Source organism: Chelonia mydas, chromosome 28 (assembly GCF_015237465.2).
Source record: "Chelonia mydas isolate rCheMyd1 chromosome 28, rCheMyd1.pri.v2, whole genome shotgun sequence".
Classification (NCBI taxonomy): Eukaryota; Metazoa; Chordata; order Testudines; family Cheloniidae; genus Chelonia; species Chelonia mydas.
The window spans coordinates 2134795-2205429 of NC_051268.2; the positions used below are offsets into that span (position 1 = coordinate 2134795).

Below are 70635 nucleotides of genomic sequence, written 5' to 3' on the forward strand. Positions count from 1 at the left end.
GCATGTCCTTTCTTGACTCTTGGCTTTGTCCTCACCCGCCACTTCAAAGTCAGGTGAGCGTTACCTCATCGCAGTCTCAAACTGCCCAAAGGAAGGGGGGTGACTCACTAGAGAGTCCAACAGATGGTTTGTTGCTGCCTAGGCCAGCGTCCTTTGTTTCTGTGAGGCTGGGCTGGGTTTGTCCCATACATGTCCTGATGAGGTGTGAACTGCCCCTCTGCTCTTGGGGAGTTTTTGCCTGGGCTTGCTTTAAGCCATGAGGACACATTTTCAGCCTCATAACTATACACATAAAATTACAACCTATAACATTAGTATAACATTACTGTAACAACAATTACTATAACATCACTATGACCACAGTGCTCAGCGCATCCTGAGCCTTCCAAAGACACCCGGCATGACCAACTTTGCATTGGATACCACACCAGCCCGTCGGCCCTGAAGGAGGCTGTTTTCTTCTCATCTCCTTTCCCTGCTCTTGCTGCTCAGCCAGTGCCCAGGCCCTGACAGGCCCATCTTCCTGCCCAGGGACCCCGAGTGGGACTGGACCCTGGCCAAGATCTGGGTGTGGCTGGCCAGCTTCCATGTCCAGGAGGCCAACACCCACCTGCTGGAGACGCATCTTCTCTGTGAGGTCTATTGCATGGCCACGTTGCGCCAGCTGCCCATGTGCCATCCTGTCTACAAGGTGTGGGGGGGCAAGGGACCAGGCAAGGGGTGGGGTTACCCCCTCACGTCCTTCCTGTGCCTTTGGCCAGCAAACAGCTGTGTGCCAGCTGTGCCCAGCTGTGTGCCCCAGATGTGCCCAGCTGCATCCGTGCCCCAGACGTGCCCAGCTGTGTTTGAGCCAGTGCCAGAGGCATCCGACAGTGCTTCAAAATGTGCCCAGCTGTCCATGCCATGGCCCATCCATGTTTGCAAGTTCCAGGGGCACCCAGGTGAGTGCCCAGCTGAAGCTCCTGCCCCAGATGTGCCCCACTGTGCCAGTTCCCCAGCTGGGTGTGAAGGTGCCATCTGCAGCCAGAGGTGCCCACTCCCCACCTGGACAAATGTCCCAGGTGTGCCCAGCTGCTTCTGCAGGTGCCATCTGCACCCAGCCGTGCCAAGCTGTCTGGGCCTTGTCCCAGACACACCCAGATGTGCCCTGTCCCAGCCATGTCCTGATGAGCCTGTGCCCAGCTGTGGTGCTGCGTGTCTCTGTTTCACACAGCCACGGGGGGCCCAGTCGCCCCTCGATGTGCCCTGTATCCCACAAGGGCTGGGTCGCTGGGTGGCGGGTTGGATTTGAGAGTTAGCACCAGGCTCCCAGCTCAACCCCGTGTCTCTCTGCTCCCCTCAGCTCCTGATCCCCCACACCCATTACACCCTGCACATCAACACCTTGGTCCGGACCAACCTCATCCAGCCGGGAGGGGTCTTCGACAAGGTGAGAAGTGACTTGCCCCCCCGCACCTTCCTGTCCCCTGGTAAGAGCAGGGTGGGGGGCTGGGAGCCAGGACTCCTGGGTTCTATCTATAGCTCTGGAAAGGGAGTGGGCTCTAGTGGTTAGAGCAGGGGGGGCTGGGAGTCAGTGTCCTTACTGGGTTCTGTCCCCAGCTCTGGGAGGGGAGTGGGGGCTAATGGTCAGAGCAGGGGGATGCTGGGTTTCAGGATGTTTGGTATCTCTTTGCAGCTCCGCCACTCACTAGCAATGTGACCGTAGTCATGCCCATTTCCTTCTGTGTGTCTCTGTTCCCCCATCTCTGGAGCGGCTGCTATTGTGTGACGGCTCCAGGCATTCCTACAGCATGGCTGGCGGATACATTACGCTACCATTGGCCTTTCTAGGATGAGGAAGTGGGTAAATAAAAGGGCTAACACAGAACAGCCACAGGGTGCTGGCAGTTAGAGCTGGGGGGGCTTTTTGTGCGTAGCTTGTGTTTTTTGTTGGAAAAAAATGCAGATCTGGGGACACCAAAACGTTCTGTGAATTAGTGTCGACATCACTGAATTCTTTCAGTTAAAAAACCCCACCGCTCTCTGTTTTTAAAAAGGTCGCGATCCAAATGAAACAGCTGCATTGTGCTGAAGCGAAAGAGTTTGGCAGAGGGGATCCATTTCCATTTTGTCCAAACAAAACTTTTCGTTTCACCCAGAACAAATATAGATTTTAGTTTTAAATTTTCCACCCACCAAACATTTCAAACACCTTTGTTTTCACCGTGATCTGGAATCATTTCTCTCCCCCCCACCCCCCCAATTTTTTTTGAATTGGAAATGAGTGTTAGCTGGGTCCCAGCCTTGAGAAGAAGCATTAGAAGCAGCTTCCTAAGGGGAGGTGGATGGTCCATCGCTGGGAAATGTTAGCTCCAGACTGGAGGTTTCTTTCTAAAAGATCCGCTCTTGCTCAGGCATAATTTATTAACCCCGCTGCTCTCAGCCGGCACTGAGCCAATGGAGTTACAGCTGATTAACAAAAGATGGGGGTCTGGCCCCATTGACTCCAATGGAGAGACGTCCATTGACACCAGCTGGGATCTGGCCCCATTGACTCCAATGGAGAGACGCCCATTGACACCAGCTGGGAGCTGCCCCATTGACTCCAATGGAGAGACGCCCATTGACACCAGCTGGGATCTGGCCCCATTGACTCCAATGGAGAGACGCCCATTGAAACCAGCTGGGATCTGGCCCCATTGACTCCAATGGAGAGACACCCATTGACACAAACTACTAGGCCATCAGGGGACACAAGCCTTTCAGAGCTGGTTGCTGTTTTTAATGTGGGGCCTGATCCCATGGGTCTTCTTATGCCCACCAGATCCCCACCTGGTGTCAATGGGCGTCTCTCCATTGCAGTCAATGGGGCCAGATCCCAGCTGGTGTCAATGGGCGTCTCTCCATTGGAGTCAATGGGGCCAGATCCCGGCTGGTGTCAATGGGCGTCTCTCCATTGGAGTCAATGGGGCCAGATCCCAGCTGGTGTCAATGGGCGTCTCTCCATTTGAGTCAATGGGGCAGCTCCCAGCTGGTGTCAATGGGCGTCTCTCCATTGCAGTCAATGGGGCCAGATCCCGGCTGGTGTCAATGGGCGTCTCTCATTGGAGTCAATGGGGCCAGGCCCCCGCTGGTAAATCAGCATTGTCCTATTGGTAGCAGTGCAGGTCTGACATCTTGATCAGGACTCCCAGAACTGCGAGATACCCTGTTACCCCTCACCGAGGACTTGCCGGGTGACATTTTGGTGTCTGTGTTGGGCAGGGAGGTCAGTATAGGTGACCGGTGTGGGGTTAACTTCCAGGAATCACTGAAATCACCTCAGTGCTGTTAGCAGCATCCTGCCACCGAAACAAAAATCTCGGTGTGGAATCCCTGTGTGTGGCAAACGGCTCACAACTGAAACTCTGTTAGGAAAGGTACAATATGTATTCCTAGTCCTGTGGCACCATCTACTGACTGTCCCATAGCATTTCATTCTCTGTCATTTATTATTTCATTGGGGTTTGATTCCTTTCTCACTGCCCCCTTGTGTAAATGAGGAGTGACTCCACTGGAGTTACTGGGGCTGGTTCCCCTCTCGCTCGCCCCGGTGTGACTCCGGAGTAACCCCGTTGCATGCGACCTGGCTCACTGGTTTCTCCTTTAACCCCTACAGCTTTGTCTCTGGCATCATTGGGCTGTACTACCAGAGTGAAGCCACTGTCGAGAAGGACTCCGAGCTGCAGGCCTGGGTGGCAGAGATCTTCACCGAAGGGTTTATGGGCAGGAAGTCGTCCGGTACCGTCCTCCACCCCCTTGCTCACTCTCTGCAGTGTAGCCAGTGGGGTCTGGTTAGAAAGGTGTGGCCGCATTGCCCAGGGAAGGAACCGTGCAGGCCTCTCCTTGTGGCCTCGCTGCTCCGGGTAGAAGCCAAACCAGTGTATAAGGACCCACGTGGGGAACAAAAATTTGATGACAGGCTTTTCGATCTAGCAGAGAAAGATCCAGTGGCTGGAAGTTGAAGCCAAACAAACTCCCACTGGAATGAAGGTGTAAATTTTTACCAGGGAAGGGAATCAACCATTGGAATAACTTCCCAAGGGCTGCAGTGGGTTCTCCACCACTGCTAATTTTTAGCTCAAGAGTGGATGTTTTTCTGAAGGCTCTGCTCTAGCTGAACCAGGAATTAACTCCGGGAAGTTACACAGGTCAGAGTAGATTGTGACAGTGGCTTTAGCATCTAGGAAATGTTCCATTTCAACGATCTCCAAAGGAAACATTTTGATTTTCATTATGACCTTTCAGTTCATGAAAAATTTCAGTTTTGGATGGACCCGGAATTATTTTTCCCCCCTTGTATGGCCTGTGAACCAAAAACTCCATTATTTGCCCCATTCCTCGTAGTGGGGAATCGTAGAACCATAGATTAGGGTTGGAAGAGACCTTATGAGGTCAACTAGTCCAACCCCCTGCTCAAAGCAGGACCAACCCACACTAAATCATCCCAGCCAGGGCTCTGTCATGCTGGGCCAGAAAAACGTCTAAGGAAGAAGATTCCACCTCCCCCCTAGGGAACCCATTCCAGTGCTTCACCACCCTCCTAGTAAAATAGTGTTTCCTAATATCCAACTTAGACCTCCCCCACTGCAACTTGAGACCATTACTCCTTGTTCTGTCATCTGCTACCACTGAGACCAGCCGAGCTCCATCCTCTTTGGAAACCCCCTTCAGGTAGTTGAAAGCAGCTATCAAATCCCCCCTCATTCTTCTCTTCTGCAGACTAAACAACCCCAGTTCCCTCAGCCTCTCCTCTTAAGTCCTGTGCTCCAGCCTCCTAATCATTTTCGTTGCCCTCCACTGGACTCTCTCCAATTTGTCCACATCACTTCTGTAGTGGGGGGTCCAAAACTGGACGCAATACTCCAGATGTGGCCTCACCAGTGATGTGTACAGGGAATAATCACTTCCCTCCATCTGCTGGCAATGCTCCTACTAATACAGCCCAATATGCCATTGACCTTCTTAGCAACAAAGGCACACTGCTGACTCATATCCAACTTCTCCTCCACTGTAATCCCCAGGACCTTTTCTGTAGACCTGCTGCTTAGCCAGTCGGTCCCCAGCTTTTAGTGGTGCATGGGAAGGGGGGATTGAGGCAGCCGTTTGTGGGGGGGGGTGTGTGTAGACGTGTGTTGTTCCCCAGGGCAGAGATGATGCTAGGTGTTAGCTCACTGCTTGTCTCATGTTCTCCAGTCATCAGGTGTCCCCTCCACACTGCAAACCAGAGCTGAGCTTATTAAGTTCCCCACCATGATCATCTACTGGAGCTTGGCCCAGCATGCCGCTGTCAACAGCGGGCAGGTAGGGGACAGACTGGGGGAGCTGGGTTTGAATAGCCCTAAAATATGCTGCTGTGCAGATTCCCGCCCCTCTTTGGCACCCTGGGAAGTTCAGCTGATTTGGCGGGTGGATCTCTGCACTGGTCCAGAGGGCAGGAAAATCAGTGTCAATCCATTGACAGCAGCTGGGGTCTGGCCCCATTGACTCCAATGAGAGTTGCCCATTGACACCAGCTGGGATCTGTCCCCATTGACTCCAATGGAGAGACGCCCATTGACACCGGCTGAGATCTGTCCCCATTGACTCCAATGGAGAGACGCCCATTGACACCAGCTGAGATCTGTCCCCATTGACTCCAATGGAGAGATGCCCATTGACACCGGCTGGGATCTGGCCCCATTAACTCCAATGGAGAGACGCCCATTGACACCAGCTGGGGATCTGGCCCCATTGACTCCAATGAGAGACGCCCATTGATGCCAGCTGGGATCTGGCCCCATTGACTCCAGTGGAGAGATGCCCATTGACACCGGCTGGGATCTGGCCCCATTGACTCCAATGGAGAGACACCCATTGACAGCAGCTGGGATCTGGCCCCATTGACTCCGGTGAGAGACGCCCATTGACAGCAGCTGGGATCTGGCCCCATTGACTCCAATGGAGAGACGCCCATTGACACTGGCTGGGATCTGTCCCCATTGACTCCAATGAGAGACGCCCATTGACAGCAGCTGGGATCTGGCCCCATTGACTCCAATGAGAGATGCCCATTGACACCGGCTGGGATCTGGCCTCATTGACTCCTTTGGAGAGACGCCCATTGACACCAGCTGGGGTCTGGCCTCATTGACTCCATTGGAGAGACACCCATTGACACCATTTGGGGTCTGGCCCCATTGACTCCAATAGAGAGATGCCCATTGACACCAGCTGGAATCTGGCCCCACTGACTCCAATGAGAGACGCCCATTGACACCAGCTGGGATCTGGCCTCATTGACTCCATTGGAGAGACACCCATTGACACCAGCTGGGGTCTGGCCTCATTGACTCCATTGGAGAGACACCCATTGGCAGCAGCCGGGGTCTGGCCTTATTGACTCCATTGGAGAGACACGCATTGACACCAGCTGGGGTCTGGCCTCATTGACTCCAATGGAGAGACGCCCATTGACACCAGCTGGGGATCTGGCCCCATTGACTCCAATGAGAGACGCCCATTGACACCAGCTGGGATCTGGCCCCATTGACTCCAATGGAGAGACACCCATTGACACCGGCTGGGATCTGGCCCCATTGACTCCAATGGAGAGATGCCCATTGACACCAACTGGGATCTGTCCCCATTGACTCCAATGGAGAGATGCCCATTGACACTAACTGGGATCTGGCCCCATTGACTCCAATGGAGAGACGCCCATTGACACCGGCTGGGATCTGGCCCCATTGACTCTAAACTGGAAGTAAAGTGCCAAGTTTTAGCTGGGTGGGTAATTCAGTTATGGATCTTTAAGACCTTTACCCAGGATCGTGCATCTGGTTCTAGCCCCTCCAGAGGTTGTTGGCCTCCATTCAGGGATCACTGTGCTAGGCAGGTCAGACTAGGAGCTGGGAGTGCCAGAAGCTGGGAGTGGATGGCAGCGTATGGCTCACTCTGTTCCTCCTGGCCTTAAAAACCTACCAGCCCAATCTGCATGGGGTGACCCCTCTGGGGAACAGACCTACCCAGGCCCTGTCTGAGTGATTTCCCCCGGGTCACACAGGAAGTCCCTTGCATTGAGCCCAAGCCACCTCAGGGCGAGGTGGGTTGTCCCGCTCTGGGCCCATGAAGATGTTGGTGCTGCACCACTAGTTCTAGGTTCACACTGTTGCATGCTTTTGATCCAGTTGGCTAGTCAAATTTCAGAGCCATCGGAACGTTCCAGGTAGATGCAGAAATCGATGGAGTCTGGTGTTCCTTTTGATGCAGTCTGATTTATTTACCAGGAATGGATAAAGGCTGCTTCTCCAAATGTAGGAAGAACCCAGGCTTCCTTAGCGAACAGTCCCCAAAGCTCCCTCTCTTTCTAGCTTTTCCCAGGGACACACTGGGTATGTCTACACGGCACATGAAGCCCGGGGTGTAACTCAGGTTTGAACCCAAGCCCACCTGTCGTCCACACACAGACCAATCTGACTTGAATCAGGACCCAGATCCTAGGACTTTGCTGGTGGGGTAGGTCAGAGCCTGAGTCCTGCTGTGAGTCAGATCCAAGCCCTGTCATTGGGCAGTGTGGACGCAGCTCAAGCCGCAGGGCCGAGTCAGAAGGTTTGCGTAGTGCAATGTGGGCTGGAGGCTGGGCAGCCGTCTGTCATAGCTGGTGTAGACACAATAAATGCTGCAGCTTGGCGGGGGTTTGACTCGATGACCCTTGAGGTCCCTTGTAGCCCTGTGGGTCTATGGATGCGCTGGCATGGCTGAGACCTGGGGCCAGGAATTGTCAACCCAGGTTTACAACGCAGTGCAGATGCTCCGGCATGGGCTAGGGTCCACCAAGTCCATAAACCAGGTCCCACCGCCCCAGGGTTACACTGCGGTGTAGGCACCCAGGCCATGTTTGGTTTTCTGGCTTTTTTGCCTCCGCCTCTCGTTCCGTTCTCCTCTGGTCACAGTTTGCGTTCTCTGTCACACACACCCCCCACACACACAGACACACACGGTGCTAGCCAGGAGGTCAGAGGAGATGATCCAATGTCCCCTTCTGGCCTTAAACTCTATGACGTGGTGAAATTTCCCCCCACCACCCCTAGGACAGTCCCGAGACAGAGAGTGGGGAAGGGACGGCGCAGCACTGGTCTGAGAGGGCTCTGCCCCTTGGCAGCTGCGGCGCATCCTCCGAAGGGAGGATCTGCTCGAAAGGGGCCGCTGAGGGTCAAGCGGGGGAGAGAGTGAGGGAGACGCTCTCCGCAGGGTGGGAGCCAGTTTGCAGCTTCTGGGCCTGACGTGGTGCACAGGAAAGCATCTGAACCCAAGCTGGAGGGCAGGGGCCTGCCCCTTTTCCCTCCCCCACTCTCTGCTGAGGGAAGATAACCGGTCCCAAGGACGGGGCCTGGGAAAAACTCACATGGCTGAGGCTGAGTGGGAGCTCTCCATTGTGGGGGGCTGCGTCCACGCCCCAAAACAGGGAGATAGGAGACTAGTCACTCACATCACTAAGAGGTAAGCGAGACATTTCACACCTCTCCCTCTTGGGCCCTGGTCCCGGACCCAGTGGAGCAGGAGGGCCCGGGTCCCCCTACCCCTCTCCACCACCCGTTCGGGAGAACTCTAGGGCTTGACCATCTGCTACTTGCCTGCTAGGCCTGCTGGCCACTGGGCTGGCCCGTTCCCGTGATACACCAGGTAGGGTCTGTTCCCTGCCCTCGCACTGTGAGTCAGCTACCACCCCTCAAGGCATTTTGGGGAGTAGGGACTGTCGAGCCTGCGGGCCTCTGAGTGAAACCCGCTATAGAAGGGCGAGTGCTCCCACAATGCACTGCATGAGCATTCGCACGGGGGGCTCAGCTTGCTGTGGTGCTACAGTCCGTGAGACGTGCCCCCCTGAAGCCTCAGCCCCCCCCTCGCACAGGGCAATATGGCAATTCTGCCAATTCTGCAGCACGGCACCGGCCACGGTGTCGCCTGACACGAGGGAGGTGGTAAGTCCATCAGTGGCTGTTAACCGAGATGGGCAGGGACACAACCCCATGTTCTGGGTGTCCCTAGCCTCGGAGTGCCAGAAGCTGGGAGTGGACGGCAGCATATGGCCCGCTCGATTGCCCGTGCTCTTCATTCCCTCTGAAGCACCTGGCATTGGCCACTGTTGGCAGATAGGATACTGGGCTAGACGGCCCATTGGTCTGACCCAGTGAGGCCGTTCTTATGAGTAAGTCGAGGTTGGTTGGCTTGTGTTAAATCTGTTGCTGCTAAATTGTATAGTCAATTGCTTGACCCCACTTTGGTTCATTATGAAATACACTCAAGAGACCAAATACCCAATGTCAGTCAGGTTTGTACAGGAAAACGGTTCTGTACACTACCAACCTCCGAGGAGCCATCCCATGCAGTGATGTTACGTTCACCTCATGCAGACGGTGCGCTCCCCAATTTACACATTTCAGCTGGTGTCATTTCTGTGATTTTACAAGTTACACATCTCTTTGCACGTCACAAAAACCCAATCCATCAGGTCATTCCAGTTCTCTAACTTCTTCTTCTGTTCATTTCTTTGTCCGGGATGCTAGCATTCCCAGCACTGAAGATAATTCACTAGCTTGTTTTCCTGTTCCTTCCTCGTCTTTGTTTGGGATGCTAATATTCCAGGCACTGGTCCGTGAAGATAATTCCCTAGCTTGTAGTAAGACAGAGAACGAATGTATCTTGATTTTTGACAATTTTCCCGTCTGTGACAAACATTTACTTCACCAGATGCAAGGTGTTATGGGATACTTAGCTTCAGTGAACAGGATTATGGTATTAGGCCAGTTTGGGTAAGATCACTGATATAATATTTGTACCTAATGTTATTGGTGCTTAATACATATATATGGTGCGGATAATACATATTATTAATATGAGTTATAGTTATATGCTAGCCACCATATTCTAGTCAGCACTGGCATGCCTTGCTTGCAGTTGGCCGGGGTGATCAGCACTCTGTTTAGCCTAGCCTGGGTGCGAGTGGCCACACTGCAAATCCAGACTCAGGTTACTGGTGCTGTGCCCTCCCGTTTGTGTCTCTAGGGCATATGGGGGGAAGATCCCCCAGTTCTCTGTGCTGTGCCATGGGGTGAGTCCGTCTCAGTGGACCGAGGGAGACCTTGTCTCTCTCCCTGCTGGGCATGATGGGTTGGAAATGGTGTGACTCCACATTCGGGGCATGGCACTGCTGTCTCCCGTGTGCACCAGAGGGGGAGAAAAGGGAGGCTGCGGTGATGAGGGTGCAGGGGGAGTCGTGGGAAGGCACTTGGGGGGCTGAGAGCAACCGAGTGGTTTAGCCTGCGTCCTCCTTGCGAAGTGTGTGCGTGTGTTGGGGGAGGGGGCAGGGGGGTTCCCTGCAGCAGGATTCTCACCCCCGAGCCAGGCCAGGAACCGGGATTTAAAGCCCCACCAAGCCCAGCTGGCAGCATGTAATCTGTGGACAGGAGGCGGGTCAGGAGGGTGGGGAAGCGCTGGAAGGGGCTCCCCGGGGAGGGGGTGGAAACTCCTTGCTTAGCGGTTTTTAAGGTCAGGCTTGACAAAGCCCTGGCTGGGATGATTTAGTTGGGGTTGGTCCTGCTTTGAGCAGGGGGCTGGACTAGATACCTCCTGAGGTCCCTTCCAACCCTGGGGGAGGGGTAGCTCAGTGGTTTGAGCATGGATTGGCCTGCTAAACCCAGGGTTGTCAGTTCAATCCTTGAGGGGGCCATTTGGGGCAAAAACTGGGGATTGGTCCTGCTTTGAGCAGGGGGTGGGACTAGATACCTCCTGAGGTCCCTTCCAACCCTGATATTCTGTGATTCTAGAGCAACACCCAGGTGAAAACCTGGGCGAAGTCTGCTGTGAAGACAAACTACCACCTAAATGCTGTGCCTCTCAGGTCTAATCAGGATCGACAGCCAGCTTTGTAGCCTCTAGGGTCCCTAACCCGAACCCCTCCCGCACTCCAAATTACTCAGCGCCAGCCCGGAGCCCCCTCCTGCACCCTGAATCCCTCATTTCTGACCCCATGCCAGAGCCTGCACCCACAGCCTGTACCCCCTCCCGCACCCCAACTCCCAGCCCCAGCCTGGAGCCTCCTCTCACACTCCAAACCTCTTGGTCCCACTCCCCACAGCAGAGCCCCCTCCTGGACCCCTAATCCCTGGCCCCACCCCAGAGCCCATACCCCCAGCCGGAGCCGTCCACCCCCTCCTGCACCCCAGTCCCCTGCCCCCCCAACCTGTACTTCACTCCTGCACCCCTAACTCCCTCCCATACCCCCAGTCCCAGGGACCCTCCCGCTGATCCTAGCAGCTGCCCCACCTAGGTGGCCCTGCCCCCCACAAGTGGCTGCTTGGGGAGGAGGGGGTCAGGTGGAGATGCTCCCAATTTGCGGCTCCCGTCCCCAGTAGTCCCTACCTTGGAGCCTCCTCATCAGCCCCGCTGAGCTCTCTGGGGTACATCCACACTGCAATTAAATGCTTTGCTGGCCCGGCTTGGCAGCCGGGGGCTGTAACATGTGGGTCTCTGAGTCCCTCCCCCCTCGGGGCTCTCAGAGCTTGGGGCTCAGCTGGCCCAGACACAGCCCCACAGCGAGCCTGTCAGCGGATGGGGGCAGCCAGCTTCAATCGCGGTGTGGACACGACCACCCACATCAGCTCCCGGCAAGTGGGACACAGCAGCTGCCAGCCCAGGCCAGTCCCACCCTGCAGGAGGGGCCTGTAGGCTAGTGTGGTTTGGGGCATGTCTCTGTCAGTGCATCCGGGGCACTGGGACTGGGCTGGGCTTTGCCACTGGGGTGGCCACTGCATCCCCCAGTCAGCAGGGCACATTAGGAGCCACGCCAGCAGCCAGCCATCGCGGCACACCAAGCCTGGCACGTCGCACTGGTGGGGGCCGGCCCGAGTCTGCAAACAGTAAGTGGGTCAGATGGTGCCAACCCTGCGGGCGGCACAAAAGGGGCCTGGCAGCCGGGAACGCACGACTTCCCTAACACTGATGTTCGCGGCTCGGACGCGGATACAAACTTTGTATCTAGAGCCCTGCCAATCTGCAGCTATCCGCTTTATAGCCACGGACCATTTCTGCGGCTCGGACGTGGATACAAATTTTGCATCCACATAAAGCTCTAATCATTACGCTCATCTAGTCTGACCTTGTGTCTAACGAGGGCCGTAGTACCACACCCAATAATATCTCCGTCGAACCCAGAACGTCGGCCTAGGCTAGACAATCTCTTTTAGAAGATATCCAGGCTGGACTTATGAAGACGGCGAGGGGTGGAGAATAGAGCCGGCCTGCAGACCGGCCCCAAAGTGAAAAGTTAGGACCTGACAAATTATTTCTCATGTTAGAAAAAAGCCAGAGGTTGTCACAGAAACGTCAAAGAATGACCGAGATGCATTGGCACACGGCTTCAGGGGAGGTCCAGGAACAAAGCCGGGGGCATCAGTTGGTTGGATTATCCATCTAGCTGGGTGCACCCAGGCTAAACCTGGGTTCAGAGGAGCCCCTGGCGGAAAGTCACCCACAGGCGTCAAGCAGCACAGCCCGAGGCTCCCGGCTCCCGGTGGGGAACAAGCCAGACCCTTCTGCGCACTGGATCCGCGGGAATTCAGCTCGGGGGTGGTGAACAGATTTTCATCCTCCCCCGGCCAGGGCGGCTGCTGCAGCTTCAGCAGAGATGACTGAGCATGTGTGTGAGGCTGACCCTGCTCCGGCTGGAGTCCCCGGGCCCGATCCTGGGGGGGAGGGGCAGGGGCAGGAGTCACCGGGCCCGATCCTGGGGGGAGAGGGACAGGGGCTGGAGCCCCCGGGCCCGATCCTGCGGGGGGAGGGGCAGGGGCAGGATCCCCGGGCCCGATCCTGGGGGGAGAGGGGCAGGGGCAGGAGTCCCCGGGCCCGATCCTGCGGGGGGGAGGGGCAGGGGCTGGAGACCCCGGGCCCGATCCTGCGGGGAGAGGGACAGGGGCTGGAGCCCCCGGGCCCGATCCTGCGGGGGGAGGGGCAGGGGCAGGATCCCCGGGCCCGATCCTGGGGGGAGAGGGGCAGGGGCAGGAGTCCCCGGGCCCGATCCTGCGGGGGGGAGGGGCAGGGGCTGGAGACCCCGGGCCCGATCCCGCGCCGCCCCATTGTTCCGGCTGCAGAGACATTTTGTATCTGGAGCCCGGCCAATCTGCGGCTCCGCCCTGGTCGCCTGGCCCCGCTCGCCCCGCCCCGGGCCCGGGCCGCGCTGGAGCAGCTGGGGGGGCGGGGCCGGGAGAACAAAGCCCAGAGCCCGGGGGCGGGGCAGCTCCTGGGGGCGGGGCTCGGGCACGGCCCGGGGGCGGGGCAGCGCCTGGGGGCGGGGCCTGTCACAGCCCGGGGGCGGGGCAGCTCCTGGGGGCGGGGCTCGGGCACGGCCCGGGGGCGGGGCAGCTCCTGGGGCCGGGAGAACAAAGCCCAGAGCCCGGGGGCGGGGCAGCTCCTGGGGGCGGGGCTCGGGCACGGCCCGGGGGCGGGGCAGCTCCTGGGGGCGGGGCTCGGGCACGGCCCAGGGGCGGGGCAGCTCCTGGGGGCGGGGCTCGGGCACGGCCCGGGGGCGGGGCAGCGCCTGGGGGCGGGGCCTGTCACAGCCCGGGGGCGGGGCAGCTCCTGGGGGCGGGGCTCGGGCCCGGACCAGACGCTGCTGCTGCCTCCGTGGGACCCGGGAGCCCGGGCTGGGCAGCTGCTGCCCCCCCCAGGGTCCCTGCTGGGGGGCCCGTCATTAACCCCCCCGTGCCCGGCCGGGGGGGGGGGGTTCTCCAGTCGGGACCAGCCCCCTGGGCAGCCCCCGGCTCTGCCCGCCCCCAGCCGGAGCCCCCCGGTGAGTGAGAGACCCCGGGGGGGGGGCAGGAAAGCGACTCTCTGCCCCCGGGAACCGGGGAGAAGCCTCGGAGCTGCCTCAGCCCCAGCGGAGCCGCCGCCAGGATCTGCCCCCGGCCCCGCTGGGATGGGGGGGCAGAGACTGGGGCCCGGCGGGGGGGTCCCCTGGGGGGTGTCGGGCGGGGGGGGGAGAAGCCGGAGTTGCGGGGGGGGGAAGGTCGGGGGGGGTTGAATTCCCGGGGGAGAAGTGGCGGGCGGGAGAAGGGGGGGAGTTAATTGGATCCTGTCCCTGTTTGTGCCACTTGCCTCTCAGCCCCGATGCAAATTCCCTCCGGTTCTGCCCCTTTTCTCTCTCCGCATCTCACACGTGGCTGCAAACTCCGGGGCGATCCCCCCCTTTCCCCTCAAATGATCCGCTCTCTCGTCTCTCCTCATCCCCCCCCCGGTCTCTCCATAAATCTCAAATGTCCATTTAAAAATCTCCTCCCATTTGGGGGGGTTTCCCCACCCATTTTATCTGCACTAATTTGTGTTTGTTTACGTGGGAAATCGTTGCCCTGGGTCAGGGATCGGGGGCTGTGTGGGGAGCCCTGAGACAGGCTGACTCTGGGGTGGGGATGGGGTGTCCCTTCTCTGCCAGCAACAGGGCCGGGGGGGAGGGAGCCAGTGTCCCCCATGGAGCCTGCCCAGTCCCTTTGGTTCTGCTCTTTTCTAGCATTTAATTCAGAGAATTTGTTACTGGGGAGGCTGAAAAATCTCTCTGTGGGTTTAGCCTGGCAGGAGGGGCCAGGACTACACTGGAATAAAGAGATCAAGTATTTTACCAGCATGGCAGAATGGAGGGTTTCTGTCTGCAGGGAAAGGGCCTGGGGGAAGCGTGATGCGAAATTCGCTAAAGCCTGTTCTGAAACCCCCACAACTGCCCTTCTCATCCAGCCAGGCTGCAGAATGACGTCCATGTTTCCCTCCAGTTCATCCCGTCCTCCCACGGGACAGGGGAGAGAAATGGCTGCAGAGGAGCCCGTTAAGGTAGGGATTATTGGGGGGTTGCTGGTGGGGTCCTGCAGGAGGGAGAGGGACAGCAAATACCCCGGAGAGGGGAAGGTTTGCACCGTCTGGGTTGGAGCGGGGCAGGAAATGCACAGGGTGAAGAAAGGGAGGAGGCCAGGGAGTGGCAAAGCTGCCAGGACTAGTTTAATAAGTGGCCTAGATTCTAGGAACAGATCCATGAGTTCGGAGGTGGAAATGCCCTGATTTGTGGAACAGGAAATAACCCACCTACATGGGGCTAGGAAAACTGACCAGACTCCCAGTGCTGGAGCCTGACCCGACTAGCCAGCGGGTGCCCCCACCAGTCAGGTTTGGGGAGATTCCCCTCCCTTCATATCCAGCTCCATACAATGCGGAGGGTGTTGGGCTCCTGACCAGGGAGCTCTCCCTGGACCCTGCTAGGGGCTCCAGCTCCTGTATCAGTCTGTGGCTAGTCAGTGTGTGATGGATCTGCTGGGAGAGAGGAGGGGCTCTCTCTTCATCCCCTCACCCTGGTGTTTCCTGGATGCTCTGAGCATGTGGTCGGACAGAGACATCCCTTAGGGGAGGATCTATTAATGGAGATTCTCTATGTCCTAGTAAGGTGGAGAGGATGGAAGGTAATAAAATACAGGTAGGATCTGATGAGAAAGAGTCAAATGAAAAAAAGAGACCCTTTCAGTTACATCATATAATGGCAGACAGCTAAAAAGTGACACGTTTTAAAGTGCTTATATACCAGTGCTAGGAGTCTAAATAATAAGATGGGTGAAGTAGAGTGCCTTGTATTAAATGAGGATATTGATATAACAGGCATCACAGAAACTTGGTGGAATGAGGATAATCAATGGGACACAATAATACCAGGGTACAAAATATATCAGAAGGACAGAACAGGTCGTGCGGGTGGGGGAGTGGCACTAGATGTGAAAGAAAGCGTAGAATCAAATGAAGTAAAAATCTTAAGTGAACCAAACTGTACCATAGAATCGCTCTGGATAGTAATTCCATGCTCGAGTAATGAGAATATAGCGGTAGGGACATGTCACCGACCACCTGGCCAGGATCATGATAGTGACTGTGAAATGCTCAGGGAGATTAGAGAGGCTATTAAAATAAACTGAATAATAATAATGGGGGGTTTCAGTTATCCCCGTATTGACTGGGTACGTGTCACCTCAGGACGGGATGCAGAGATAAAGTTTCTTGACATGTTAAATGGCTGCTTCTTGGAGCAGCTGGTCCTGGAACCCACCAGAGAAGAGGCAATTCTTGATTTAGTCCTAAGTGGAGCACAGGATCTGGTGCAAGATGTGAATATAGCTGGACTCTTTGGTAATAGTGACCATAATATAATTACATTTAACATTCCTGTGGCGGGAAGAACACCTCAGCAACCCAACACTGTAGCATTTAATTTCAGAAAGGGGGACGACACAAAAATGAGGAGGTTAGTGAAACAGAAATTAAAGGGTACGGTGCCAAAAGTGAAATCCCTGCAAGCTGCATGGACGCTTTTTAAAGACCCCATCATAGAGGCTCAACTTCAATGTACACCCCAAATTAAAAAAACATAGTAAAAGAACCAAAAAAGAGCCACCGTGGCTAAACAACCAAGTAAAAGAAGCAGTGAGAGGGAAAAAGGCATCCTTTAAAAAGTGGAAGTGAAATCCTAGTGAGGAAAACAGAAAGGAGCATAAACTCTGGCAAGTGAAGTGTACAAATATAATTAGGAAAGCCAAAAAAGAATTTGAAGAACAGCTAGACAAAGCCTCAAAAAGTAATAGTAAAAATTTTTTGAAGTACATCAGAAGCAGGAAGGCTGCTAAACAACCCGTGGGGCCACTGGACGATCAAGGTGCTAAAGGAGCGCTCCAGGACGATAAGGCCATTGCGGAGAAACTAAATGAATTCTTTGGATCGGTCTTCACGGCTGAGGATATGAGGGAGATTCCCAAACCTGAGCCATTCTTTTTAGGTGACAGATCTGAGGAACTGTCCCAGATTGAGGTGTCATTAGAGGAGGTTTTGGAACAAATTGATAAACTAAACAGCAAATAAGTCAGCAGGACCAGATGGTTTTCACCCAAAAGTTCTGAAGGACTCAAATGTGAAATTGCAGAACTACTAATTGTAGTCTGTGACCTGTCATTTAAATCAGCTTCTGGACCAAATGACTGGAGGGTAGCTAATGTGACCCCAATTTTTAAAAAGGGCTCCAGAGGTGATCCCGGCAATTCAAGGCCGGTAAGCCTGACATCAGTACCGGGCAAAGTGGTTGAAACTCTAGTAAAAGAATAAAATTGTCAGACACAGATGAACATAATTTCAACATGAAGAGTCAACATGGTTTTAGTAAAGGGAAATCACGCCTCACCAATCTGCTAGAATTCTTTGAGGGGGTCAACAAGCATGTGGACCAAGGGGATCCAGTGGCTATAGTGTGCTTAGATTTTCAGAAAGCCGTTGACAAGGTCCCTCACCAAAGGCTCTTACACAAAGTAAGCTGTCACGGGATAGGAGGGAGGGTCCTCTCATGGATCGGTAACTGGTTAAAAGATAGGAAACAAAGGGTAGTATAAATGCTCAGTTTTCAGAATTGAGAGAGGTAAATAGTGGTGTCCCCCAGGGGTCTGTTCTGGGACCGGTCCTATTCAACATATTCATAAATGATCTGGGAAAAGTTGTAAACAGTGAGGTGGCAAAATTTGCAAATGATACAAAACTACTCAAGATAGTTAAGACCCAGGCAGACTGTGAAGAGCTACAAAGGGCTCTCTCAAAACTGGGTGACTGGACAACAAAATGGCAGATGACATTCAATATTGATAAATGCAAAGTAATGCACATTGGAAAACATAATCCCAACTTTCAGAGTAACAGCCGTGTTAGTCTGTATTTGCAAAAAGAAAAGGAGTACTTGTGGCACCTTAGAGACTAACCAATTTATTTGAGCATAAGCTTTCGTGAGCTACAGCTCACTTCATCGGATGCGACTAATCCCAACTATACATATACAATGACGGGGTCTAAATTAGCTGTTACCACTCAAGAAAGAGATCTTGGAGTCATGGTGGATAGTTCTCTGAAAACATCCACTCAATGTGCAGCAGCAGTCAAAGAAGCCAACCGAATGTTGGGAATCATTAGGAAAGGGATAGATAATAAGGCAGAAAATATCATGTTGCCTCTATGTAAATCCATGGTACCCCCACACCTTGAATACTGCGTGCAGATGTGGTTGCCACATCTCAAAAAAGATATATTGGAATTGGGAAAGGTTCAGAAAAGGGCAACAAAAATTATTAGGGGTATGGAACGGCTTCAGTATGAGGATGTGCTGCATCCGAGAGTGCTAAAGGAGTTGGCGGATGTGATTGCAGAGCCATTGGCCATTATCTTTGAAAACTCATGGCGATTGGGGGAAGTCCTGGACGACTGGAAAAAGGCTAATGTAGTGCCCATCTTTAAAAAAGGGAAGAAGGAGGATCCTGGGAACTACAGGCCAGTCAGCCTCACCTCAGTCCCTGGAAAAATCATGGAGCAGGTCCTCAAGGAATCAATTCCGAAGCACTTAGAGGAGAGGAAAGTGATCAGGAACAGTCAGCATGGATTCACCAAGGGCAAGTCATGCCTGACTAATCTAATTGCCTTCTATGACGAGATAACTGGCTCTCTGGATGAGGGGAAAGCAGTGGACGTGTTGTTCCTTGACTTTAGCAAAGCTTTTGACACGGTCTCCCACAGTATTCTTGCCAGCAAGTTAAAGATGGGCTGGATGAATGGACTATAAGGTGGATAGAAAGTTGGCTAGATTGTCGGGTTCAATGGGTAGTGATCAATGGCTCCATGTCTAGTTGGCAGCCGGTATCAAGTAGAGTGCCCCAAGGGCCGGTCCTGGGGCCGGTTTTGTTCAATATCTTCATAAATGATCTGGAGGATGGTGTGGATTGCACCCTCAGCAAGTTTGCAGATGACACTAAACTGGGAGGAGAGGTAGATACGCTGGAGGGTAGGGATAGGATACAGAGGGACCTAGACAAATTAGAGGATTGGGCCAAAAGAAAACGGATGAGGTTCAACAAGGACAAGTGCAGAGTCCTGCCCTTAGGATGGAAGAATCCCATGCACCGCTACAGACTAGGGACCGAATGGCTCAGCAGCAGTTCTGCAGAAAAGGACCTAGTGGTGACAGTGGATGAGAAGCTGGATATGAGTCAACAGTGTGCCCTTGTTGCCAAGAAGGCCAATGGCATTTTGGGATGTATATGTAGGGGCATTGCCAGGAGATCGAGGGACGTGATCGTTCCCCTCTGCTCGACATTGGTGAGGCCTCATCTGGAGTACTGTGTCCAGTTTTGAGCCCCACTCTACAAGAAGGATGTGGAAAAATTGGAAAGAGTCCAGCGGAGGGCAATAAAAATGATTAGGGGACTGGAACACATGACTTATGAGGAGAGGCTGAGGGAACTGGGATTGTTTAGTCTGCGGAAGAGAAGAATGAGGGGGGATTTGATAGCTGCTTTCAACTACCTGAAAGGGGGTTCCAAAGAGGATGGATCTAGACTATTCTCAGTGGTAGAAGAGGACAGGACAAGGAGTAATGGTCTCAAGTTGCAGTGGGGGAGGTTTAGGTTGGATATTAGGAAAAACTTTTTCACTAGGAGGGTGGTGAAACACTGGAATGCGTTACCTAGGGAGGTGGTAGAATCATAGAATCATAGAATATCAGGGTTGGAAGGGACCTCAGGAGGTCATCTAGTCCAACCCCCTGCTCAAAGCAGGACCAATCCCCAATCAAATCATCCCAGCCAAGGCTTTGTCAAGCCTGACCTTAAAAACTTCCAAGGAAGGAGATTCTACCACCTCCCTAGGAATCTCCTTCCTTAGAAGTTTTTAAGGTCAGGCTTGACAAAGCCCTGGCTGGGATGATTTAATTGGGGATTGGTCCTGCTTTGAGCAGAGGGTTGGACTAGATACCTACTGAGGTCCCTTCCAACCCTGATATTCTATGATCATAAGACTGGGACTTTTCAGCTTGGAAAAGAGACGGCTAAGGGGAGATATGATAAAGGTCTATAAAATCATGACGGGCTTGGAGAAAGTAAATAAGGAAGTGTTATTTACGCCTTCTCATAACACAAGAACTAGGGGACACCCAATGAAATCAATGGGCAGCAGGTTTAAAACAGACAAAGGGAAGTATTTCTTCACACAACGCGCAGTCAACCTGTGGGACTCTTTGCCAGAGGATGTTGTGAAGGCCAAGACTAGAGCAGGGTTCTAAAAAGAACTGGAGAAGTTCATGGAGGACAGGTCCATCAGTGGCTATTAGCCAGGATGGGCAGGGACGGTGTCTCTAGCTCTGTTTGCCAGAAGCTGGGAATGGGCGACAGGGGATGGATCACTTGCTGATGACCTGTTCTGTTCATTCCCTCTGGGGCACCTGGCATTGGCCACTGTCGGAAGGCAGGATACTGGGCTAGATGGACCTTTGGCCTGGCCCAGTCTGGCTGTTCTTATGCTCCTCTCCCCCACGATTAGTGGGGCTGTGAGTGGGGCAGCAGGCACTGAGTGTGGGACTCTTGCTCTTTCAGGGGCCGGTGACCTTCGAGGAGGTGGCTGTGTATTTCACCAGGGAAGAGGGGGCTCTGCTGGACCCCGCTCAGAGAGCCCTCTACAGAGACGTCATGCAGGAGACCTATGGGAATGTGACCTCGCTGGGTAAGGATTCCTGTCCCCTCAGTTCTTAGAGGGGGAAATGCAGAGTTAAGGTTCACAACACCCCACAATAACACACACACTAGCATGTACTTCCCTGCTACAGAACACCCTGGGTACTGCACAAAGTCTAACAATGTCTCTTTGCTAAAGCCAAATTTGGATTTAGGTCCAGCGTAACAAACCGAAGCTTCCGCACTCAAACACTGAGCCTACTCCACGCTCACCAGCTCAGGCTTGCAAACCAATACCACTCTGCAAGACCCATCTCTCTGGGTCTAGCCCTGGGGGAGGCCATGTTTCCGCGCTGTCCAGCCCTTAGCACTGCAGTCAATTAGTGGGGAATTAGCAGTCTTTAGACTGCTCAGTCCACTTGATCCTGGCTGAGCAATAGAGAGTCTGTGAACACCTGCCCTCAGGCAGAGCGGGGCAGCAAGCAGTTAGGGGCTCTGGCTTGCAAACAGGGCAGAGGACCACAGTCTATGAGCCCAGGCCCTTAGTCAGGGTGGCCTAGCAGGCAGTTAGGGGCTCTGGCAAGGGCAAGCACCAGACATAGGCCTTCTGGCCAAATGTGGGGAGGCTGCCACCCCAGGGGTGAGGTGGTAGGGGGACCCAGGCCGACCCTGCTCCACCGGGTCCCAGCCCAGGGCCCTAACAGTGTGGGGTGTTGCACCACCGGGTCAGCGGGGATCCACCCACAACACGCCAACCTGTCAGGCCAAGGCCCAACCAGACGGTCGTGTAGTTTCCCTGGGCTGGTTCCTACCTCCCCATAGTCTGGTACCTCCATGCTGTAGGTGTCCTCTGTCTCCCCGGGATGGGTGGTCAGCAGTAGCCCCAGGCGTTTGTCAGCACCTTGCTGAGCCAGCGGCCCTGGGAGCTCTGGCCAGGCATCCTGGGAGCTCCCCATCAACGTCCTGCTCCGGCAACAGGGGGGAAGCGTCCATCTCCCTTGGCAACTCCAGCGCAAATAATGGCCATCCTTTTGTACTTCCGCTTCCTGTCCTGCCCCTCCACGTCCGGTGGGGTGGACATGGCTTTCCTGATTCTGAAGCCCAAAGGGCGGGCTATGGTCCTTCCGGGTCTAGCTCTGAGGGAGGTCAGGCCTCCTCGCTACACACTCCCCCTCCCCTCCCCGTGAGGTTTCCTTCTGAGTCATTGTCTTCACTTTGCCATTGATCAACCTTGGAGTCTGCTAGAAGTATGCCCCCAGGCTGCTGGCAATCTCCGTGACAAGAACATGCCCTGGTGCACCTTCTCTGGCACAACCTACAAACACAGCCTGGAAATGAGGCACGCTTGGTCCCTCAGGGTTCACATGTACCTCTCTTCATCCCACAGTCACAGCTCTGCCAAGCGGCTCCAACTAATCCCTCCACCTTTCAATTACGGCTACGCTGCACACAGCTGGAGGGCATGCGGATAAATGCCGGTGTTCCCATCTGTGCAACACAACACAAACACTGACAGGTTCTCTTAGTCCTTCCTTGTGTCAATTGTAGATTCACGGGTTTTGTGGCCAGAAAGGACTATTGGAACATGTAATTTGGCCTGCTGTATAACACAGGCCTGTTAGGGGGCTTATTCCTTCACCCACTCACTTCCCTGGTCCTTCTCGCAGAGAGCAACAATACCCGAAGTCCAAAGGTGCAAACAATTCGATGTTTATTGGGGTGAACTTCCAGCAAGCATGATTCCAGTTTCCTTCCTTAGTATCCTCCTTCCCAGCTCTGACACCACAGAGCCTTACACCTGTGTCCCTGTTCCCATTCCTGCCCTTAGCAAAACAGGATTCCAGTTTCCCCACTCCCATTCCCTGTTCCCATCTCCCCCTTTAGCAAAACATGATTCCAATTTCCTTACCCCCATTCCCTGTTGCCATCTCCCCCACACACACAACCACCCACGCCCTCCCACCCAGGCCCACTCACTTCCTCATTGACTGCAGACTATATAGTAAAACTTGAGTTCTGCTTAGCTATACCTTAATCAATCATTTTCCTGAAATTTAACTAACCAATCCTAACATATTGTAACATGATTATGTAACCAATTATATCCCACCACCTTAATTAGTTTACACCCAGCAAAATTAATTATACAGCAGACAGGAACAATCAGAGAACCAGACAGAGATTATACAGACAAACAATAGCAAAGTGGGAACTATAATGACAAAACAATACAGAAGTGAGGATTTCACATCCCAGTATTGATAAGTGAGTTCTTGCCAGACAGGATGCTGTTTCCTTTTACATTTTCTAAGCACTTCCCTTTCTCTGGAGGCGATAGGCATTTTCAGGACAGGATTGTATTCCTAACAGCCCAATAGCACCTTCTTTCAGTGTGACTAGTTTGGAATGTGAGGATGTGACCTGTCGCTTCCTAGCTTATGGCTGCCTCTGCTGCTTAGCCAAAGGCCTTAGCCTAAGCACAGGGCCTCAGACTGTCACAGTAAGAAGGCCCTTATACCGGCAGACAGTGATTTTGATTCTCTCTTTTATACCTCTAGAACTAGCCAAGTGATAAGAATACACCTAAATTCTTAAAGTACAGGCCTTTGCAGACAGGCCTGAATATCTACATCCTAACAAGGCCACAGAATTTCCTCCAGATACTGCCAAGTTGAGCTGAATCCCTTGTGTTTGATTAAATCATCTCCCGGAAAGGCATCCAGTATTGACCTGAAGACTTCCTGAGATGGAGAAGATGCCACTGACCTTTGTAGTTTGTAAACCTTTGCACCAATCTTACTGAACTGTTTCCAGTGGCTAGTGCCTACTCAAGGATTAGAGAAGGGCAGAGTTAAGGTTGTGTTGCAGGTATGGCATCGTTTTCTAGTTTTCAGAGGTTTACGTTTTGCTCCCATCCACGTGCTGGAAGAACGTGAGGCCGCACTGGGCAACCTTAACTCTGCATTAATGTACTTTATGGGTATTCTACCCGGATTTTTTTTTAAATGGACTTTTTGCCACTATAACTGTGTCTGCCTTACACCTTTTCCTGGCACGGCTGTGATGGTTAGTGGTGTGATTTTTACACCCCTAACTGCCAGTGCTACGCTGGCAAAACTTGTAAGTACAGACCGGGCAAAACTCTGCATGTGGACTTTAGAGCACTTTAAAATAGGGCTCTGAACCCACATATTTTGGAGTCAGAGGGGAAAACTTCCAAGAGGAACTTCTGCAGAATGCAAGAAAAAGGCACAGCACACATTGTCTGAAACTATCAGCGGTCGGGCTCCGTCTCAAATTCATGGGTGTGGTTTAGGTTCAATGGCTGCAGCATAGACCCTCTTGAGCCAACCCAAAGAGGCAGTGGGGGCTACGTACTACCTGAGATAAATGCCAAGTGACAGAAATCAGTCCGGGGACAACGAGAACCGTCGTTTCAGCCCCAGCTGTGGATAAGAAAATATGACAAGAGGAAGATGATTTTGTAAAACAGCTGCCAAAGGGGATGGGGGGGTCTGTATCTTAGGTATCTCTTTAACAGATCTCCCCCTAGTTGAACCACTAACCCTTCCCTGAATGCCCATGAAAAATGTGCCCTGCTAATTTCAAGAGACTCCAAATACACATGTGGAATTCAGGGTAGTTCGAATAGTTGGTCTTTAAACAGAAAATAACGCTTCCATCGAGCTGCTGCCTCTCGCGGAGGTGGATGGCCTACGCTGATGGGAGAACCTTTCTCGTCGCTGTAGCGAGTGTCTACACTGACGCACCACAGCAGGACAGTCACAGGGTCTCAGGTGTAGACAAGCCCTGGGATACGACATTCAGTGACACCCCCAGTCCCTCCTTTTCCTGCCTGCGCTGAATCCCTCCACTCCGTGCTCACCAGTCCCGGCTTTCCTACACCTCTCCCATTGTCTCTGGGTTTCTCTCTGCGATTCAAAAGCAGATCCAGGATGATTTCCCCTCTGGCTGGAGTCTTCACTTCCTGGAACAGGGAGTTACTGACTCTGTGTTTTAGGAGCTGCATTGCCAAGATGGCCAACGGCATATTGGGCTGCATTAGTAGGAGCATTGCCAGCAGATGGAGGGAAGTGATTATTCCCCTCTATTCGGCACTGGTGAGGCCACACCTGGAGTTTTGGGCCCCCCGCTACAGAAAGGATGTGGACACATTGGAGAGAGTCCAGCAGAGGGCAACGAAAATGATTAGGGGGCTGGCGCACATGACTTACGAGGAGAGGCTGAGGGAACTGGGCTTGTTTAGTCTGCAGAAGAGAAGAGTGAGGGGGGATTTGATAGCAGCCTGCAACTACCTGAAGGGGGGTCCCAAAGAGGATGGAGCTCGGCTGTTCTCAGTGGTAGCAGATGACAGAACAAGGAGTAATGGTCTCAAGTTGCAGTGGGGGAGGTTTAGGTTGGATATTAGGAAAAACTATTTCACGAGGAGGGTGGTGAAGCACTGGAATGAGTTCCCTGGGGGGGGGTGGAATCTCCATCCTTAGAGGTTTTTAAGGCCCAGCTTGACAAAGCCCTGGCTGGGATGGTTTAGTGGGGGTTCGTCCTGCTTTGAGCAGGGAGTTGGACTAGGTGACCTCCTGAGGTCTCTGCCAACCCTATGATTCTATGAGCAGTGTCTGGCTGTGTGTGTTGCCAGCAGAGATGGGGATGGTTAAATCCCTCATACGCAGAGCGTCCTGCACCTTTGAGCACCTGAGGAGCTGCCCCCAGGATTTGACTGTTTTAAAATGGGCTGGGGTTAAAGTAATAGACTCTTTGTGACAAATGTCCCATGAACTCCCCTGATCTCCCTTGTTTTCTATCCCCTGAGCAGGGTTTCCCGTTTCCAAACCTGATGTGATCTCCCAGCTGGAACGAGGGGAGGAGCCGTGGGTCCTGGATCTCCAGGGCTTTGAGGAAGGAGAGATCCCGAGAGGCGCCTGCGCAGGTGAGGGATCACTAAACCAATTCAAATACACTCTGTGGCTGAAGGAAATACCTGGGACTCGCTAAAAAGGCCTTGGGAGCTCTCGGAGTTCAGGAGTATCCCCAGGAGGCCTTGTACCCTATGGGCAGCTATCGCTCACGGCTTCCTACCCATCCTGACTGACACCCGGAAGCAGCTCCCTCCCTGATGGGATGTGGAGGCAGAATTGTTCCCCTCCTCTCTCCCCTAAGGAGAAGAGTTTTGGAGAATTCAGCTACTAGATTTTTTTCTGTCTCTCCAGCTCTAATTTTGGTTTGTTTTCCCCTTTTCCACCCGTTTCTGAGGTTTCTCCCTGTGTCCTAGCAGGTGCTGGGATGGTGAATGAGAACGAGGAGCTGACTCTGCAGCAGGAAGATGCTGAGCAAGGGGAAGCGCGCGGGGGATTATCCCAAGGATCGAAAGGGAATGTGTCCAGGCGTGGTGTGAAGGGGAAAGCCTGTGAGAGCCAGCACAGGCCAGAGAGGCAGCAGGGAAACCAGCCCAGGGAGAAAGTGGGTAAAATCATTAATTGTCAGGGGACTCACCAGGACTCCAAGGAAATCACAGCCCAGCAGGGAATACCTACAAGAAAACACACATGCACTGAGTGTGGGAAACACTTCAGTAGCCACTCAGACCTTATGAAACACAAGCGAATCCACACAGGAGAGAGGCCCTATGGATGCCGTGTGTGTGGGAAAAGCTTCAGCCAGAGCTCTCACCTTATTCGGCATCACAGGATCCACTCAGGAGAGAGACCTCACGAGTGCGGCAAGTGTGGGAAAAACTTCACTCTGAGTTCTGCCCTTATTAGACACCAGAGGATCCACACGGGAGAGCGACCCTATCCGTGCTGTGAGTGCGGGAAATCCTTCACTGACAGCTCAGCTCTTGTTAATCACCAGAGGACCCACACAGGAGAGCGCCCCTATACATGCTGCGAGTGCGGGAAACAGTTCACCCGGAGCTCAGGTCTTATTATACATCAGAGGATCCACACAGGGGAGCGCCCCTATGAATGCTGCGAGTGCGGGAAAAGCTTCACTGTCAACTCAGACCTAATTAATCATCAGAGGATCCACACAGGAGAGAGGCCCCATGAATGCTGCGAGTGCGGGAAAAGCTTCACTCAGAGCTCAGCCCTTATTAGACATCAGAGGATCCACACAGGGGAGCGACCGTATAAGTGTTGTGAGTGCGGGAAAAGCTTCGTTGTCAAGTCAGATCTTATTGGACATCAGAGAATCCACCTGGGAAAGATCCCCTATAAATGCTCTGAGTGCGGGAAAGCTTTCACGCAGAGGTCAGCCCTTGTTACACATCGGAGGATCCACACAGGAGAGAGACCCTATGAATGCTGTGAGTGCAGGAAAAAATTCACTGTCAAGTCAGACCTTACTAGACATCAGAGGATCCACACAGGAGAGCGTCCCTATGAGTGCTATGAGTGTGGGAAACAGTTCAGTCAGAAATCGAACCTTAGCGCCCATCAGACAAGCCACACAGGCGAGACACCTTATCAATGCTGTGAGTGTGGGAAAGGCTTCAGTGTGAGCTCTGCCCTTATCATACATCAGAGGATTCACACGGGCGAGAGACCTTATCGCTGCTCGGTGTGCGGGAAAGGTTTCATCCGCAGCTCACACCTGAATAGACATCAGAGTCTCCACAGGAGAGAGAGAGAGCACAAAAACTTTGTGTAGGGCTGAGAAGTTTTTTTTGTTTGGTGGTGGTGTTTTTTTTAACCACATTTGCTAATTCCCACACAGCAACCTTTTGGTTTGTTTGCACCATTTGCATCACCCTGTTCTCTCAGCTCCCCCAGGTGAGTTGCCCTCTTTTGCCTTTTCGCAGGTCGCCCTTCTCTGGGGTGACTCCCGTGGTCCTTTCTACCAACTCCTTTCTCCTGGGAGTCTTGGGAGCGTGTGTCCCTCTGGCCAGGAGTGTCCATCAGCCCCAGGTGGGGGAAATAGGGGTGACCTCAAGTAGCTACACTGAGCTAAAACTGACCTGGGCTTTGTCTCCTCTAGGATTTTCCAGCCTGCTGGAGGTAGCGAGCCTAATGTAAACACCCCGCTATATGTGCTGACATAGCCCAGGGGCTGGGGTTAGCTCGCACCTTCCCCTTTGACCTGTCCTAATCGACACCAATGTTCCTGCTGTGGACAGGCCCTGACCATCACATTTAGACTGTCCCCACACGAGCAGAGCGAGTGTTAGTCACCAAGTTCCCCCTTTGGCGACAGATTGTCTCAGCCCCAGTTGTTCTCACACTGGTCCAGGTTGTGCTGGGCAGCAGGTATTTTTCTTTTTACCACTTTTCTTATTGAAAATCTATTTCAATATCACAAAGAGGAGGAGCAGGAGTGGGGCAAATGTATCATTTCAGTCTTTGCAACACTGGCAGGAAATGGGGTGAGTCGACGGGATTCCCTCCTTCCCCATCACCGTCACTAGGCCCGCTCACTCCAGCAGTGCTGGGGTCTGTCTGAGCCACAACGGAGCTTATCCACCTATATTCTGCCCCTCCGCCTCCGAAACGTAATAGCACCAATTTGATCCTAAATCTGACTCATTATGGAGATGAAAGTGTCCCAGACCTGGCTGGGGAATTCCAATGGATCCCAAACACAGTGTGATCATTCCCAGTTTAAATCCCAGTTTCTGTCTATTGACAAAGCCACTCCTGGGCTTTTTCCCTCTTGAGCTGGGCTCGTTTGCAGATGAGAAGGTCAGCAGTTTTTCCCTATTACGATGCTTTTTTCTCAATAACACGACTCCATAATAATGAAGGGCTATTGAGTGAAGCAGGTGTGAATGGATCAGTGGAGAAAGCGATGGGGGAATCGGCTGTCTTGATTTCTGAGTAATCAAATGTAACCTGCTCTGGAATTTCATGTTGTACGAACAAGAAAGTGACTTATACCGCTCTGTGTTGCAGGTTTTTCTCTCTCTCCTGGAGGCCATTTGGTCACATATCTGAATATTAGTTTTGTTCTCCTGGGTGTAGCTCAGATTTATCAGGGACTTTTGGAGAAATGACTGTTTGCTAAACAAGTACTGTCTTATTTTATTTTTGTCTTTTCCCCACCGCTGCATGAGGACATGGAAGAAGCTCAAGTGGAGTTCACTCACCAGGAGAGGATGCTCCGAGCCATCCGGCTTGCTAACAAGGAAACAGTAGTGGGTTTAGGGCTCTGCTCTGAAATGGTGAACAACAGCACACCCCAGATTGTGCAACTAACTGGGTGCGTGTGGCCTATGATTTGGGAAATGCTGTCCCTGCCTGTGTTGATGTGGAGAAAACAGAAGTGGAATTTTTGGCAAACTTGCACTTGGGAGATGCTGCAAATATTCATTACAATGAAATCAGTAGGTACACACTGTCTTTATATATATTCTGCTCCTTTGGTGACTTATAGGGATTCTGCTGCAGCTGTGTATTATTCCTGGGGGAATTCTGCACCAAAAATTGAAAATTCTGCACACAATAGTTTAAAATTCTGCATATTTTATTTGTCAAAATAACACAATGTAATCATGCCAGCTTCAATTATTTTGGTAATTTATTTCAAATTATCTGTCAGCAAGTATATCTCTAACAATACAGACCCAAAAAAAAAAATTCTGGTGATTTTTTTTGACAAATAGATTCTGAAGTACAATATCACTCCAAGGCTGAGGTGGGGGGAATGTGAGAGAGAAATAGTGTATAGGAGAACACCAACCCAAGCTTCAGTTATTTCAAATGGAATTTGTTTTGACAAGCTCTAAAGTAAAATTACTGAAGGAGACAAGTTGTGTAACCTTTTACCCAATTAGACTATATGGGTCACTGAGTTCCTCGCTTCTCTGTGAAGCAAAGATGTAGAATGTCTGTCAGGAGAGGCCCACGGTGCTTTTTATGAATGGCAATGGATGCATGAGGAAATAGGTAGCTTGGTTTGGATTTTTTTGTTGGTTTTTTTTTTTTTTTTTTTTGGGGGGGGGGGGAGGGGGTTGACTCTCCATTATTTTTATGGTAGCCGAGACCCCTTTTCCTTTTTTAACGAAGCCCATTGTCACAGCTCAGACTTTTAACCCTCAAGCCGGGCTACGGAAACCTCCCCAAAACTGTCCTTGGTGTTTTCACTTTGGAGATCTTTGGGGTTCAAACCTCAACAGTGCCTGTGGTTCGGCGCAACTGATATTTTAAGAAAACTGCTGGGTTAATTCGGACTCTTCTATGAGGCAGACTTTGGGCTATCGTCAGTTTGGATCAGGTCACGGTGTCTGTAACCAAGGCGTCCTTCACTCCTCGCTTGCCTGGAGACTTCAGAGGAGTGACTGCAATGAGCTGGAATCCTCAACCATAAAGACCAAGGTAAAGGTGGAAGCCCTTTTGCACCAGCACCTGCCTAAGAAAGACATTCCAGGACTCCCAGACTGATCCCCTCTGGGGAAGGAAGTTGTAACATCTACACCAGGCTGTGCCAGCCTTGACTTGTCTCCTCGTACCTGACACAGCTTGCGAATGTGGAGTACTGAGCCGGCGACCCCATCGCCTGGTTCCTTGACTGCAGCTCCAGGGGAGTCGAAAGAGCTCCAGAGTTGGAATCACTCGTCAGTTTCAATCTCGGATGGTTACTTGTTCTACTTTTCGTGCTTTGTTTTTATCAAGTGGGAACCATCCCAGCCTTTCTATTCTACTGCGGTGCGTGCAGGTGTGTGTGAAACCTGTCGCAGCCACTCAAGGAAGGAGCTAAAGAAAATTCCCAAATCTAAATAACCCTAAAATGCTGCCCTAGAAAATGGTTGAACATGTGCTCCTCGTTCGGTGAAAGTGGTCAAAGAACCTGAGCTGCCGGATACATACCGTTAAAACTCTGTGCATTAAGGTCTGTGTCTATTTTAAGGTTTTTAATCTGTAGAAGCCACCGGGAGGTTAGCAACACGCTGGTGAGGTCTAAGATGGACGCTCCAAAGCTGTGGGTTAAATGTGAACAATGTGGACAGCTGCCTCCTTGGGTTCCTGTTTCAGGGTTTATAAGGGCTGATTTTCTGCTTTATAATTCTGATGATTTGGCTGAACTGATGATTTGATTCCAAAGCAAGATAATTGTTAACTGAGTGATTTCCTGATCTGGCCTGATCGAGATCCCAGTACCATGTGCCCCAGAGCTAGCTGAGTGGTGTTAATAATAGTTTAGGTTTCGTTAGATGTGGTGTTCATTTTGTTTGTTCATTTTAATGAAATGTATAAAAGGGATAGTGAGTCTTGTCTTCCACTAAGCTACATGGCCAGAACCGTAGAGATCAGCCGGCCCGACTCGGACCTTATCAACTTCCTCAATATTAACTCTTAGGTTCTCAGATGGGACCAGGTGAGGGAGGCCATACACACATCTCATCCTAGGGGGCTCACACAAGGGAAAATGAGCTCCCAGCGCAGACTTTCAGGAGTAGTGGGGGTGGGCGTGGGTCAGGGGCAGTGTGTCTGTCTGCATGATGAGAGGTTGGTGGAAGGGGGTATCTCAGCCGGTGGGAGAAGTGACTCCGTCCCATCCCCTCTGCTCCCCATACGTGCCCGGAGCAGGGTCTTTCTGCTCAGCCAACTTAGGGACATTTCCTGCCCCCCTCATCCTGCTGAAGTGCCCAGGCGTGCACAGGAGCTCCAGGGAGACACTGATGCTGTGAGTCTCCCCGGGCCAGGGATGTGGGGCTGGAAGGTTCCTCCCAGAGGTGACGCATGGGGAGCTCATATCCTCCCCCCCCTTTACATTGTGCCTCTCTAGTATCACAGGTACAAATCGTCTCTGCTGGGAGGGGCAAACTGTCCTTGTCACAGTGTATCTATACATTGTGCCAGGGGCCAGGGTGTACATGTACACCGCGGCCCCTGGCAGGGTGGGCAAGGAGCGTGCGGTTACCGCAGTTGCAGCCTACCAGACTGTATTGGGTCTTGTCATGATGAGATTCAGGGGTCAGGGTCGCATGGCAGCCCTCGGGTACAAGGCAGCATGGCCTAGAGGCCAGCATCAATACTGCGGCCTTGCATTCAGGACAGCGCGGCCTAGTGGCCAACACCCAGGGGAGCCACCACCAGGAGTTGTTGGTCTGGGTAGAGGGGCACCCGACTCCACCAGGCCCCGACCCAGGGCCCTAGAGTGGTCTGTCAGTGGGGAATCCCACCGAAACACGCTGACCTCACGCAGGTGGGAGACACCACTCGCTCACCCGCCTGGCGTCGCTTCCTGCAGCTGCAGGTCATGAGGCATCGGGGTCTCCAGGCTCTCCAGCTGGCACCTCCCGCAGAGATCCTTCTTCTCCAGTGGTCGGCCCAGGCTGCTCCCTTTTTATACTGAGCATAGCACCTGGAGCATGCCCAGTACGGTCTGAGAGGCGGGAATTCCTTCGCCCGCAGTGTGGGGTTAACGGCTTCCGGCCCAGTGTGCGGTGTGTACGCCCCATCACACATCCCCCCGTCACATTATTGTGGGGGGGAAGGTACTGACTCCATGGCAGATGACCGCTCTCCCTCCCCTGCCCCTGGAGGAAGGGGAAACCCTTTACCATGTCTCCAGCTCCCTTCCTTCCACAGCTGCAGGAGATCTTGAGGTGGTGTTAAAAACACTACATGGCAGTTCAGGCCAGTGGGTGGTTGGAGCTGGCCATGCTGGCTGCAGGGTCCCGCTGTAACCTCGCTGTCACCGTTCAGGGCAACTGCACCTGGATTCCCCCTCCGTGGTCCACCACTGACACCCACCTTTAGACTTCCCAGATGTCACCTCTCTTGGGCAGAGACACGTGTCTCTCCCTCTCCTAAACAGCGTATTTCCAGGCTGCACCAGCCCTGTTTACCCTGTCCTAGCCCTCAGCAAGTCCTAAACGGCCAGCGTCTGCCCTTTGCTGTCTCTGCAGTGACTAAGGGCAGTGTCACGGCCAACACTGATACCCACCCAGCTCTTTGGTGCAAGCACGTTTATTCTTCAGGGGAAAGCACTGCCCAGAAAACATTAAAAACAAGGAAAGAACCAGAGATCACCCCAGCTCCAGCAAGGGCTCTGGTTGGGGATTTGTCCTTCAAACCCCACCACGGCTTTTTCTATGGTCACAACAGCCTTCGCTCAGCACAAGTCCCCACCCCGTTAATCTGCAAATCTCTCCTTTGTGGGGTTCTGTGATCTGGGAATGGAATCACAGGGTCACCAAAGCACGAACCTGTCCGTGGAGGGGGTCAAACGGCACATTCTGCCCCAGCCTGACTCTGGTTCCCCCAATCTCATGAGGTTTGCCTGCACAGATTCAAATCCTGCTCACAGCAAAGGGCCAAGCGCCAGTCCCATGGAAGGGCAGTGGGGGTTTGTGCTCCTAGGTCACCTTGGTGCTTCTCAGAATCCAACCTCGTGGGCTTCCCACGAGGATGCTCAATGCCGAAGGAGAAGGGGGGGATCCTGGAAAGAAAGAGCCACGTCAACACAGACTGAACGGTGAGGAAATGGGATTACACACAACAGAGATCAGGAGGCAAGTGCAGCATGTTGAGGATGATGGTGGTGGAGAGAAAAAAGGCTGGATTCAATGCACGATGAGACCAAAGGAGGGGAAGGCGAGTGGCAGCCCCACACAGGACCATGGTGCTCAGAGACCCCAGTTCTGGGCACCCTGACTGTCCTAGCTAGAGAGAACTGGCAAACAGGGACCCGTCCCCCTGCCATGCTCCTCTCCTGGCAGAAGGCCCCTTGGAGCGGTAGGAACTGGATTGGGAGTGGGGGTCCCTGGGGACAGAGGGCAGCTGAAGTCCCTCAGATGTCTGGGAACTAGGCACTGCACAATGAACGGGCTTCACACCCCTCACAGCCAGGACCAAGGGGCAGCAGCAGCTGGTAGGGTCTGCGAGCAGGATTGGGGAAAAGACGAGCAGATGGGCCAGATCCCCAGCTGATGTTAATCACCCTGGCTCCACTGGAGTAAATGGGCCAGAACCTCAGCTGATGTAAACATCTTTTACTCCAGTGGTGTAGAGAAAGTAGATGAGGAAGTGTTGTTTACTACTTCATATAACACAAGAACTAGGAATCACCAAATGAAATTCATAGGCAGCAGGTTTACAACAAATAAAAGGAAGTATTTCTTCACACAACGCACAGTCAACCTGTGGAACTCCTTGCCCGAGGATGTTGTGAAGGCCAAGACCATAACAGCTTTCAAAAAAGAACTAGATAAATTCATGGAGGAAAGGTCCATCAATGGCTATTAACCAGGATGGCCAACTTCTCTATTTCCCTCATGTCCCATTTAACCAGCTCACTTCCCTGTTCAGGCTAAACGTTTTGTCATCTCGGTGGTAGAGGATCCCCCTCTAGTGGCTGGCCCACATGCAGGACAGCCTACAGCTCTCAGTTACACTACTCGCTCAAGGCGCAGAGGTCTGTATGCGGTGGATCGAATGGCCCTGTTCTGCTGATGACCCATGGGGAGGTCAGAATGGCTCCCCATGGTGCAATTCCTCTTTGTTCAGGTTGTGAGCTTTAAAACTCTAGGAAAGGACACAAAAAATGTCCTGGCACCTTTTCTGTGCGGGATTCTCTGGGCAGGAAGAAAAGGCCGCTGTCTCTTACCAAGAACCAGCCACGTGACGGCTCGGTGCTGGACGTGCAATGAGCACAAAGACTCCTCTCTCAGCCTGCAGTAACCCCTCTGCATTGCTCCTTCCTCAGCCAGCCCCAGCGAGCTTGTCTCAGAGACACAGGCTGCTTGGTCCCCGGACAGCTCCCCAGTGCCGGTGACCCTTAGATTCAGGACACCCAGCAGGACCTGGGGGTGGCTCCTCTCTCAAAGGGCTGGCAGGCTCAGGCCAGGCCCCTGGCATGGGGTTCACTGTCTACTTACCTAGATGCCAGGGAAACCCACAGTCCCTTTGTGAGTCAGGTGAGGGAGGGGTCTGGGCCCAGCTGAGCTGCCCAGGGAGAGGGGGCAGGAGAGGCTGGGGGCTGCTTGGCTCTTCTTGGGTTTTTGAAACTGATGGGAGACTTTGAAAACGTGTAGCCCACAGATCTGGGCATTAAACCCTCCTCCCTGTGAAGGGATCCGAGGAGACAGACAGTAGAAGAATGGACAGAGCACGGGTGGACGGACCCATCGGCAGGGAAAAGCTCTAGGGTACACACAGTCATAGTGGCAAAAAAACCCACTGAATAAAATCAAGGTAATGAAATGCCCATAAACTACATTAATGCAGAGTAACAGTGGCCCAGTGCTTCCTCCTGCCCTCCCAGCATGTGGATGGGAGCTAAAGTTAAACCTCTGAAAACTAGGAAATGAAGAGTTAAAGTACATGCCATAACCACAACACAACCTTAACTCTGCCCCTCCCCTATCCCTGGAGTTGGCACTCGCCACTGGGAGCGGTTCAGTACGGCTGGTGCAAAGGTTTACAAACTACGAAGGGAAGCAGAGAATTCTCCATCTCAGGAAGTCTTCAGGTCAAGACTAGATGCCTTTCTGGAAGATGATTTAGTCAAACACAAGGTACTCAGCTCAACTCGGCAGCAAATGGATGAAATTCTGTGGCCTGTGTTACAGAAGAGGTCAGACTAGGTGACCTAATTGTCACATCTGGCCATAAAAAACCCATGAATCTACAACAGATACAAGGAAGGACTAAGAGAACATGCCACTGTTTGTGTTGTGTTGCACAGATGGGAACACCGGCATTTACCTGCATGCCCTCCAGCTGTGTGCACGCCGTCATCTCTAGCTAGAATTTGTTGCTGGAGGGATTACTTGGAGCAGCTGGGCAGAGCCGTGACTGGGATATGAAGGGGGGTGCGTGTGAAACTTGGGGCACAAGTCTGCCTCATTTCCATGCTGAGTGTTGTAGCTGTGTCAGTGAAGGTGCACAAGGGCGTGTTCTTGTCACATAGACTGTCAGCAGCCTGGTGGCGTATGTGTAAAGAGAAGTTTACAGACTTTGTGCTGTACTGCTCCCGTTCCCAAAGTGTTGTGTAGCAGGGGAGGGCAGAGGGCTAGTGTGTGTGTCACTGGCACGCTGGGGTGATGCTGAAACAGGGCAGCGTAGAGGCTGTATTGTAGGGTGTTGTGAACCTTAACTCTGCATTTCCCCTTCCAAGAACTGAGGGGACAGGAATCCTTACCCAGCGAGGTCACATTCTCATAGTTCTCCCGCATGACGTCTCTGTAGAGGGCTCTCTGAGAGGGGCCCAGCAGAGAGAAAAGGGGAAGAACTAGAGAGGATTTGTATCAGTGTGTGAGAGAATCATAGAATATCAGGGTTGGAAGGGACATCAGGAGGTATCTAGTCCAACCCCCTGCTCCAAGCAGGACCATCCCAGCCAGGGCTTTGTCAAGACTGACCTTAAAAACTTCTAAGGAAGGAGATTCCACCACCTCCCTAGGGAACCCATTCCAGTGCTTCACCACCCTCCTAGTGAAAAAGTTTTTCCTAATATCCAACCTAAACCTCCCCAACTGCAACTTGAGACCATTACTCCTTGTTCTATCATCTGTCACCGCTGAAAACAGTCTAGATCCATCCTCTTTGGAACCCCCTTTCAGGTAGTTGAAAGCAGCTATCAAATCCCCCCTCATTCTTCTCTTCCGCTGACTAAACATCCCCCGTTCCCTCAGCCTCTCCTCATAAGTCATGTGTTCCAGTCCCCTAATCATTTTTGTTGCCCTCCGCTGGACTCCTTCCAATTTTTCCACATCCTTCTTGTAGTGTGGGGCCCAAAACTGGACACAGTACTCCAGATGAGGCCTCACCAGTGTCAAATAGAGGGGAACGATCACGTCCCTCGATCTGCTGGCAATACCCCTACTTATACAGCCCAAAATGCCATTGGCCTTCTTGGCAACAAGGGCACACTGCTGACTCATATCCAGCTTCTCGTCCACTGTCACCCCTAGGTCCTTTTCTGCAGAACTGCTGCCGAGCCATTCGGTCCCTAGTCTGTAGCGGTGCATGGGGTTCTTCCGTCCTAAGTGCAGGACTCTGCATTTGTCCTTGTTGAACCTCATCAGTTTTCTTTTGGCCCAATCCTCTAATTTGTCTAGGTCCCTCTGTATCCTATCCCTACCCTCCAGCGTTTCTACCTCTCCTCCTAGTTTAGTTTAGAGAGAAGTGGCACAAACAGGGAAAGGGTGCAATTAATGCACCCCTGCCCCCGCTTCTCCCCCTGGAAATTCCTGGCTGCACAGAGACCGTTCAGTCCCCCCCAGTGTGAAAAACTGCTCTCTGTCTTAATGTGCTAACAGGAGCAGTTACTGATGAGTCAGGTGGGGTGAGGGGGTGCAGGTCAAACATTTCACTGAATCAAGTCTCCCGCAGCCCCCGTAGGTAACATCAGACAGAGATCAGAGGGGTCGCGGGGTTAGTCTGCATCAGCAAACAGAACGAGTCCTCGTGGCACCTTAGAGACGACCAAAGTGGGGCCCAGCCCACGAAAGCTTCTGCCCAAATACATGTGTTAGCCTCTAAGGGGCCACGAGGCCTCCCCGCTCTTCCTTCACCAGCCAGGGAGACGCGGCCTTGACTCGGCCGTGCCCCGCCTGGGCCTTGAAGCACCAGCCCCGGGAAGCCCATGCTGGGAGGTGCTGTCTGGGGGAGGGGAAATAAAGAAGCCCCTCTGCCCCCCCATTGCAAACACTGGTGTCGCACTGGAGTGTAACTGGCCCCCCTCTGCCTGTGCCGGGCTTTTGCCCCCCTCACCCTCAGGCAGGCCTCACCCAGGAGCTTACCCCCGGTTCCTCCCCCCACGATTTTGCCCTCAGCCCCCTCCTAACCCTGCCTCCAGCTGCTTGACCCCCCGCCCCGACCTGTCAATCCCCGCCCCCGCTCAGACCCCGGCCGCCCCCCGCTCCGATCTGCCCCCTGGCCCCTTTCTGAGCCCGGTGAAGGGCAGCCGGCAGAACCGGGGCCAAGGAAGGGCAGGGAGAAGAGCAGCGGCTTCCGCAGATGTTACTGAGCATGCTCCGCGCCCCCTAAGTAGCCAAAACAGAGATTTCCACCCTACACCCCCCCCCCCCCCGGCTTGCAAGGAGCGGGGGCTCTGCGCACTAGGTCCCCGCTGCAGCGTCCCGCGCGGGCTGAGCCCCCCTGGCCCCGCGGGGCTGGGGCGCCCTTCGCAGCCACCGGGACCAGCCGCCCGCGGTCTGGCGCCAGGGCCGGGCGCTCCGAGCCGCCCAGGCCCCGCGGGGACCGGCTGGGGCGCTTGGAGCAGCCGACCCGCCCCCCGCAGCCCGCACAAAGCTCGCGGGGATGGAGGAGCCCCGCCCCCCCGCAGCCCGAAATAAGGCGACGGATGCACCGACCCCCCCGCAGCAAGGTCCTGCCTGCACCGACCCTCCCGCCGCCTCCCCCGGCCCGGCCCGGCCCGGCCCGGCCCCTGCAGCGGCTCCGCGACTCACACGCAGGCCGGGGCCCGGCCAGGAGCGCGGCAGCCCGGGCCGGCGTCTGCAGGACCCACAGGAAGGGGCAGGAGCAGCCGGGAGCGGGGTGGGCCGGAGGAAGCAGGAGAACAAAGCCCGGAGATCGGGCCCGGGGCAGCCGGGCGGCTCCGTTCTCCGCGGGGAGCCAGCCCCGGGCTCTGCCCCCCTCCGCTCCGGAGCCAGAGACTCCAGGTGCCCGAGAGCCCCCGGGGGGAGCGCTGGGGCCGGGCAGGAAAGTGACTCTCTGCCCCGGGAGCCCCAGACGCTGCAGTCCCCGGGGGTCGGCCCCCGGCCCGGCTGGGATGGGGGGGGGAGACTGGGGCCTGGCGGGGTTCCCCTGGGGTGTGGGGAAGGGGAAAAACCGGAGGTGCAGGGCGGGGGAAGGCCGGTCCGTCGGGGGCGTTTGAACTGTCTCTGTGCAGCCAGGAAATCCCAGGAGGAGAAGTGGGGGGTGGGGTAGCGGTGAGTTCATTGCACCCTTTCCCTGTTTGTGCCACTTCGCTCTCTCACACTGCTCCAAATTCGCTCTAGTTCTTCCCCTTTTCTCTCTCATTATCCCATGTGGCTCATCAGTTCCAAGGAGATCCTTCCCCTATTTCTCTTAAAATGATTGACTCTCCATTCTCTTCCTACCGGGCAGCTCTCCCTCGACCCTGCTCGGGGCCCCGTCTCCTGCACGTCTCTGGTTAGTCTGTGTGATGGATCTGCTGGGAGAGACGAGGGGCTCTCTCTTCGTCCCCTCACCCTGGTGTTTCCTGGATGCTCGGAGCCTTGTGGGGGGTTGAAACTCTTTTGACAGCGAGCCTCCCGGAGCTCCCATTTGATGGGCTCCTCTCCCCCACGAATAGTGGGGCTGTGAGTGGGGCAGCAGGTCCTGAGTGTGGGACTCTTGCTCTTTCAGGGGCCGGTGACCTTCGAGGAGGTGGCTGTGTGTTTCACCAGGGAAGAGGGGGCTCTGCTGGACCCCGCTCAGAGAGCCCTCTGCAGAGACGTCATGCAGGAGAACGATGAGAATGTGACCTCGCTGGGTAAGGATTCCTGTCCCCTCGGTTCTTGGAAGGGGAAATGCAGAGTTAAGGTTCACACCAGCCACAGAATGCAACCTCTCCTCTGCCCTGTTTCAGCATCACCCCAGCGTGCCAGGGACACACACACTAGCCCTCTGCCCTCCCCTGCTACACAACACTTTGGGAACGGGAGCAGTACAGCACAAAGTCTAACAACTTCTCTTTACACATACACCACCAGGCTGCTGACAGTCTATGTGACAAGAACACGCCCTTGTGCACCTTCACTGACACAACCTACAACACTCAGCGTGGAAATGGGCAGACTTGTGCCCCAAGTTTCACACGCACCCCCCTTCATATCCCAGTCACGGCTCTGCCCAGCTGCTCCAAGTAATCCCTCCAGCAACAAATTCTAGCTAGAGATGACGGCGTGCACACAGCTGGAGGGCATGCAGGTAAATGCCGGTGTTCCCATGTGTGCAACACAACACAAACAGTGGCATGTTCTCTTAGTCCTTCCTTGTATCTATTGTGGATTCATGGGTTTTTTATGGCCAGATGTGACGATTAGGTCATCTAGTCTGACCTCTTCTGTAACACAGGCAAGAAAATTTCGTCCATTTGCTGCCAAGTTGAGCTGAATGCCTTGTGTTGGATTAAAGCATCTTCCAGAAAGGCATCTAGTCTTGACTCAAAGACTTCCTGAGATGTTGAAGCTGTCACTTCCCTGGTAATTTGTAAACCTTTGCACCAGCCGTACTGAACCGCTCCCAGTGGCGAGTGCCAACTCCAGGGATAGGGGAGGGGCAGAGTTAAGGTTGTGTTGCAGTTAGGACATGTACTTTAACTCTTCATTTCCTAGTTTTCAGAGGTTTAACTTTAGTTCCCATCCACATGCTGGGAGGGCAGGAGGAAGCACTGGGCCACTGTAACTCTGCATTAATGTAGTTTATAGGCATTTCGTTACCGTCATTTTTGTTCAGTGGTTTTTTTTTTTGCCACTGTGACTGTGTGTACCCTAGAGCTTTTGCCGTCCGTCCTAGCTATGATGGTTAGCGGTATAGTTCTCTCTAAGTGCACCCCTGGGCAGCTGCCCATGAGAGAATGAAGGGCCACGCACCTAATTACACGCATGGCTCCACTAATTAGGTGCCCCTGGATAGGACATGGAAAAAGGTGAGGTTATGGGGGGGAAATAGGGGGTGGGTGGAGTGAGGTTGGGGAGGGGAGTTTAGGGTGTCCCGACTCCCAGCTGGGCTGCAGCTGCCGGTGTCGGGGAGATACAGAACTCGCTCTCCGCTCCAGGCTGGGCTGGGGGAGCAGGCTGCATGGGTCGGGGGGTGGAGGGGCTGGTGGGAGTAGGCTGCACGTGGGTTGGGGTGCTAAAATTTTGGGCGGGTTGCTGGCATTTTGGGGCATGCGGGGAATGTGGCTACATGGGAGGTGGGGTGCTGGGGAAACTCCATTGTCTGATTAATGCATCAGAGCAAGATCGGTCCAAGCACATCTTGCCTTTTCTTGTTGTTGAGGTAACTATGAGGCTAGGGTGAAGAGCTGGTATTAATTACCACCTGATTGTTGATATAATTACGAGATCTGAAATATCCCAGGAATAATCTGATGGGAAAGGAATAATGTGGCACCCCCGCTATTTTCCCCTGTTAGAATTATAGAGCAAACACAAAACAGTGAATCCTCTGCGGTTCTAAACCAAAATATTTTCAACTTAGTATCAGCAGGGAAAGATGAAGAGCTTGCTTTGGGCCATGTTGCATTTCAGTTGACAGCTGGTGGACATCTGCCAGAGATGTGAGAAAGACTGGGCTAAGATTTAGTTTGACTGGAGGGAGACAGATCCAGAGCAGAGCAGTAAAGAGGGCTGAGGGATTCTGCATTAGCAGATCTTAATGCAGAATCTGACTTGTACTGGTGTTTTTTTATTGTAAAGCCTTTAGGCTGCTTTTGTAGATACGTGTAATTAATCTGTCCTCTTCCTAGAGTTCTGAGGAGGTTATATGAGTATTTTTAAAGAGTGCAGACTGCAGATTAGGTTGCAGTGAGGTCTCAATAAGTGCAGGATCTAAACTGCTGTCCAGTCCACACACTGAACAAACTGAAAAAACACTTTGATCTTTCTGTCGTAGCGATCTGATGGGTAAAGTACAGCAATCCGAGGTTAAAAGAAATAGATCTGTGATTTTATTTTGATTGGCGTCTGTAGGGGCAAGGTTGCGGAAGCCTGGCGAGGAGCTAAGTGGTGGATTGAGTATGTGACTGGATGTAAGTGGGGGATGCAGGCGGTTTCAATGAACTTTGTCCGACAGACCCTGCCAAAAGATATTGTAGCCTAGCTCAGCATATTTTTGCCTGTAAACGAGTCAGTTTATGTAATAAGCATAAATTGTACATATAAGAATGTAGCCAGCTGTTGACCGCATGTAACCCCGAGATAAGTGCGGAGAATATAGCGCTGCAGAGGGCTCCCCACAAGTGGAGTCCTGCCTGGTCAGCTGTCCCGAACGGCCAGAGTCCCCTGAAATCGCTCCACGCGTCCTAGGGGCTCCCCGCGCAGATTGGAGCGTAAGTTCTTCCTTCCTTCCTTCAATAAAGCATAGTTTACTATTCTTAGGCCTGAGTGTCCTCCTTCTGCTGATATCTTCCCCCCCCAGCCCTTGCGGGCACAGTGTCGCTTTAAGAAGCTGCTTTCATGCTATTTACTCTCTCTTAAATACTGATCCTGCAAACAGTTATGCCTCTGGAGGGCATCCATGCATAGGCGTTTGCAGGATTGGGGCTTTAGTGAATGAATATTGGAGCAAAAGCACATGGCTAGGCCTAGCTCGTGACATTGGCATGGTTACATTTCAAATAAAGTTTACATGGGTGTTAATGGCTTAAGGTAAGAAAGAAAAAAGGATTCTTTTACAACATAATTCTTGGGAGGTATCTGAACACTGAGATCTTAATGATTTTTTAAAAAATATCCTGTGTTACTAATCAATACATGGGAAATTGTTAAAACTGGAAGAACTTTACCATGGATGCTGTTTGGCCTTTCAATTAGAGTTGGATTCCAGACAAGTGATTCCCATTAAGTTTTAGAATTTGTGTGGGGAGAGGTATTAGCAAAGATCTGGCCTTAATGCTTTCCATCTGGTATAGTTCTGGCATGTCAGAGTACTCCCATTGACTCAGAAGTAGGAAGCACTGGCTGAGGTGCTAGGTGTTTTGTGGGATGCGCGCGCGCGCGCTCTCTCTCACACACACACACACACACACACACACACACACAAAACAGGAGAACTTTGCCTGTTTCTACAGGGCTCTGTTGCACTTGCGCAGTGTGGGTCCTGGACACTCATTTAAAATACCCATCACCAGCCAGTTGCTGTTTTACTTCCCTTTGTATTGTCAGTGTTGTCACTTGTTTGTTTGGGGTTTTGTTTGCTGTCTGTGTTGCTTTATTACTTCTTTTTACTGTTCTACATGTGTGAAGTATTCACCAAATTAAGAATTGACATCCCATAGAAATGATATCAGCCTGAGTGAATACCTTCTACTCTCCTTTCCAGTATCAGACAATATTGTATTAATATTTGCGATGAGAGCATGACTGTTTCTAGTTGACTCATAGATTTGTTTAGCATCTTAAAGCTGGGCTGTGTGCGCAGATAATATGCATGCAAGAGGGATAGTTTGGGGAACTGCGAAAGTCGGTAGCATGCTAGTGTTTTGGCAGATGCTTCATTTTTTGAGAGCAGCTTTCCCTGAAGATTTAGTGGTCAGGCTGTATGGTAGGAGGAGGTTATTAAATTGGGTCTCCGGTGCATACTTTTTATGCTTTTACTAAATGGCCATGGCTTTGTTTTATTTCTATAGCTCTTTTCAGTAGACCACATTTGGGTGTGTTTACTAGCTTGAGTTGTTAGAAAGGAAGATAAAATACATGTACTCCAAGGGCAGTGTCAATTTTCTTTTTATTTGATTTCATATTAAATAAACATCTTAAGCAGTGCACCTTGATAATTATTCGTACTTTTTAGTATTTTTTTTTCTTCCTCCATACCTAGGAACTGTTTAAGAATGTATATTCTATCTAGGGTTTTGTTTGCAATGGTGGCGTGCATCCACACATACCTGGATATTGGTGGAGCACATAACAAAATTCAACCCGCACATGGATGGAAAATATTCGAGGGAACATTGGTTAGTGGTGTGATTTTTCACACCCGTAACTGACACAGCTACGCTGGCAAAACTTTTAAGTACAGACCAAGCAAGAGTCTGCATGTGGATTTCAGAGCACTTTGAACTATTACTTTTAACACAAACATGTTGGTATCAGAGAGAAAACTTCCAAGAGGAACTTCTGCAAAAAGCAAGAAAAATGCACAACACACATTCTCTGAATAGAATAGAATATCAGGGTTGGAAGGGACCTCAGGAGGTCATCTAGGCCCACCCCCTGCTCAAAGCAGGACCAATCCCCAACTAAATCATCCCAGCCAGGACTTTGTCAAGCCTGACCTTAAAAACCTCTAAGGAAGGAGATTCTACCACCTCCCTAGGTAACGCATTCCAGTGCTTCACCACCCCCCTAGTGAAAAAGTTTTTCCTAATATCCAACCTAAACCTCCCCCACTGCAACTTGAGACCATTACTCCTTGTTCTGTCATCTGCTACCACTGAGAACAGTCTAGATCCATCCTCTCTGGAACCCCCTTTCAGGTAGTTGAAAGCAGCTATCAAATCCCCCCTCACTCTTCTCTTCTGCAGACTAAATAATCCTAGTCCCCTCAGCCGCTCCTCATAAATTATGTGCTCCAGCCCCCTAATCATCTGAAAGTTACCAGAGGTAGGGCTCAATCTCAAATTCATGGGTGTAGTTTAGGTTCAGTGGCCACAGCACATCCCCTTGAGCCAACCCTTTACTGTGACAGCAGATTGGGGAAACCCTCTAGCAGTTAACAGGGACTTCGTCTTGCAGCCTGTCTGCATTTCAATGTCCGTGACTCACCGGTTTGGCTTGTGCTGCTGTGAAACTCCAAATCCTACAGGTATTGACTTTTTCAGTCCTGGTTTCCCAAAGAGCCAGTGGGGGCTACGTACTAACTGAGATAAATGCCAAGTGACCGAGATCCGTCAGGGAAGGAGGAGAACTGTAGTTTCAACCCCAGCTGTGTGCAGTGAAATGTTAAAAGAGCAAGATGACTTTGTAAAAAGCTGCCTCTGGTGGCAAGGCTGTATCTCAGGAACCTCGTGATCAAATAACCCCATATTTGGACCAATAACCCTTCCCTGAATGGCCATAAACAGCTTCTACAATACCTTCCTGCTTACGCAGAAGCCAGAAACACAGTTCCCTTGGAACAATCCAGTCTTGGGCTCCCACCCAGACAGCCAAGTCAAATATGATGAGGCTTATTGAAAATCTTGTTCATTCTATAAAAAGTTCTAATAATCCCAAAGGATCGGACACATTACCCCCCAGGTCAGTGAATAGTTCAGATCTTACACAAATACACACAGCCAATTCTTATTAACTAAACAAAGACTTATTAAAAAGAAAAGAGAGAGAGAGTATTGGTTAAAAGACCATGATCCAGGCAGATATGAGTTGAGTTCTTAGGTCAGTTTCATAGTTTCATGGTGAGCTTCAGAGTTGTAAATAGTTCTTCCAGAACTAGTTCCATAGGTCACAGTCCAGTGCCCAATATTGGGGTGACATAGACTGGAGCTGGGGACCTCAGCCTTGCGACTCGAACTTCCCATGATGAAGCTTAAGCAGATCGGAGATAACAGGATCAGGGCCCAGGAGTTCTTTTTATAGCTCTCCTGCAGCCTCTTGACAGCCGGCGTTCCTTAGGTGCGACATTGTGGCTTGAAATAAACCCCCCTATTTCCTAAGGATACACAGGTAACTAGTTGCATTCATCAGCCCAAGGTAATTCTCCATTGAGCAGTTCATAGACTGTTTATTACAAACTTCAAAGAGAAATGCAGACGATGACATTATTACACCCAAGTTTCATCTAAATGTTAACATTCCCTTTTGATCTCTGAATCAGTAGATATAGTGACAGACAGGAACCGTCTGTTTACTTGGTTACCATCTAACAAGATATAAGTGAAGACATACAATTAGTATTACCCCTAATTCTCTCACAATACCTATTTGCATTTCAGAGCTCTAGTCTATGGGACATGGCTATGTTAGCTATTTATAAGGAATAGCCCTAATTACCATTTACATACTTTTCTAGCATGTCTCTAAAGGTTGAATTTGGGTCATTTAGCCTGTGAGCTGCTTGACCCTTTCTGGCTCAATGTCACGGGAGTGTCTGGCTGTGTGTGTTCCCAGCAGAGATGGGGATGGTTAAATCCCTCATACGCAGAGTGTCCTGCCCCTGGGGAGCTGCCTCCAGGATTTGAGTGCTTTAAAATGGGCTGGGGTAAAACCGATAGACTCTTCTCGGTGAGAAATGTCCCATGAACTCCCCTGATCTCCTTTGTTTTCTTCCCCTGAGCAGGGTTTCCCGTTCCCAAATCTGACATGATCTCCCAGCTGGAACGAGGGGAGGATCCGTGGGTCCTGGATCTCCAGGGCTTTGAGGAAGGAGAGATCCCGAGAGGTGCCTGCGCAGGTGAGGGATCCTTAAATCAATTCAAAAACGCTCCGTGGCTGAAAGAAATACCTGCGACTCCCTAAAAAGGCCTTGGGAGCTCTCGGAGTTAAGGAGTATCCCGAGGAGGCCTTGCACCCTATGGGCAGCTATCGCTCACGGCTTCTTACCCACCTTGACTGACACCCGGCAGCAGCTCCCTCCCTGACTGATACAGTTCTGCCTCCACATCCTCTCTTCTCGCCGCTGTGGAGAAAAGTTTAGGAGAATTCACTACCAGGGTTTTTTTTCCCTGTCTGTCAAGCTCTAATTTCAGTTTGTTTCCTTCTTTTCCACCCCTGTTTCTGAGTTTTCTCTCTCTGTCCTAGCAGGTGCTGGGATGGTGAGTGAGAACGAGGAGCAGAATCCTGAGCAGGAAGATGCTGAGCAAGGGGAAGCGCGCGGGGGATTATCGCAAGGATCCAAAGGGAATGTGTCCAGGCGTGGTGTGAAGGGGAAAGCCTGTGAGAACCAGCACAGGCCGGAGAGGCAGCAGGGAAACCTGCCCAGGGAGAAAGTGGGTAAATCCATTAATTGTCAGGGGCCTCACCTGGACTCCAAGGAAATCACAGCCCAGCAGGGAATACCTACAGGAGAGAGAAAAAACACATGCACTGAGTGTGGGAAACACTTCACTCTGAACTCCACCCTCGTTAGACATCAGAGGATCCACACAGGGGAGCACCCCTACCAATGCTGTGAGTGCGGGAAACAGTTCAGTGAGAAATCAAACCTTATTACACATCAGACAAGCCACACAAGAGAGAGACCCTATGAGTGCTGTGAGTGCGGGAAAAGCTTCACTCGGAGTTCAACCCTTATTAGACATCAAAGAATCCATATAGGAGAGAGACCCTATGAGTGCTGTGAGTGCGGGAAAAGCTTCACTCGGAGTTCAACCCTTACTAGACATCAGAGAATCCACACAGGAGACAGACCCTATGAGTGCTGTGAGTGCGGGAAAAGCTTCACTCAGCGCTCAGTCCTTATTAATCATCAGCGAATGCACACAGGAGAGCGCCCCTATACGTGCTGTGAGTGCGGGCAAACATTCGCTCAGAGCTCAGCCCTGTTTAAGCATGAGAAGATCCACACGGGAGAGCGCCCCTATGAATGCTCTGAGTGCGGGAAACAATTCATTGAGAAATCAAAATTTATGAAACATCAGACGAGCCACACAGGAGAGAGACCCTATGAATGTTGTCAGTGCGGGAAACAGTTCAGTGAGAAATCAAGCCTTACTAAACATCAGGCAAGCCACACGGATGAGAGACCCTATGAGTGCAGTGAGTGCGGGAAAAGCTTCACTCGGAGCTCATCCCTCATAAGACATCAGAGGATCCACACAGGAGAGAGACCGTATAAATGCTGTGAGTGCGGGAAAAGCTTTGCTTTCAAATCAGACGTTAATAAACATCAGAGGGTCCACACGGGAGAGCGCCCCTATGAATGCCGCGAGTGCGGGAAACAGTTCAGTCAGAAATCAAACCTTAGGGCACATCAGAGAGGCCACGCAGAACAGAGTCCCTATGAGTGCCGTGAGTGCAGGAAAAAGTTCACTCAGCTCTCAGGCCTTATTAATCACCAGAGAATCCACCCGGGAGAGCGCCCCTATGAATGCTGCAAGTGGGGGAAACAGTTCAGTGAGAAATCAAACGTTCTTAAACGTGAGGCAGGCCACGCCGGGGAGAGACCCTATGAGTGCTGTGAGTGCGGGAAGAAGTTCACTCAGCGCTCAGGCCTTGTTAATCACCAGAGAATCCACACAGGAGAGCGCCCCTATACATGCTGCGAGTGCGGGAAAAGCTTCACTCAGAGCTCAGGCCTTATTAAACATCGGAGGATCCACACAGGAGAGAAACCCTATGAGTGCTCCGAGTGCGGCAAGAACTTCACTGAGAGCTCATCTCTTATTAGACATCAGGGGATCCACACAGGAGAGAGACCCTATGAATGCTTTGAGTGTGGGAAAAGCTTCACTTTTAAATCAGACCTTATTAATCATCAGAGAATGCACACGGGAGAGCGCCCCTATGAATGCTGTGAGTGCGGGCAAACATTCGCTCAGAGCTCAAGTCTTACTATTCATCGGAGGATCCACACACGAGAGCAGGCTGTGAGTGCGGGAAAAGTTTGATCCGGAGCTCACACCTTAATAGACATTAGTGATTTCACAGGATAGAGACACACCATAAAACTTTTGTGCAGAGCAGAGGGAAAAAAATATATATTTTAAAGACCTTTTCTAATTCCCACATAGCGACTTTTTAGGGCTGTTTGCACCATTTGCGTCACCCTGTTCTTTCAGCTCCCCCAGGTGAGTTGCCTGCTTTTTGTTTTGCAGGTCGCCCTTCTCTGGGGTGAATCCCGTGGTCCTTTCTACCAACTCCCTTCTCCTGCGAGTCATCATGGGAGTGTGTCCCTCCTGCCAGGAGTGTCCGTCAGCCCCAGGTGGGGGAAATAGGGGTGACCTCAAGTAGTTACACTGAGCGAAAATCAACCTGGGCTTTGTCTCCACTAGGATTTTCCATGGGGTCGGCCTGCTGGAGGACGATCCTAGTGCCAACACCCCGCTGTATGTGCCGTGCTGACACAGCCCAGGCTGGGGTTAGCTCGCACCTTCCCCTTTGACCTGTCCTAATCGACACCAATTTTCATAGTCTAGACAGGCCCTAAGCATCACATGTATATTGTCACCCCACCAGCAGAGCGAGTGTTAGTCACCAGATTCCCCCTTTGGTGACAGATTGTTTGATTCCCAGTTGTTCTCACACTGGTCCAGGTTGTGCTGGGCAGCAGGTTGTTTTTTGTTTTCTTTACCATTTCCCTTATTGAAAATCTATTTCAATATAACAAAGAGGAGGAGCAGGAGTGGGACAAATGTATCATTTCGGCCTCTACGACACCGGAAGGAAATGGGGTGAGTCAGCGGGATTCCCTCCTTCCCCATCACCGTCACTAGGCCCGCTCACACCAGCAGCGCTGGCGTCTGTCTGAGCCACAATGGAGCTTATCCGCCTATATTCTACCCCTCCACCTCCCAAAGAGTCTCTGCACTTCATAGCAAATTGATCCTAAATCCAACTTGTTAGGGCTGGAGATGAAAGTGTCCCAGACCTGGATGGGGAATTCCAATGGATCCCAAGCACAGTGCGATCATTCCCCATTTAAATCCCAATTTCTGTCTGTTGACAGAGCCCCTTCTGGGCTTTTTCCTGCTGAGCTGGGATCATTTGCACAGGAGAAGTTTGGTAGTTTTCCCCTATTACGACAATGCTGTTGTTTTTTGTCAGTAACACAATTCCATAACAATGAAGTGCTGTGGAGTGAGGCAGGTTTGAATGGATCAGAGGAGAAAGCGACGGGGGAATCTCCTCTCCTGGTTTTTGATTAATCAGATGGAACCTTGAATTTAATTTTATATGAAACTGAAAGTGACTTATACAGAGCTAGCTGAGTGGTGTTAAGAATAGGTTTAGGTTTAGTGAACTTCTTCATTTTATTTGTTTTATACATTTCATTAAAATGTATAGCAAATCATGTCTTTCAATAAGCTCCCGGCTCAGAACCGTGGAGCATCTGGGTGGAGATCAGCCAGTCCAAGTCAGAGCCTTATCAGCTCCCTCTGTGTTAACCCTTTGGCTCTCACAGAGCAGCTGGGGGGGTGGGGAGAGAACCCATCTCAGCTCCCACTGCATCTTCGGGGGCTCAGAGCATCGCAAGTGAGGTCCCCTATGCAGGCTTTCAGGAGTAGGGAGCTGGGAGGGGAGAGGTGGGCTGAGGCTGTGTCTGCCTCATGAGGGGTTCGTGGAATGGGGGGTATCTTTAAGTAGGGGTGGATTGGTTGTGGATTTCTCAGCTTTCACTGTAATGGTCAGGGCCAGTCACCACTGCCATCTGGCTTGCCCTGGGTTGGGGTTGTCTGCTCAGGCCCAGCTGAAGTTGGGGGTCTAGTTCGGAGGGTTGTAAATGGAAGTGAAGAGATTGTGTCTTTCAGCCATTGTGATGTTGGCAGAGTGAAGATGATTGTGTTTGGGGGGAACATTGGGGAATGACTGAAAGAGGGCAGAGTTAAGGTTAAAAGAAAAGGAGTACTTGTGGCACCTTAGAGACTAACCAATTTATTTGAGCATAAGCTTTCGTGAGCTACAGCTCACTTCATCGGATGCAACAGCTCCGATGTAGCTGTAGCTCACGAAAGCTTATGCTCAAATAAATTGGTTAGTCTCTAAGGTGTCACAAGTACTCCTTTTCTTTTTGCGGTTACAGACTAACTCGGCTGTTACTCTGACACCTAGAGTTAAGGTTGTGTGGGCAACCTTAACTTTGAGTTTCCTAGTTTTCAGACGTGTGAGTTTTTCAGAAGCTGAGGTTCTGAAGGCAGACAACATTCCACTGGGTAACCTTAACTCTGCATTAATGAGGTTTTTTTGCCCTTTAATTACTCTGAGGGGAATTCTGTGCCAAAAAATTAAAAATTCTGTACACAATATTTTAAAATTCTGTATATTTGATTTGTCAAAATAACACAATATAATCACTCCGGTTTCAATTATTTTGGTAATTTATTTCAAAATACCTTTCAACCAACACAGACAACAGCAAAAAATGATTCCCCTGGGAGTGGAGAGTTAAAGAAATTCCTACAAATTCCAGTTGGGGGGGTGTTGGAGGGGGTATGTGGGGCCCCCAGAGCCCAGACACCTGCACTCCCATCTCCCCAGAGCCCAGCTGCAGGGCATCCCCCAGCCCAGAAACCAGAACCCGCTCACCGCAGAGTCCAGCCACGGGGCAGCCCCACAGCAGCCCCCTCCCCACAGAGCCCAGTCATGGGGCAGCCCCCGGCCCAAACACCAGCACCCCCAGAGTCTTTACTTCCTGCAACTTCTTTACTGTCCCATCGGGAGACATGGTGTGGCAGGGTCTCCCAGGCCCTACGAGCCGGAAGAGTCCACCCTAGTGGCCAGAAATTCCACAGGGAAGACAGGGTGCAGTGCAGTGGTGCAGAATTCCCCCAGGAGTATTTAATCAATATAAAGCGGATAGGCTCTGGCTGCCAGCTAGATATTAACCAGCTAGCAAAGCCAACTCCAGGCCTAAACTCTTAGAAAGAGAGCAATGAAAATTCCCTTTGACCAGGAATCCTTTAAACCCATCAAACCCCAAATGCAGGTTGGAAGGGGACATTAAATGCACAAGAAACCTGCCTGTGTCCGAAGCAGGGACTTCCAGGCTGTTCTTGGGGCTCTTTCACCATAATCCACACACCCTGTCGCTCCCACCTACTGCCCAGTGCTGAGATTTTAACTTTACACCCTAAGGGCCTGACATGATGAAGGGGGACTGTTCTTAATGTTTTCTCTGAATATTGTGGGGGTGCCTCAGTTTCCCGTCTGCAGTTCTTAAGTATCTAGGGGGTGGGATAAGGGTGTATGATCGTTGCAGAGCCCTAGAGGGCAGGTGTGTGCAGAGGTCTGGACACAGAGAATGGCCGACACCCTGTTTCCTGGCAACTGATGGCCTGGGCCCTTCTCCCCTGCAAGATGAGAGCTAAAGGATTGGAGAATAAAGGAATCAGGTGACCTCCTGGCCCGGGAAAGGGACAAAGCCCAGAGCAGGGGGGGCTGGGGAGAGTTTCAGTTGGGGGCTGGCTGGGGACGTGGAGTGAAGGGCAGACGTGATTGTCTGGCTCACTGCCCCCCAAAATGGACCCAGCTGAGGGGTCCTGTTCACTGCACCTACAAGCTCTGTGTTAGACCATGTTCCTGTCTCCTGACTCCCGGATCATGAAAAGCCAAAAAGCCGTTTCTATGGCCGGGAATACTAGGAGAAAAGAGGTCCAATAACTGCTGCCCGGTTACGTAGGAATTCTTTTATATTATAAAGAAAATTGTCACAAAATTTAGTCTGAACATGAGCTGCCTGTTATTAAAAGCTGGTTTCCCAAATCAGTTCCAACTGCTCTGCTAGAAACACCCCCAGGTCCCTGCTCACCCCAGTGGGAGCAAGACGAGAACGCCCCACTGGGTGCTGCCCTTAGCCCCAGGCTGCTGTCCCGAGGGTGGGGACTGATTGTTTCCTGCTGAGGAGGGAGCCAGTACAGGCCTCTGGTGCTGAGCTCCTGGCATCTGCCCAGCCCTGTCTGTCCTCTGCCTCAATTGTTCCTTCTCCACACTCCAGAGTCAGACATGCCGGGCCCCCAGGAGCCTGGGTGGGCTGGGAAGATGCTGGGAGTTCTCATTCCCCCAGAACTGGCCTGGCTCCCTTCTCAATAGCAAACAAATCAGTTCCACGTCCCCTCCCCGGATAAATCAGCCTGGAGCCAAGGGCAGCACGGGACGATTCCCTTTAGTTCCCACCGAGGCGTGAGGGAACCCAGGGTGTTTCTAGAACGTTTGGAACTGACCTGGGGAAACCAGCCGTTAACACCAGGCAGCTCACATTTAAATTAACTGGGTTTGGTTTTTTTACAATTCATTAGAGCACTAACTAATCCTTCAGTCCTAGTGTAACCACCCACACAATTCCTTTAGTCTTGTAGTTTTCCAAGGGCTAAATTAAACATCTCTTCAGATCCAAGGGCGTGGAGATCAGTCAGTAAACAGAGTCATCCCACATGAAAGAACCCTGTTGTGGTTCAGACCGGCCCCATCATGTGGCCATCACCTTTCCCTCCTCTCCCTTAAAAGTTTTAGTCTTTTGCATCAAAACTTTCTTCCCTCAGGAGAGACCTGGGAACCAGGGCTGCCTGCCAGACAAACACCTTTAAGAGGATGGGTGCCGCCCAGTCAAAAAATCATCTCCCTCCTTCAGTTCAGTGACAGCCTGAATTGTTCCTTATTCCGGCAGAGCCAGAGGATTGAAGGCAGCAACATCAAACCCCTGTGTAGCTCGCAGGAATGAACACAAACACTCCCTTGTGTCTGAAGAGATGTTTAGTTTTACCCTTGGTAAACGGCCAGGCTAAAGGGAAAGGCGATGGCACCAGATATAAGGACTGAAACACGACACAGTCAGCATAGTTAAACCCCGAGTGACTGCAAAATCTTTTTATATACTTCTTATTATCATCAGTGTATTATTTTCTCTGGAGTCTAGACCTTACAATCATAGAAGATCAGGGTTGGAAGGGACCTCAGGAGGTATCTAGTCCAACCCCCTGCTCAAAGCAGGATCAACCCCAACTAAATCATCCCAGCCAGGCCAACCTTAAAAACCTCTAAGGAAGGAGATTCCACCTCCTCCCTAGGGAACCCATTCCAGTGCTTCACCACCCTCCTCGTGAAATAGTGTTTCCCACCTAGACCTCCCCCACTAAAACTTCACTATACCTTGACTAGGAAATTTGGATCTTGATAAAATAATCGACTACCCCTGGTTAAGGCAATGGACTTGACACCCACAGGTACAAGTACTAACAACAGTGGCTGCCTTTTAGCCATAGATTTTAATCAGGGCAAGAAATTGATACAAACCCCTGTTAAATCATTTCTCAGCCCAAGTCCTTCACCCACATTCCTTAGGCTAGGGGTGGGCAAACTATGGCCCATGGGCCAGATCCAGCCCACCAGCTGTTTTAATCTGGCCCTCGAGCTCCTGCTGGGGAACGGGGCCTGGGGCTTGCCCCGCTCCAGTGCTCCAGCCAGGAACAGGGTCAGTGGCCTGGAAGCAGTGGGATGGACCCCACCGGCTCCTACTCGTATGCTCCATACGGCTCCTGGAAGCAGTGGGATGGACCCCACCGGCTCCTACTCATAGGGGCAGCCAGGGGGCTCCGCTCTGCATGCTGCCCCCACCCCAAGCACCACCTCTGCAGCTCCCATTGGCCGGGAACAAAAACTCACCCACGCTGGTCTACTCCAGGGTGCTAGAGCTGTGTCACAAGCGTAAGCAGCCTAAGACTGAGACGAGATCTGGCCCCAGTTAGCACTGTGACAACAGCAATGACAACACACCGGTGCTTCCGGAGGATTCGAACCTGCGCAGGGAGACCCCAATGGATTTCTAGTCCATCCCTTAACCACTCAGCCACAACTACTTGATGGATGGTTACTTCCTGACACTGTGATTCTGTTCTCACTGAATCGTCACTTCAAATTGTTTGCTCAGACCAGCTTCCCCAGCACACTCAATGGCTGTGCGGTTGTGTAAGTGTGTCCATGGCTGAACAGCGAGAATTCCTGCCCATTTCCCTTCCAGCTGGAGCATGATCGGAGTGTGTTTGTGTTAACAACATCGCTGTATATTGTTGTTTGTTTCCCACTCTGACAATTCAGACAGTCCCGTTCCTGTTCCCAGAGCAGGGGGTCAGGATTTCTCTGTTAAATAATTTCTCAGCCCAAGTCCTTCACCCACATTCCTTAGGGCATTGGGCCACCATGGGGATGTCTCATTTCCCGCCTCAATTTCACATAGAGACACAATTTCCTTTGCACAGATCCATGTACAGCAAAACCTCCCTGTGTCTCTTGTCTGAGCCAGGGCATTCAATTCCAATGAACCCGTCTCTCCTGCAATGGCAGTGGTCAGACAGAGGGGACGTGGGCACCTTCTGCCCTGACAGTGCCCCAAAGAAATCCTGGCCCCGGCTATTGGAATGATGTGCTGGAGATTTAAATAGGAAAGATTTGAATTGTCAGAGTGGGGAACAAACAACAATCTACAGCGATGTCGTTAACCCAAACACACTCGAATCCCGCTCCAGCTGGAAGGGAAATGGGCAGGAATTCTCGCTGTTCAGCCATGGACACACTTACACAACCGCACAGCCACGAGTGTGCTGGGGAAGCTGGTCTGAGCAAACAATCTGAAGTGACAATTCAGTGAGAACAGAATCACAGTGTCAGGAAGTAACTATCCATCAAGTAGTTGTGGCCGAGTGGTTAAGGGATGGACTAGAAATCCATTGGGGTCTCCCTGCGCAGGTTCAAATCCTGCCAACTACGGAAGCACCGGTGCGTTGTCGGTGCTGTTGTCTTAGTGCCTGGGCCAGATCTGGTCTCGCTCTTAGGCCGCCTGCACTTAAAATGCCGCCATTACCCTGCTCTAGCACTGTGGAGTAGACCGGGGCGGTTGAGCTTTTTTGGCCTCACAGCCACATCTAGGAATAGAAATTGTGTGGCGGGCCATGGATGCTCACAAAATTCGAGTTGGGATGAGGGCTCTGGCTGGGGATGCGGGCTCTGGGGTGGGGCCAGAAATGAGGAGTTCAGGCTGTGGGAGGGGGATCCAGGCTGGGACGGGGGGGAGTGAGGGCTCGCAGGGGGGCTGGGGATCAGGGGTTTGGGGTATAGGAGGGTGCTCTGGGCTGGGACTGAGAGGTTTGGAGGCTGGGAGGGGGATCAGGGCTGGGGCAGGGGTTTGTGGCACAAGGGGAAGCTCAGGGCTGCAGGCTCCAGGCAGTGCTTACCTCAAGGGACTCCCAGAAGAAGCGGCATGTCCCTTCTCCGGCTCCTACGCAGAGGCGTGGCCAGGCAGCTCTGCACGCTGCCCCATCTGCAGGCACCACCCCTGCAGCTCCCATTGGCCATGGTGCCCGGCCAATGGGAGCTGCGGGGTCTGCACTTGGGGCAGGGGCAGCATGAGAGCAGAGCCCCCTGGCTGCCCCTACATGGAGGTGCTGGAGGGGTCCACTGCTGGAATCGTGTGTCCAGTTCTGAGGTCCATAGTTCAAGAAGGAGGATGAAAAACTTGAGAGGAGTCAGCAGAGCCACGAGAAGGATGCCAGGCTTCGAAACCCGGCCTTGTCGTGACAGACACAAAGCGCTCAGAAAAGGTTAGAGGGTGATGATCCCAGTCCAGAAGTACCTACATGGGAAACAAATACTTGGTAACAGGTTCTTCAATCTAGAAGACAAATGTATAACATCAGCCGATGGCTGGAAGTGAGGCTAGACAAATTCAGATTGGAAATTAGGTGTGCTTTCTGACAGGCAAGGGAATTAACCATTGAAAATCTTACCCACAGTCCTGGTGGATTCTCCATTCTTGGCAATTTTCAAATCAAAATTGGATTTTTTTTTTAAAAATGTGTTCTAGTTGAAAAGGAATTCTTTGGGGGCAGTTCTCTGGCCTGTGTTAGACAGGAGATCTGACTGGGTGTTTACAAAGATCCTGTCTGGTTTTAAAATGTGTGAAACAACCCCTTAAATAACACTCTCTTTATTCATTCCATGAATCAAAAAGAAGTTGTACTTTTCCTGGCTCTGTTTCTCATTTTGTAAACCAGGGCGCGGAAGTTCAACTCTCAGTGAAGCTTTGCCTTTAAACTGAATTAGGTTAATTTTCCAACTCTTGATCCACTGAGTCTAAGGAAGAATCCCTGATAGGGGATGAAGTTTTCAACCTCAGAATTTCATAGGTTAATTTGATGCCATCCAAGAGCAAATTCTTTGGTAGGGAACATTGGAGAATTTGTTGATGGAGAAAAATTCCTGGTGAAAATAGGCAAATGTGTGGATTTTTTGAAAAGTTACAGTGAATTTACACATGAAGATATAAACACACACACACACACACACAAACCTAGAGAAAACCACATAGTGCACAGACATAAACAAAAACCACGCACACACATAACCAAACAGTACACAGAGCCGTATGCACATAAAGCAAAGCCACACAAAACATGCATATAACAAATCCACCCCAAAAACACAGAAAAAGCACACAAGAAAGCTCAAAAACCACAAAATAAAATTAAAATATAATATAAATATAAAATAAAATACCAAGTTACACCATACAAAAAACAATTCACATGCAAAAATCATATACACACAGAGAGAGAACTATGCAACACATCCACAAAATCACACAGGATCCACATACACATCAACACAGCAGACAAAAAAAACACCCCAAACCCATCAACATACAGAAAGCCAGGCAGGTGTTGGGCCTCACAGCCTAGGGGGAGTGCAGGAGGGTGGTTTGGGGAGCAAAGATTGATACTCCCAGGGGAATTTGGTGCCAAAAAAATAAAAATTCTGTGCACTTATGTGTCAAAATAACTCAGTATAATCATGCCAATTTCAATTATTCTGGAAATATATTTAAAAATATCTGTCAGCAAGTATTTCTGTAACAATACAGACAAAAGAAATTCTGGTAATTTTTTTTTGACAAATAGGTTCCTTACTAGGCATATTGATAGAGAACAATGAGTAATTCATTGAAATTACAGTGCAGAACTGTATTTCCTGCACCCATCAGAAGCAGTGCAAAGGCTTGTGGGAGTCAGGGGTAACAGAGGAGCAGAGGGAGAGGGAAGTAGCCTGGGGTGAACCTGGAAGGTTGTTGGATGTGTGTGGGAGAAGTATGGAACAGGCTTTTTTTTTTTTTTTTTTTTTTGGGGGGGGGGGGAGGTCAAGGGTGGGATTGTTAGGGAGATGGGGAGCCTCTCCCATGCAGACCCTGGCTAACCCCAAGCCTCTCCCAATCAGTCAGACACATCTGCCCTTGTCCCCATGTGTCTCTGCACCATCGTCCGCATGTATCCCAGCAGCACCCCCACTCAGCCACCCTCTCTCCCCATGTCCCTGCACCCCCTCCCTCTGTCCCTATGTGTCCCTGCACCCCCACTCAGCCAACCCTACTTCCCCCTTCCCCATGTGTCCCTGCACCTCCATTCCCATTCAGCCTCCACCTCCGTCTGTCTCCCCTCCATGAGCTCTTCTGAACCCCAATCTGTGACACCCAACAGCCCCATGTGCCCCGCGATGTCCAACCCCCATATCCCATGCCTCTTGACCTGGCCCCACAGGCAGGGCACTGTGAGGATCCCAGCTTCTTCTCTAGGCTATCTGCGGCTGAAGCTTGAGAATGGCTGCTCTCTGTTCTGGCAGGACAGCAGCCCCTGTTGGCTAAAGGTAGAACTGTAGCACATTTCCAGCAGGATGTATTTTCTGCAGAGAAAAAAAAATTCTGTGTGGCCTGTCAGGGTTCCCTCCCCACTCTGAACTCTGGGGTACAGATGTGGGGACCCGCATGAAAGACCCCCCTAAGCTTATTCTTACCAGCTTAGGTTAAAAACTTCCCCAAGGCACAAATCCTTTCTTGTTCTTGGATGGGTACTGCTGCCACCACCAAGTAAGTTAAACAAAGATTCAGGAAAAGGACCACTTGGAGTTCCCGTTTCCCTAAAATATCCCACCCCCCCAAGCCCTTCACCCCTTTTCCTGGGGAGGCTTGAGAATAATCTACCAACCAGATAGGTAAACAAGGTGAGCACCAAACCAGGCCCTTGGGTTTTTAGGATCCTAAAAACCAATCAGGTTCTTAACAACAGAATTTTATTATAAAAAAAAAGAAAAAGAAGCACCTCGGTAAGATCAGGATGGAAGGTAATTTTACAGGGTAATCAGATTCAAAACACAGAGGATTCCCCTCTAGGCAAAACTTTAAAGTTACAAAAAATAGGGATAAACTTCCGTCTTAGCACAGGGAAAATTCACAAGCTAAAAGAAAAGATACTCGAACGCATTTCTTTGCTATTACTTACTATTTCTGTAAGTTTAGATGTGTCATTCAGTAGGGGCTAGATTATTTGCTTGGTCTCTCTCTTCGTCTCCCGAGAGAACACACACAAAGAGCCAAAGCCAAACCCTCCCCCCCACAGATCTGAAAGTATCTTCTCCCCTTATTGGTCCTTTTGGTCAGATGCCAACCAGGTTATCTGAGCTTCTTAACCCTTTACAGGTAAAGCAGGGATTTTATGCTACCCTGAGCTGTACGTTTATGGCACGGCCCATGAATTCTGCACATGTGCAGTGCCGCAGAATTGCCCCAGGCGTGAAGTTCCTACTGCTGGCCATTCTGGTGCCAACGCAGCTTCTGGTGGGCAAAAGGAAGAACTGCAGCATTTATTGGCCAGAACGTATTTTCTGAGGGGGGAAAAATTCTGTGCCAGACTTGAATTCAGCTTGTGTGCAGAATTCCCCCAGGAATAGATGGAGGCGTGGGTCAGGGGGTCAAGACTCGCAGGATGGGCAGTGCTCTGCTTGAGTCATTGTGACACAGAGGGTTGGTGAACAGCAGAGTATCATAAAGCTGTAGACTCTGCCCGGCACTCTGTGGTTCTCCACCTGGGGCCCATTGGCCACTTGTGGCCCAATCAGCACACGTGTGGCCCATGTGACCTCCGCAGCGACATACAAGGAGTATATATATTGTGTGGATGTGGCCCACATAATACACAGAGAGTTGCATATGTGGCCCACAATGGCAAATAGGTTGAGAACCACTGCTGCAGACAAAGTAACAAGTGAAAGGGACAGACCTTGAAGTCTCCTTTCCTCTGTGTCTTCTGAGCTGGACAGAAACCATTTGCTTAAGGAAAACCAGTGCTCCAGGTGAGGCTTGAACTCACAACTTCAACCTCAGCCTCGCTCCCCCAGCACTGCTCCACAAGTACTGTGCGCTAACCAATTGCACTACTGCAGCCCACATTTGGGCCTTTGTCTCATGGATGGATTTGGGGGCGGTGTTTGCATGAGCTACAACAAATCCATGTTCAAGTCCCCAGGAAAACAGCAACAGTAATGGGTGGCCATCCTTCTGCTGTAACGCTGGTTCCTGCTATCAGCTGTTTATGGGGAGGAGGGTGGTTTGAGCCCACCCAGTGCTGGAAATCTTCAAGGGTAAGATTAGGGTGTCTTTTAAGAAGAGGTGGAGGAAGTGTCTTTTCCATTCCTGTCTAGCCCCACCTATCTCTTGTGGTCCTTCAGCCTCCCTCCTTCCCTGCTGGGGACATGCAGAGACAAGCCCCCATCTGGGGGAGTCACCAAGAGGCTGTATCCAATGGAGCATGTGAGGGAAAGGGAGAGGGGGCGTGACTCTGTGTGTGTGTGTGTGTGTGTGTGTGTGTGGAGGGTCTGTTCGCTAGGGAATGAGTGATGGAAAACAGAGGGGAAGTGAAAGTGAGGCCCCAGGTCTGAATATTATGACCCTGTGTGGCGCTGCCATTCACCTTCCCCTCCTATGGTCCCATCTTTCATTGAACCCAGCGTTTTGTAACCGATCATCCTCACAGAGGTGTCCCACGTGCTTCAAATAGAGAGTGTCCCTCTTAGACAGCAGAAGCAGATCACAAACTCATGCAGGAGCTATGGGCAGGCTACCTCGTCAGTGCTTCAAACTCACCTGAGAGGTGTTTCACTAAACACAGCACCTCCCCTCTGGGAGACAAACACCCGCCTCTCACACACCCCGTTGCCACCACCTTGCTTTACTCTCCGTGGGGTGGCTTGTCCTGGGGGATCTGGCTCTTTCTGGGAGGTCCATGGTCATTCTTACAAGAGCATCTGGGGAGCAGAAATCTTCCCCCTGGAAATCTCTTCATTCCTTTTCAGGGCCACCTTCTTAGCCTTGGCTTTGGGGTGGTTTTAGCCTGGCTCTCTCCTGTCTTGCTTTCCGGTGGCTTCTTGACCACCTTCTGGGGCTTGGCAGCTTTGACCTTTTGGGGGCTATTCTCTGCCTTTTTTTTGGCCCTACTGCAGCCACCACTTTCTTTGGACTATTCCTGGACATGGACATGGTGGCCTTTCTGGGGATCCTGGCAGCTCTGACCAGCTTCTTGAGGGCTCTTTTCCTGCTCAGAGCCACTGGCTTGTACTTGTGCCTTGTCCTGGGGGCCCAGCTGCTGCTGGATGAATGTGAAGGAGCCGATGAAGTGAGCTGTAGCTCACAAAAGCTTATGCTCAGATAAATTGGTTAGTCTCTAAGGTGCCACAAGTCCTCCTTTTCTTTTTGTGAATACAGACTAACACGGCTGTTACTCTGAAACAAGGTCCCTTTGCTCGTCAGACTCCTGAGCCCCAAATGGATGTGGTTCTTGTTCTTCTGCACAGCATAGTCCCTGAAGAACAAGGACCTGCAAATATGCATCATATTATACCTTTGTTTAATCCATGAAAACATAAACTAGAGCCTCAGAGGACTGGAATTAATTTCAGCTGATGGATGGGTTTGCTAAGTTTTTATACAGTTGCATAGGGAAATGTTAAGTGTCCCAATTCATTTCAAGCATCCCCATTCAGTGGAATTCCTGAACATAGCAGAGATGGAGATGAAAATATATTTCCATTTAAAAAAAAAAATTCCCAAGGGAGCACCTGGATTTGAACCAGGGACCTCTTGATCTGCAGTCAAATGCTCTACCACTGAGCTATACTCCCTGTAACACTGTGTTGTTGGATCTTGTTTCTTGAGGCTTATAAAGGACACACCCCATCTCAAAGAGCTCCTGTTCCATGTCCAGACATGGGTTGTTTTAAAAATGGCGTTTTGTTAAACATTAGATGTGCCTGTAAACACCACACCTTGCACAATCCCCACACCTGCGCCATCTCACCAACACACAACAACTTCTGAGGGACCACACCCAGCTCCCCAGCTCTGTGGCCTCTTCACTGTTAGCTCCAATCCCTTAAAGGCACAGGGCACATGTAACTTCAACCCGTTAATCTCCATATCATTAATGACTTAATTCCCAAAGAATTCCAGTCTGACCAGCAGCAGAGAGCTCCCGGGAGGATCAGCCAAACTCCTGCGCCATGTAGCAGAGAGGGGCTCTGGCAGTAGGCAGTGCACAGGTCACTTTTAATATTTTGCACGCTTGTGGTTCAGTGGGAGAATTCTTGTCTCCCATCCAGCAGGTCTGGGCTGAATTCATGGCCAGGGTGGACCTGAGTTTTATGCTTAGATGTAGAAATTGCAGAATTTAAGCCTGAAATACGGGCCAGTTTTCCCCCGTAGCATTTCACATCTTTACATCCAAACACGATGACTTTCTGAGTGATCTGTCCTAGTTCAACGGGAAGGAGTTGGGGTCCATGTAGGACTCACTGGGTAAAATTCTCTGGACAGTTATGTAGCAGGTCAGATCAGATGTTCACAGAGATTTAACCTGCCTTTAAAATCTATGAATAAACACAAAATACGGTGCTAAATTAAGCCTCAGAAGCAGCCTTTTCCCCTATCCAGCTCCCAAGCAAAGTGCAATCCAATGTCTGCAGTGCCTGGACACTTCTTGGTGATATGCATCCAGGGTGGTATGGAATTCCCCACCCGGCATGTCATCAGGTACAGAGGGGAAAGGGAAAAACTGGGGGTTGTTAATTGGCTTATAGCTCGTTTAACGCGTCTTTAACGCAGATCTCAGGAACACCAGTTTGATACTTTGTACACTCTTTAGTAGAGATCAATGAAAATAAATAGAATCTGCTGAAAACCTGCTTGCTTTCTCGAACAGGCACCCCCTGGGTTACTGCCATTACCACCTCTATTTTAGTCAGTTGTTTTTCACTCCACTAAAAATGTATTTACTTAGTTTTAACATACGTGATTAAGGGGTTTTTTTCTCTTTATTACGAACAGGAATTTATTTGTCTAATTATTTTGGCATTTAGGTTTCATAGGAATTCTCAGGTATTTTACAGATATAACTAAAAATACAATTTGAAAATAAGCAGCCTTCATCTGCAGAGTCTCTACAGTTATGGGTTTAGCTAATGGGGTGATGGGGTCAGCCAAGATCAGCCCCCCTTCTCCGCTCAGCACACAGGAGGCTCCCAAGGGCAGCTCCAAGTGGGGGGAGGAGGCAGGAGCAGGGGTGCCAGACACGGGGGGCAGAGCACCATCATTTCTTACTGGCTGCAAGGGTGAGAAAGAGGGAAAGGGGGTGGGGAGGAGCGAGTGGGGGGGTCTTTGGGGGGAAGAGGCGGTGTGAGGGTGGGGTGTTTGGGGGGAAGAGGCAGTGTGAGGGTGGGAGCTTGGGGGGACCTACCCTGAGCAGTCGCCCAGCCCACCCACCCCCAAGGCCGGCCCTGCTCCTCACTCCCGAGACCTACCCCCCTGAAAACCCTCCCCACAGCGTTCCTCACGCCCAGCTAATCCAGATTGTGTATCCAATTCTCCCCCCACCATCAGCACCACCGCTGGGCTCTCCCCCATTCAGTCTCCCACTCCCCCAGCCCACACCACTGCCAGGCCCCAGGGGCTCCTGTCCCTGACTCCCTCCCCCATTTAAAAAATACAAGTCAACGTACCGCAGCCGGGTCCCCCTCTGCTCGGTGCTCCCCAGCTCTGCCTCCTCCGCTTTGCCTTCCTGGGGGCTTGGACACGTTCTTGCCTGAGGGAGAGCAGGGATGGGGGGTCAGAGCCATGCCCGGCCTGGCTGCCCGCTTCAGTCTCCAGCAGCAGCCGGAGCCATGTCTGAAGGGCTCAGCGAGGGAAGCCGAGGCAGCCCAGCCCCTATGGGGCTCGGCCAGTGCACACCCGCAAACCCCACACCTGCTGCCGAGGGCACACTGCCCTCGGGGAGAAAAGGGCAGGGACAAGGGAACAAGCCAGCCTGGCCTTAGGGAGCAGGTGTCCGATTCCCTCCCCACTGCAAAACATGCCTCATGGACTCCCAAAATATGTCCCAGGCCACTCAATCACACCTCCCCTATCCTAAAACATCCACCCCACACACCCCCATTACCATCCACCAGCACCCAGCCCTCCATACACACCCACATTACTACCCACCAGCACCCAGCCCTCCATACACACCCACGTCACACCCATCCACACCCCATCCATCCCCACCAGCACCCAGCCCTCCATACACACCCACCTCACACCCATCCACCCTCCATTACCACCCAGCCCTCCATACAGACCCACGTCCCACCCCCATTACCACCCACCAGCACCCAGCCCTCCATACACACCCACGTCACACCCATCCACACCCCCATTACCACCCACCAGCACCCAGGCCTCCGTACACACCCAAGTAATACACATTCACACCCCTATTACCACCCACCAGCACCCAGCCCTCCATACACACCCACCTCACACCCATCCACACCCCATACATCCCCCAGCACCCAGCCCTCCATACACATCCACCTCACACCCATCCACCCTCCATTACCACCCAGCCCTCCATACAGACCCACGTCCCACCCCCATTACCACCCACCAGCACCCAGCCCTCCATACACACCCACGTCACACCCATCCACACCCCCATTACCACCCCCCAGCACTCAGCCCTCCATACACACTCACGTCACACCCATCCACATCCCCATTACCACCCACCAGCACCCAGCCCTCCATACACACCCACATTACTACCCACCAGCACCCAGCCCTCCATACACACCCACGTCACACCCATCCACACCCCATCCATCCCCACCAGCACCCAGCCCTCCATACACACCCACCTCACACCCATCCACCCTCCATTACCACCCAGCCCTCCATACAGACCCACGTCCCACCCCCATTACCACCCACCAGCACCCAGCCCTCCATACACACCCACGTCACACCCATCCACACCCCCATTACCACCCAGCCCTCCATACAGACCCACGTCCCACCCCCATTACCACCCACCAGCACCCAGCCCTCCATACACACCCACGTCACACCCATCCACACCCCCATTACCACCCCCCAGCACTCAGCCCTCCATACACACTCACGTCACACCCATCCACATCCCCATTACCACCCACCAGCACTCAGCCCTCCATACACACCCACATTACTACCCACCAGCACCCAGCCCTCCATACACACCCACGTCACACCCATCCACACCCCATCCATCCCCACCAGCACCCAGCCCTCCATACACACCCACCTCACACCCATCCACCCTCCATTACCACCCAGCCCTCCATACAGACCCACGTCCCACCCCCATTACCACCCACCAGCACCCAGCCCTCCATACACACCCACGTCACACCCATCCACACCCCCCTTACCACCCACCAGCACCCAGGCCTCCGTACACACCCAAGTAATACACATTCACACCCCTATTACCACCCACTAGCACCCAGCCCTCCATACACACCCACCTCACACCCATCCACACCCCATACATCCCCCCAGCACTCAGCCCTCCATACACACTCACATCACACCCATCCACATCCCCATTACCACCCACCAGCACCCAGCCCTCCATACACACCCCCATTACTACCCACCAGCACCCAGCTCTCCATACACACCCACGTCACACCCATCCACACCCCATACATCCCCCCAGCACCCAGCCCTCCATACACACCCACGTCACACCCATCCACACCCCATACATCCCCACCAGCACTCAGCCCTCCATAACCCCCACGTCACACTCTCATTACCACCCACCAGCACAGAGCCCTCCATATACCCCACATCACACCCATCCACACCCCATCCATCCCCACCAGCACCCAGCCCTCTATACACACCCACCTCACACCCATCCACCCCCCATTACCACCCACCAGCACCCAGCCCTCCATACACACCCACGTCACACCCATCCACACCCCCATTACCACCCACCAGCGCCCAGCCCTCCATACACACCCACGTCACACACATTCACACGCCCATTACCACCCACCAGCACCCAGCCCTCCATACACACCCACCTCACACCCATTCACACCCCATACATTCCCCCAGCACCCAGCCCTCCATACACACTCACGTCACACCCATCCACATCCCCATTACCACCCACCAGCAGCCAGCCCTCCATACACACCCACCCTCTATGTAGCCCCCATCCCCACAAGAACCCCAGTTTCATTCATACCCACCCACCCTTCAGCCCCCCTCAGAAGAACTCAAGTGCCCCTCGCACCTCGGCCAACCCATCCACGCCTTGTCCCCTCCACTCTGCCCACTAACAGCCTACCGCCGCTACCTGCATACCCTGCCCCTATCCAGACCCCCCGTCCCTGACTCACACAGCGTCGACACCCCCTTGGGCTCTCCATCACCCACCCTCCCCCACCAGCACCTGTCAGGGCAGGTACCATTAGCCATGGCCCCCAGAGTGGTCTCCAAATAGAAACGCTGAGCCGCTCTCCACCGCCTGATTGGTGCTCCCACGTGCCTATCACACCAGCTCCGTTCTCCGATTGGTGTGCAATTCACCTCCCCCTATTGCTCTTGAGCTACCCGTTTCCACCGGGAAAGGGCGTTTAAATGTGCATGCCCTGGCCCGTGTCAAGAGAAGCTGGGGCCGTGATTGGAGGCCAGACCCACATCCCTGCCCCCCCACTCTAGCTCACCTCTGCCTCCGCTCCGCCTCCTCCCTTGAGCACGCTGCTGGGTCCTGCTTCTCCCCCCTCCCTCCCAGCGCTTGCGCCACAAAACAGCTGTTTCGCGCGGCACGCCTGGGCGGGAGGGGGGAGAAGCAGGACCCAGCGGCGCGTTTCGGGGAGGGATCCAATAGGGGCAGGGAGGAGCAGAGTTGGGGTGGGGGGGACACGAGCACCCACCGGGGCCGACAAAAGTTGGCACCTGTGCTCCCATGTTTCTACTGTGACTTTTAATTTGGAATTTTTAATTCTACATTTTTCTTTGTACTTTCATAGCAGATGTTTATTCTGTGGGATCATGTGACTTCCCGTCAGGCTGATTTCCTGGCCTGGTGTCAAAACTTCTTCATTTGCATTTGATGCACCAATGGGGATTGCCGTTCTCCACTGTTACCTGTTACACTCCACTGGCCTTTCAGTCCAGCCCTTAGTGTTTTTTCACACGTCACTGCTTGTGTGTGGAACTTGGTTCCCAAATATTCACTAAGGGCCGTATACGATCTCCTGTTAAATCCTTCTCAAAGGCAAAAATCTACTGTAACTTTTACTGAGCATAAGAACGGCCATATTGGGTCAGACTAACGGTCCATCTAGCCCAGTGTCCTGTCTTCCAACCGCGGCCAATGCTGGTGCTTCGGAGGGAATGAACAGACCAGGTCATCATCCAGTGATCCATCCCCTGTCGCCCATTCCCAGCTTCTGGCAGCCAGAGATTAAGGACACCCAGAGCATGGGGTTGCATCCCGGATCATCTTGGCTAATTGCCATCAATGGACTTATCTTCCAGGAACTTATCACATTCTTTTTTGAACCCAGTTCTAGTTTTGGCCTAATGAACCTCTATAACCGCAAGATGGCTCGATGACCAGAAGAATTCAAAACTCATGAGTTATACACCCCCAAGTCACGACATTTAAAAAAAAGAAAAGAAAGAAATGCTACTCCGTTCTTTTTAGGTGCCTTTTTGTTCCAGAGCCTTTCGGGTGCAGGAGGCCCAGAGTAGCAGCCTCAACCCCTGGGGGAATCTTGGCCTAGCCTCGGACATTTCCTGTTGCCTCCCCACGTTTATTCCTGTACCGAAGGCCATATCTGCACTACAAACCTATGTTCATTCCAGTCCCGACAGCGTCCAGTCTCTGCAGTTAGTGTGTCACTCGGGCTTGTGCCCGCTTGGCTCCTTGGGCCAACGGTGAGTGCACTCACCAGGAGCCTGTGTACTGATGCAGAATGTGGTGCATTGTGGGTAGGTATCTGTAGCAGATCGAGCACTGACAGCCATGGCGCCTCCTGCTGGTCGTCTGGAAATTAGCTATTTCCAGCCTCGGACGGTGTCTCGCCTGCTGCTGGCCCCGTGTCCCTCCTGGACCCCGGCGCCCTTTACCTCAGGGTTCTGCCCACAGCAGTACCCCCACACTCTGGGTCTCCCCTCCCAGGGGAACCCCCAACCCTCTATACCCACCTTGCCTCAGTGGCTACTGCCAGTCATCATCTAGCCCCATTCTCTGGGGCAGACTGCAGTGTCATGGCCACTCATCACAGGGAAGGGGGTAGGACCAGCAGCCTCTGCCTATCCCCGGGCTATACCTCTGCAGCCCCAGGACCTGCTTAGGCCCTAACCAAGGCCTCAGCCTGGGGAGTTGCCAGGCTGGAGCTCCCCAGCTCCTCTTGCCTTTCCCCAGCACTGTTCTGCAGCAGGTACCCTCAGCTCCCAGGCAGCCAGGTCCCTCCCACTCCAAGGCTGGAGTGACACTGACCCAGCTCCTCCCTGAGCCCTTATATGAGGGCCAGGTGTGGCCTGATTGGGTGCGGCCCCAGCTGTGGCTGCCTCCCCAATCAGCCTCCCTTTCCCCCCAGGAGCGGGGTAACTGCCCCACTACAGTATCCCGCTGTGCAACTCACCACTGCCCACTGCACTGTATTTTGGGAAGTTTTGGCAATGCCTGGTGGGGCCCAAGCAGGTTGCACAGGGGTGACTGGGAGCATGGGATCAACTAGCCATAATGCAATGTTCACCATCCCATAATTTTAAACATCTTCCATAATTTTCACACCTTTCCCTCTGAACCCCACAGACAGACCCCCGGAGCCTGCACCGCTGCCCTATTGTTACAAGCTTTGCAAGCCCAGGGTGCACAATCCTGCAGTGTTTGCAGGAATAGACGTGGGGGAGATGACAACTCCGTGCAGAACAGATTGCTGCGGGACACAGCGACAATCGATGCAAGCGTGATGGTGGCATTCACCGAGCAGCTGCGGATGGCAGAGCTCCGGTTGTGGGCCCGAGAAACAAGCACCAACTGGTGAGATTGCATCGTCATGCGGGTTTGGGATGACGACCGGTGGCTGCACAGCTTTCGGATGCACAAGGCCACGTTCCTGGATCTGTGTGCCGGACTCGCCCCAGCCCTCCAGCACAGGGACAGGAAAACGAGACTGGGACTGACAGTGGGGAAGGGAGTGTCGATCACACTGTGGAAACTTTCAGTGCCAGACTGCTACCGGTCAGTGAGAGTCTCGCAACAGAATACACGGTGGGGTAGATTTATCATAAGGCGTTAATAGATATTGTAAGAGACGGTTCCGTGTTAAGTGGCCTGTTAATGCCTCTCCAGTCAAAGGGAAACTAGTGGGTTACAGACTGTTGTCTCTTACAACTCCGGGTAAAGGGAATTGGAGCAAGAACTCGGATCCTTTCCCTATCCGATTCCACCGGGATCGTGCAGAAGCCAGGAAAGTTCCCCACAATAGCAGGACCAACCCCCCTTTGCATAATTGGCATCATGAACAGGATAGCGTCTGTAGGCTCCACCCCATCAGTTGACTGGTTGAGTTCTGGTAGCACTGGCCAGGCCCAGCTGAGAACCTACAATGGTGGAACAGAAGAACGACAGGTCCAGTTTGCTGAACTTCAGTGCTAATTATCAGACAAGGCTGGGGCATTACGACAAGCCAGATCTGAGCAGAGAGAAGTTTTTTGTCGGCCAGAGAGGTAACAGACCTCAGCTTGCCCCCTCCCAGCCCCATGGAGCCCCTGAAAAACCAGCCTTTCACTCCCACTGCCGTGTGCAGGGACCCCAGGGGGCTTCGTTTGGAACTGAACTGGGGACACCAGCCTTTCGTAACAGACAGCTCAAGTTCGGACTATTTTTAAACACTTGTTTCATAGCATCACAATCGATACGATTGTGTCAGCCTTGCAGGTTGCCATGGGTAAAACTAAACAGCTCTTCAAATACAAGTGAGGGGAGATCAATCACTTGTCAGAGTCACTGCGCCTAGAGGAATCCTGTTGTTACATTCCTTATGTCCTGGCGCTTTCCTGTGGCCTTTTCCTTTCCCTGCCATCAGTGAAAAGTTTTGTTATTTTGCACAAAAACTTTATTTCCCCGGGAGAGACCCAGGAGCCGGAGCTGCCTGCGTGTAGCAAACACCCAGAGGAGGTGACAGACGAATACCCTTAAGACAAGCTGGCTTATCCCCACAGACCCCAAGGACTGGAATCAACAGCAGCAACAAACCCTTGTGTGTGCAGCGGGAGCTAACACAAACCTTGACTTTAAAAGCAGCTGTCTCAGCTAAGGTTTGTCATTGGGGTGATTTGTCTTCATTTCCCTTCTCTGAGAGGAGCGGTGCTTACCCTGGGATGTAGCACCTCCCTCCCCATATTTCAGCCGTTCTGGGACCCTGTCTCGGCGTAGAGCTGACAGATTGCCTCCTTCCCATCCATCCTGCTCACTAGAGTTGCCGGAGTGAGTCATTTTGCTAGTACCTGCTACACCTGGGCACCCCTGCTTTGCCAGATGCATTGGTGGTATAGTGGTGAGCATAGCTGCCTTCCAAGCAGTTGACCCGGGTTCGATTCCCGGCCAATGCAAGGCTGTGTTTTGTCCTTGTCTGGAATTGGCTTCATTTCAGTCACATTGTCTTCGAATCACATGGTCAACGCCATTGTCAGAGAATTTATGTCCCAAATCCCAGCAGGTGGTTAAAGACACAGTGGGGGGTTGCAAGGAACTATAGAGCGAGCGGTAGGAGTCGTCCTTGTGTCTAGAGCCCTGTGCAGATACACAGTTTGTATCCACAATCTGCAAAAATTGTCCGCAGATTTGCAGGGCTTCACCGGGCACCTGTGCCAAGCCCCGGACCACCAAGCATCCTCCACTTCGTCCCAGAGACTTCCTGCCCCAGAGAGCCGCGGATTTACAGGGCTTTACTTGTGTCATTTGAGAAAGTCAGAAACCGTGGGGACATGCATCTGTATCTCCTTGTCTTCAGTAACGAGGAGTCTGGTGGCATCTTAAAGACTAACAGATTTATTTGGGCATAAACTTTCGTGGGTAAAAAACCATGACTCCATGCATCTGAAGAAGTGGGTTTTTAACCCACGAAAGTTTATGCCCAAATAAATCTGTTCATTTTTAAGGCACCACCGGACTCCTCATTGTTTTTGTGGATACAGACTAACATGGCTACCCCTCTGAGACTTGTCTTCGGTGTTATAATTCCAGCTGTTGGAGGTGTTTGTCTCGTGCTCATGCATGATGGGGAGAAAGTGGAAATATAAAGTTTTGTGTCCATTTTTGGTGCTGCAGATTCTCTTGTGTTACAAAAATAAGGATGTAAACAAAAGGGTGTAAAGGAAAAATAAAAATAAACCAAAAATTGTAATACAGTTAGGTAAGCAGAAGAACGAGGTTAAGCCAAACCTTTCAAAATAATAATAGAAAGGGGGGAGAGGAAGAGCTCAGGTATGTTGAGATCCCACCTCTAGTTGAACTCAGATTGCTAGAATTAAAGTTCAGACCATTACGCTGTAGCCTAGAGGGCTAGTTTACTCTTTATTATATTCAGCAGGAACAGGGGGCACCTACAGGCCTGTATCCTGTAAGACATTAGCATAAG

General features: G+C 52.1%; 1 protein-coding gene and 3 non-coding genes across 13 annotated transcripts; 3 read left to right on the top strand and 1 right to left on the bottom strand.

Moving 5' to 3' along the window:
- The first annotated feature begins 13620 nt into the window (after nucleotides 1-13620).
- LOC114020966 (zinc finger protein 436) lies at nucleotides 13621-50105 on the top strand. 10 transcript variants are annotated; one of them, XM_043537354.1, is made up of 6 exons: nucleotides 13624-13843; nucleotides 14779-14871; nucleotides 20469-20595; nucleotides 25381-25494; nucleotides 25837-27168; nucleotides 46273-50105. In XM_043537354.1, the coding sequence occupies exons 2-6, from the start codon at nucleotides 14791-14793 to the stop codon at nucleotides 47748-47750; spliced, it is 3132 nt and encodes a 1043-aa protein (XP_043393289.1). In that variant the 5' UTR covers nucleotides 13624-13843; nucleotides 14779-14790; the 3' UTR covers nucleotides 47751-50105. The 10 variants fall into 10 exon arrangements, 7 of the variants coding, with proteins under 7 accessions (XP_043393282.1, XP_043393284.1, XP_043393283.1 ...); XR_003565677.3 differs by lacking the exon at nucleotides 46273-50105 and adding an exon at nucleotides 28454-30258 and having other exon boundaries at nucleotides 13626-13843; nucleotides 25837-27337; XR_006287736.1 differs by lacking the exon at nucleotides 46273-50105 and adding an exon at nucleotides 28454-30258 and having other exon boundaries at nucleotides 13626-13843; nucleotides 25840-27337.
- A 4372-nt stretch (nucleotides 50106-54477) lies between these two features.
- Nucleotides 54478-54558, top strand: TRNAS-AGA. The gene has a single exon. It is a non-coding gene; the product is annotated as a tRNA-Ser (tRNA).
- Nucleotides 54559-60717: 6159 nt separating this feature from the next.
- Nucleotides 60718-60789, bottom strand: TRNAC-GCA. The gene has a single exon. It is a non-coding gene; the product is annotated as a tRNA-Cys (tRNA).
- Nucleotides 60790-69535: 8746 nt separating this feature from the next.
- Nucleotides 69536-69607, top strand: TRNAG-UCC. Its single transcript has one exon. It is a non-coding gene; the product is annotated as a tRNA-Gly (tRNA).
- The last annotated feature ends 1028 nt before the right edge of the window (nucleotides 69608-70635 follow it).

Bases quoted from the DNA above. Each gene is read 5' to 3' on its own strand.
- LOC114020966 (XM_043537354.1), top strand. From the start codon at position 14,791: ATGACGTCCATGTTTCCCTCCAGTTCATCCCGTCCTCCCACGGGACAG. The intron at 25,495-25,836 runs GTGAGGGATCAC...CCTGTGTCCTAG, and splicing joins CCCGAGAGGCGCCTGCGCAG to CAGGTGCTGGGATGGTGAAT. The intron at 27,169-46,272 runs ATCAGAGTCTCC...CCCTCGTTAGAC, and splicing joins CAGCTCACACCTGAATAGAC to ATCAGAGGATCCACACAGGG.